The sequence below is a fragment of the Aegilops tauschii genome, chromosome 2 (assembly GCF_002575655.3).
Source record: "Aegilops tauschii subsp. strangulata cultivar AL8/78 chromosome 2, Aet v6.0, whole genome shotgun sequence".
NCBI lineage: Eukaryota > Viridiplantae > Streptophyta > Magnoliopsida > Poales > Poaceae > Aegilops > Aegilops tauschii.
In genome coordinates, this window is record NC_053036.3 from 526,169,959 (window position 1) to 526,242,047 (window position 72,089).

Below are 72,089 nucleotides of genomic sequence, written 5' to 3' on the forward strand. Positions count from 1 at the left end.
GTACTATTTAGTCCTTGGCATGGCTCGCCGGAGAATAAAACGAAGGGGGCTAGAGGTCGAGAGGGAAGAGGACGCCGAGGCGGAACTGTTGGGCATTAATGGCTAGGCCAGAGCCGGTCGGAGCAGCGATGCCGACGCGAACAGTGGCTAGACCACCGTTTTGGCTGGCTGCCCACGTAGTCACCGCTGGCATGGCGTGCTTTGGGGTTTTTACTGATGTAAGTTCATGTCTACCGCGAAGTCCTTCCAGAGTGGAGTATTACCATGGTAAAGAAACGGGCAGAGACAAATTGAGCTGAGTAAACCAAGCTCTACAAGTTTGCTGTTGCAAACTTGGCAACATCCTAGAGATAAAACCAGAGAGTGTAGAAGGTAAAATGGTTGCCTGGGAGGCTTAGGGTAGAAAGGACTACGGTCCTGGGAGTTTTGAGGTAATTTGGACAACTATTTACCATAGTTGCTGTACAACTACCAAATCTGACCCAGAAACTGAATGATGAACAAGCACTCACTAGGAGTGTTGGATTGGGCTATAACTTGGCAAATACTGATGATTTTGACATAAAATGATGCTGTAAAAAGTTCATACCAAATGGACTCACCAAAATGGTACTTCCTTCACAGCTATCATTTCTGTCCAAAAACCTCAGAAAAATCCTCAGGGCAAATAGCTAAATGAAATGAGCCAAACTCTTGTGGAGATAGGTTATATGGATATGAGAATCCCTGGGAATATTTTTAGCCATAATGGAGCAAGATAAAATGTACTTGCTTCACAAACGGAAAAATTGGACAGAAACCAAGAATTGCTCCTGTGCTCACATAGTTCAATGAAATGAACTGAATTTGGGTGGAGGATAATGATTTGGGATACTTGAGAGGATGGAAAAGTTTCATCCCATTTGGAAATCCTATGAAGGTACTTCCTTCACAAAGTTGCATTCTGGTCAGAAACTTTGGAACATTGCAAAGGGAGCTAGGATGAATGGATTCATCTCATCTTTGCTATCCATGGGTTATTTATCAATGTTAAACACCCTGCCAAATTGCAGCTCAATTGGAATTAGGAATAAAGCACTTCCTTTGCAAAATTTCAGAGAAGGCAGAAACTTGCATTGGATCATGTGCCAAATTTTTGAACTGAGGAACATGAGATTAGGATGGAACTAGTGATTACATAGCAAGGACAAGCTCCACAATTTATGTGGGAATTTTCTATGCCATAAAAATAGTAGTTCCTTTGGAAAATGGCAGAAATTCAATATTGGCATTACATAGGAAAATGCAGTTTTCCTTATTTAATTTTGGAAAATATACTTGCTAGAGCTTGGATTAGGCATAAGCATCAACTCCACCAATTCTCATGAATTTAGGAGATGGCTAGCTATGACTTTGGATTTTATTCCTCAGAAAGGCAAGAAAAGGAATAAATCATAATTCAAAAATATTGCATTGGACTTAGCATGATTTTTGCATATCCAAGGTTCAGAAAGATAGGAGGATCTCTGGGAACAATTGGGAGGATCAACATAGCAAGAAAAATGATGGCTCCCTTGTTAGCACAAAGGACCTATCCAAACTCCAAAAATTTGGAATTAGGGTTTGAGAGGATTTGAGTTGCTGCAAATGAGGTCTTGCCCACTGAAAAAGACATGAGCAAGGTTTTGAAAGGTTGGAGACGACAAAATTTCTCAGAGTCATCCAGCAAACTCAGGAGAAAATTTGGAATCAAGGTTTGAGAGGATTTGAGTTGCTGCAAATGAGGTCTTGCCCACTGAAAAAGACATGAGCAAGGTTTTGAAAGGTTGGAGACGACAAAATTTCTCAGAGTCATCCAGCAAACTCAGGAGAAAATTTTGAAAATGAGTGCCAGAAGAGAATAACAGCACAAAAATTAATAACCCAATTTTGGGGCTGTTACAACTCTTCCCCCCTTAAAAAGAATCTCGTACAGTGGCGTACTATTTAGTCCTTGGCACGGCTCGCCGGAGAATAAAACGAAGGGGGCTAGAGGTCGAGAGGGAAGAGGACGCCGAGGCGGAACTGTTGGGCATTAATGACGAGGCCAGAGCCGGTCGGAGCAGCGATGCCGACGCGAACAGTGGCTAGACCACCGTTTTGGCTGGCTGCCCACGTAGTCACCACTGGCATGGCGTGCTTTGGGGTTTTTACTGATGTAAGTTCATGTCTACCGCGAAGTCCTTCCAGAGTGGAGTATTACCATGGTAAAGAAACGGGCAGAGACAAATTGAGTTGAGTAAACCAAGCTCTACAAGTTTGCTGTTGCAAACTTGGCAACATCCTAGAGATAAAACCAGAGAGTGTAAAAGGTAAAATGGTTGTCTGGGAGGCTTAGGGTAGAAAGGACTACGGTCCTGGGAGTTTTGAGGTAATTTGGACAACTATTTACCATAGTTGCTGTACAACTACCAAATCTGACCCAGAAACTGAATGATGAACAAGCACTCACTAGGAGTGTTGGATTGGGCTATAACTTGGCAAAGCCTGATGGACATAAAATGATGCTGTAAAAAGTTCATACCAAATGGACTCACCAAAATGGTACTTCCTTCACAGCTATGATTTCTGTCCGAAAACTTTAGAAAAATCCTCAAGGTCATTGGCTAAATGAAATGAGCCAAACTCTTGTGGAGATAAGTTATATGGATATGAGAATCCCTGGGAATATTTTCATCCATAATGGAGCAAGATAAAATGTACTTGCTTCACAAACTGAAAAATTGGATAGAAACCAAGAATTGCCCCTGTGCTCACATAGTTCCATGAAAAGAACTGAATTTGGGTGGAGGCTAATTATTTGAGATACTTGAAAGGATGGAAAAGTTTCATCCCATTTGGTAACACTATGAAGGTACTTCCTTCACAAAGTTGCATTCTGGTCAGAAACTTTGAAAAATTGCACAGGGAGCTAGGGTGAATGGATTGATCTCATCTTTGCTATCCATGGGTTATTTATCAATTTTAAACACCCTGCCAAATTGCAGCTCAAATGGAATTTGTAATAAAGCACTTCCTTTGCAAAATTTCAGAGAAGGCAGAAACTTGCATTGGATCATGTGCCAAATTTTTGAACTGAGGAACATGAGATTAGGATGGAACTAGTGATTACATAGCAAGGACAAGCTCCACAATTTATGTGGGAATTTTCTCTGCTATAAAAATAGTAGTTCCTTTGGAAAATGGCAGAAATGCAATATTGGCATTAAATAGGAAAAGGCAGTTTTCCTTATTTAAGTTTGGCCAATATACTTGCCAGAGCTTGGATTAGGCATAAGCATCAACTCCACCAATTCTCATGAATTTAGGAGATGGCTAGCTATGCCTTTGGATTTTATTCCTTAGAAAGGCAAGAAAAGGAATAAATCATAATTCAAAAATATTGCATTGGACTTAGCAAGATTTTTGCATATCCAAGGTTCAGAAAGATAGGAGGATCTCTGGGAACAATTGGGAGGATCAACAGAGCAAGAAAAATGATGGCTCCTTGTTAGCACAAAGGACCTATCCAAACTCCAAAAATTTGGAATTAGGGTTTGAGAGGATTTGAGTTGCTGCAAATGAGGTCTTGCCCAGTGAAAAAGAAATGAGCAAGCTTTTGAAAGGTTGGAGACGACAAAATTTCTCAGAGCCATCCAGCAAACTCAGGAGAACATTTTGAAAATGAGTGCTAGGAGAGAATAACAGCACAAAAATTGATAACCCAATTTTTGGGGTTGTTACACCTTCTTTCATTGGCACCGACTCCATCAAGCAGGCAGATGATGCATTTGGAATATAATGGCAATTTACTGAATTGACACAAAGTTGCCATACTGATCTCTTAAAACACCACCCGTCGACTCATCTCCTTCTTAACTATCATATGATGCATCTACATTCAGTTTTAATTGGTAAGAATCCTGTTCTGACCACTTGATTATTTCTTTGACAACCCCTGTTTTGCGTGACAACATTTCTTTTTCTGGCAATTGGTCTGCCTTCAGTACAAGAAATACGTCAACTAGTGACCTTCTGTCAGTGACCCTAGAAGAATTGGTCATAGATCTACGACCATTTGAAACCAATTGGTCAAAAGCTGCTTGGGTGGCTCCAAACCCTCAACTATATCGACCATTTTGGCCATAAAGGTCGTAATTTCCTTACACGAAATGGTCATAAAGCAGACAACACTGATCCGCTGCCTTATTTCTAGCTGACCACGGCCAATATAGATGGTCATAACCTTGTAAATTGTGGTGGATTGCTATGACTAGGGGCCACCTCATCAGTTTTGCCTACGTGTCATGTCCATGTGTCAATTTTTGCCCTAGGTTTCGAAGCAACCTATATTTCTGCCAGCCCCAAAATTCCCAAAAAAATTGGGCATTCTTTACTATCCAAATCATTGCCTCATGACAATATTCAAGTCCATTTGCCTGGTAAATCTTCCTCGGCAATTTTCCAAAGTTTTTGTTCAACTCGAACTGTTGTGAAGGAAGTACTAGCTAGGCATATCCTAATGAGCTGAATTTTTGCCACATCTTTTATATTCCCAAGTCATAGCTCTTCACAAAATTTGAGCCCCATCTAACAATACATGTGAGTGTGGCTTCAACATTCATATTTCTGTCCAGTGTGGTATGTTGCAAAGCAAGTGACACCTAGGCTCCTCCATTTGAGCTTCAAATTTTCCAAGATAGTGTCCTTAGTAGATGATCATCCTCGGCCAAAACTCAGGCCCATTGGCCATGTGCATTTCCCGTACCACTAATCAAACACTTGGGTGCTAATTCATGTTTGAGCATTGTTCAGTCTCCTCGTGAGATTCTTCTGTTGTTATTTTCTCCCAAGCATCTACCTGGGGAGTGCCATACCTACTAGACACGCCTAGGATTCCCAGAACGCATGGCAACGCCACGGTCACACGGTGACCATGCGGCGGGCATGCGAGTCTACGCGCTTTGGAGTTGGGGCCGTGGGCCACCGTCCAAACCTCAATGTATCACCACCAAACCATGTATTTATGGTTAAATAGATACTTATGTACCTAGAAATGATTTTTGGATAAAATAAAGAGCAAACTATAAGGCAACTGCAGTTCAAGTTTGACCCGCTTCCTACTGAATCAGCGGAAATTTATCTTTTCACCAGAGGTGGATAAAAACTTTTTACACCCAACCATTTGGTCAATTGTGCATCAAACATGTCATAGTATTTTATAAAATTGATTTGGCCCATTTTTGCAACAATTATTTGATAGTTCCTTCACAAAAAAACCTCATTTCGGGCACTCAAAAAATGGAAAACGAATTTTCCGTGCAAAGAAAATGAAAACTCCCATAGGCAACATTGTTTGGAATTCCAAGATGCACCCTTGTGCACAATATGAGATCATTTGAACAAACTATGCCATGAATGTGGCCATAAGATTGATCATTTGGCTTGAAAGCAATGAATCTTCACGCATGATAGCTCATTTCTGAGAACACTTTTTTAAAATAATTGCCGTATTACAAGTTTATTATTTTTCCTGGAAACTTGCTCACATATGATGACACAATGCGAAGGTTTTCCGATTTTTTGAATTTTTTGAATTTTTTATGCCCGTTTCAAAATGCGGTCAAAACGGCGGGCTTGACCATTCCTAGCTAGTTGTTGAATCTTGGAAACCTTTTGTTGTTTCTCTGATTAAATAGATAGTTATATACCTAGAAATGATTTTTGGAAAAAATAAAGAGCAAACTATGAGGCAGCTATAGTTCAAATTTGACCCGCTTCCTGCTGAATCGACGGAAATTTGTCTTTTTCACGAGAGGTGGATCAAGGCTTTGACACCCAACCATTGTGTCAATTGTGCATTAAACATTGCCTAGTATTTTATAAAATTGATTTGGTCCATTTTTGCAACAAATATATGGTAGGTCCTTCATAAAAAAACCTCATTTCGGGCACTCGAAAAATGGAAAATGAATTTTCCGTGCAAAGAAAATGAAAACTCCCTTTGGCAACATTGTTTGGAATCCCAAGATGCACCCTTGTGCACAATATGATATCATTTGAACAAACTATGCCATGAATGTGGCCATAAGATTGATCATTTGGCTTAAAAGCCATGAATCTTCACGCATGATAGCTCATTTCTGAGAACACTTTTTTAAAATAACTGCCGTATTACAAGTTTATTATTTTTCCTGAAAACTTGGTCACATATGATGACACAATGCGAAGGTTTTCCAATTTTTTATTTTTTTTGAATTTTTTATGCCCGTTTCAAAATGCGGTCAAAACGGTGGGCATGACCGTTCCTAGCTAGTGCTTGAATCTTGGATTTTTTTGGAGTTTCTATGATTAAATAGATACTTATGTACCTAGAAATGATTTTTGGAAAAAATAAAGAGCAAACTATGAGGCAGGTGCAGTTCAAATTTGACCCGCTTCCTACTGAATCGGCGGAAATTTGTCTTTTTCACCAGAGCTGGATCGATTCTTTTGGCACCCAACCATTTTATCAATTATGCATTAAATATGTTCTAATATTTTAGAAAATTAATTTGGTCCATATTTGTAACAAATATATGGTAGGTCCCTCACAAAAGAACTCATTTTGCGCACTCGAAAAATGAAAATAATAATTTAAAAGAACTCATTTCTCATAACTCTTTAAAAAAATATTTGTCTTATTTCAATTTGTGATTATTCCTGAAAACTATAGTCAAATTTGCTGACACAATGAGAAGTTTTTTTTTTCAAATTTTCAGGTCATAATAAAATAGCTAACATGATTTAGCACCTTACTTTTAGTCAATTACGACCAATTTAAATGGTCAAAATATCATACCTGTATACTGAGTTCTGATTGGTCCAGGGGCCTCTCACGCGGATCATGGATAAATCACCGTCGGATTCTCCTGGATCCAACGACCCTCACCTCACCCTCTCACGGTCTCACCCACCCACCACGAGCTACCCCTAAAAAAACCCCCACCGCACACCACTCCTCTCTCTCCCCGCGCAGCGAACCCTAGTGCTCTCAGAGCATCTCCAGCTGCGCCCCCAACAAGGCCCCCCTGGCGATTTTTCGGCCGCCGGCGCCAAAAAATCGGCCTAGTCGCGTCCCCAGGGGCCCTTTTTTCGCCGGCTCGGACCGAAATTGGCGCCGGCGGACCCAACCCGAACCCGGCGCGCTGGGGGCGCTCGGGGGCGCCGGGCGAATCGTTTTTGGCGCGAAAGCGCCGCGGGCCAGCCGCGTCAGCGACACCGCCCGCCTCGTCTTCTCCCGACGCCTCGGTTTCCCGCGGGGAATCAATGGCAAGGCTGCCGCCAGTCAGCTTTGCCATTGATTCCTCACGGGCGGCGCGGCTATATATGGCCTCGCTCGCCTGTGGCGGGGCGCCCCCAGCCGCACACTTGAGGGCGTGCTAACGCACCTCGAGGGCGGCAACAACCCGCCGTTGGCGTACCCCCCGGCGAGGGCGGCCGCCCCGGCGCACCGCCGACGCGACGGGCAATGGGCGCCAAGGAGGTTCGGCGCGTCCTCCACCTCTTCCTCCTCCTGCTCCTCCTCCCACTCCTCCGGCACTCCGACGCTGCTCGGCGTCAAGGCCGAGCCCGCGGCGGAGACGCCGCTCGATCGCCGCACTCGTAGCGTCGGCATCGTCATCAACGATGGCGGCCGGCGCGCCTCTTCGTCGGCTCCTCCTCCGCGCTTCGTCAAGCCAAAGACGGAGCCGTGGCTGGCGCCGGTGAAGACGGAGCACGGCGAGGTCGAGCTCGACAAGGACGCAGCCCTTGAATGGGCACGCCCGGACTCCATCAAGATGGCGACGGAGCGCCAGCGCGCCGCCCTGCGGCGCTTCGAGCAGCGCCGCCGAGGCCACGACGAAGGATGAGTCGTCATCATCGATGACAGCGACGACGACGACGACGCGCCGCCGCCGCCACCAGCCGAGGAGGGGTCCAGCAGGGGCGCCCGAGTCAAGGAGGAGAAGGCCGACGATGGGGGCGACGACGGCGACTTCTCGGCCTTCAGCAAGTTTTTTTTTGATTAGTTTTTATATGTAATGGCGACAACTCGACTTAAATCCGCGAATATAAGCCCAAGTTTGCTGAAAGTTGGCGTGTTTTAGCCGAACTTTGCGTAAATTTGCTAGACAATTTTTTTTCCCGCGCTTGGGGCCGGCCCTGGGGGCAGCGGCTTGGGGCCAACTCGCCCCCAGGCCCATTTTTTTCGCCGGGTCACCCCCAGGCGGCGATTTTAGGTGCCCCCGGGGGGCCAACGGCTGGAGATGCTCTCAGCCCCGCACACCACTACTCCTTCTGGATCCACCGCCGCCGCCCCCAACCCCACTCCCTCTCTCTGGATCTCAACACGCCGCCGCCCCCACACCACTCCTTCGGCGTTTTCCTCACACTCTCACCGATCGGCCCTCCCCATCGCGCTCCCGATCCAGATCCCTCCCCTCCCCACCTCTGATCCTCTCCCCTCTCCCCACTCTCAGATCCAACTGGCCCGAGACGGAGGCTGTCGTGGACATGGTCGCCACCACCGACCGCGAGTGGGGGTCCTGGTCCTCTCCCTCGTCGTCCTCGGCGGCGGCATCTGGCTGAGCCACCGGGCCGCCACCACCGACTGCGAGCGGTTCCTGGAGCGGCTGGTCATCGCGCTGGAGGCGCTGCTCCTGGCGCTCTCCCTCGTGGGGCTCGCGGGGTCCCTCTGCCGCGTCTTCATCGTCTTCTCCTTCGTTGTCACCAACCGCGACGCCGGCTCTGTCGTCTCTGGCCGCGGGTACCCGGAGTACCACCTTGGGGAGTACTCCACCTGGCAGCTCGGCGTGGAGTACTGGATGATGGCGTCCCTGGTGCTGGAGTAAATTGCACAAAACCACCAGTTTGAAGGTTAGCTTTGCGAAAAACACTACAATACATTTCTTTTGCAGAAAACACCATGTCTACGGTAATCTTTTTGCAAATAACACTGATCGGCGGATTTGGCTCGTTTAAGCGTGTTTATGATAGGTGGGTCCATTTTTTGCTTACGTGGCATAACGTTTCGTGCCAGATGGGTTTTATTCTAAATTTACAAACTAGTTCCTAGAATTTACATAGACACCCCTGAATTGAAAAACAAAAACGCAATTAGCCCCCCACATGTGAGCCCGATGTGGATCTCGCGACGACTAGGGTGAGCGCAGCTGCACGCGCAAGTCGTCCCCTGGGCTGCTCGCCGGTGTTGCCAATTCTCACCGTCGCCACCAACTGCTGCTCCTCCCCGGCTTCTCCGTGGTGCTGCTGCTCCCCTCACCGCAACCCGTCGAGCTGGTTCTCGCCGCTGCCCTGTGAGCTGCTCGCCGCGTCGTGATGTTCTGCAGCGGAAGCCGAGGTCGGGAGCAGCACGGGCGCTTGGAGCGGCTGGAGGCTCCGGGCAGGCTCGGGCATTAGGCAGACGTAGGCGTGGCGGCACGACCTCGGCAGTCTCCCGAGTTTCTCTCTCTCCCTCCCTCGAACCAGCAGAGCAGCTTGTAGGAGCGCCGCCGGCGCCCATCGCCATGGCCCTGAGCTCCACGAAATTCATCGCAATTAACCAGCTCTCGCGTCGGATCCAGAAATAATCGAGCCGCAGCCCCCTCTGCATCTCGGATTCCTGCTCCTCTGTCACGAGCGACGTCCGCGAGCACCGGCGGGACCTGGATGAGGTAGGCGACCCCGACGATGTAGTCGTCCTGGAGTGCGCGCACGGCGTCCTCAGCGCGTGGCGGAAGGGCGCTCCTCAGCAGGGGGCGGGACGGGCGGCGTCCTCTGCTTTCCCCTCGGTGTGGCAACGGCGACGGCGTCCTCGGCGCGTGGCGGAAGGCCGCCCCTCGGCCGGGGGCGGGACGGGCGGCGTCCTCTGCTCGGCTGCGGGTGCGAGGCGTGAGAGATGTAGGTGGCGTGCGGCAACGTTGGAGCAGTGGGCGCGGACGTTGCCGGATCCGACATGGGGCGCGGCGGTGGAGGCTGAGCTCCACGGTGGCGTGGTTGGGGGGCTGGGCGGCACGGGAAAGAAAGGTTGGGGGTGTTTTGATTTAAACTCAGCTAACACCGTTTTCAGCAAACCGTTATGCCACGTCAGCGAAAAGCGGGACCCATCTGTCATAAACATGCTTAAACGAGCCAAATCCGCCGATCAGTGTTATTTGCAAAAAGATTACCGTAGACATGATGTTTTCTGAAAAAAAATTGTATTATAGTGTTTTTTGCAAACCTAACCTTCAAACTGGTGGTTTTGTGCAATTTACTCCTGCTGCAGCGGCAGCAGGAAGGAGGGGCGGCGGAGGCCGTGCAGGTGCGGGATCCCGACGCTGCCGATGCCTTCTTCATGCCCTTCTTCTCCTCTTCGTGAGCCCAGCCACCTCCTCGTCCTGGAAAGGTGAGGCTCACCTCTTCGTTCCTTTCTCCGTGAAACACTAGTGTTGTAGTGGTAGCTACGCGGGATCGTTCATTACTACTAGATGTAGGATTCATGTCCTGAAAAAGACGTCTTCCTACTGGTTGTTGGCTGAATCAGGCGAATTAAGAAAACATGGTCAAAGAGTATGACAATGTTCATCCATGTCAGCAAAGAGTATGACAATGGCCATCCATTCTTTAGGAAAAAAAGGATAATTACTACCGGTCGTTGTTGGTCTGTACTACTTGCACGATCTTGGTTTTCTGCACGATGCTTATATCAAAATCTACTCATCTCCAGTGCCATCCTTGAGTGGTGATGATGATGATATCTTGTACTTATTTGCAAAATTAAATCAACCCAGCCCAGGTCTGAACCCTACAACATAGGACAGTAGTATAGTGCATGCATCCTGTTAATGCGGATGGTTTCATATATGGACCGACAAGTAGGAGGTTGCATAGAGGTGTAGACGAAATTTGTTGGATTAATTGCTCAAATAATGCTGCTGTTGTTAGCAACAGGAGCAGCAGCAAGCAAGGTGCCTCTGTCTGTATTTGGTTATGCCATTCAATTTCTCAGTTAAACTAATCTCTGAGTTAACTATATAGTTAGGATTAGTTTCTTTTGTTTTATCTTATGGGCAATCATAATTGCTAGTGCCAACAGGGTTGAATAGGTTGACAACAACGCACTTGTTTTCGATGAACACAATAATTTAATCTATTCCTGCCGTAGCTGTATTATATAATACTAGATCTGTGCCTACTGTTTAAGGCTCATTAACTTAATTACCTGCCGTAGCTGTATTATATAATACTAGATCTGTGACATGCCTTGTTCTGAATCTCTAGTTGTTTCATGATGCTAGTCCGCACTTACAGTATATACTCCTAAGGTGATGCATGCATGATCAGTACCAGTGTGAGATGTCGATTTATGTATCCGTGTTTGGTGCGACATTCATGCACCTCGTCGTGTGTAATTATTCGGTGTGTACGAGAACCAGGGTATATACTTACTAGTACTGTCTACTGCGATTGAGTATTTATTGTTGGTGCTTCCACCGCGTATTATTCACCCATTTGCATCTTCTTACTCTAGCATCAAAGGCCCACAAAAAAATCCTTTAAATTCTGTATAATTTACTGAGTACTTTTTAGTTATTGAACGAACTCATACTGGTTAGTGTTGGTCATACGCAAGTAAACTAGATACCCACCAGACTAACTATTCCTAAAGTTAGAGTGATACATTCTGTACTACACTGTTAATGCCTATCCGAGTTCGTTGTTTTATTTTCATGGTAACTAAATGTTCACATATTAGCTAATTGTGTACCTAAATATGACCCAGGTTCAGTGGCGCTGCTGGTTCCTTGAGGCCGGGACGAGTTGAGGTAGGGGACAGGAAGGTTGAGCCGCTCGGGTGCTGATCATGTACATCGGCGCTCCTTCCGGGTTGACCCGACCAAACCAATGATGCAAGGCTTCTCCTGCTGCTGCATGTCTTCATCAACTTAGTTCTTCCACAGGGAGAGATCTAAATCCTTCACTTGTTCACTGTGTAATCTGCAGATTACTTCTTCCATTAATCACCTAGTGCTCCTGTTAGTGAGATTCATCTAGTATTTTTTTTGCAAAGCATGCAATGGTTTGGAGTAGTTGATCATGGCCTGATGGAACCTTCATGTCGTTAGCATGTATATATGTACTACTACAGCAGCCAGAAGCAATCTATTTTATTAAATGCATTCTGCTAGCTTGTCCTCCCTGTCCCAAATTCGTTGATGCCAAAATTAGCAAGCCGTTTTGCTCTGTTTCTGAAATATTTGCCAGCTGATCCGCCTCATGGTCTCTGCTTCATTCTGTTCATTAAGTGGTCTTCTTGATATTTAGCAATCTTGATGCCTCATATAACTACTTGGTGAACTAGAGAATTGATTTGACCACTTGATCAATGGTTTTCATAACAGTCAAGTTTCAGCGTATTTCCTGTTTGCATCCTTCGTCGTAGCTGACACTGAGAAGATGTGTATTTTTCTTCGTGCTGGCTTGCAAGCTGCAGCTGACATGTGGAATACTGCTTAGTAAATTAGTTGCTTGCACGATGCATCATATCCAACTTCGCCACGAAGTATTCTGTTATAGTAATTCAGTTTTCTTCATGCATCTATCTACTGCACGCATCTACCACCATGAATGGTGGTTGCCTGTGTTGCTGGTTGTAATGCTCGTTGGCACAAGTCTGGCGAACTGGTGATAGCGTGTTTGCGTAGGCATAAGTTTTTTTGTTTTTGAGGGGTCGTAGGCACAAGTTTAACTTGGAAAAATGCTTGCTACAGCAGATGGTGACTGGTACGACGATGCACAAGTTTAATCTGGCTAGTTTAGTTGGTATCTAGTTTAGAATAAATTATTTTCCCATTTTTTGTTTCCTTGCTGGACATGTCATGGTGTGCTGCTGCTGTTTACTACCCTCGCCGTAAAGAAATATAAGAGCATTTAGATCACTACTTTGGTGATCTAAATTCTCTTATATTTCTTTACAGAGGGAGTACATGGTATTATTGTTAGCTATATATATACCCGCTGCTGATTCATGCTCTTGTGTTAGGATTCTAAATAAATTATTTTCCCATTTTTTGTTTCCTTGCTGGACATGTCATGGTGTGTTGCTGCTGCTGTTTACTACCCTCGCCGTAAATAAATATAAGAACATTTAGATCACTACTTTAATGATCTAAATTCTCTTATATTTCTTTACAGAGGGAGGACATGGTATTATTGTTAGATATGTATGTACCCACTGCTGATTCATGCTCTTGTGTTAGGATTCTGCTCCTCGAAGTGATGCTTTTGCATTGCTTTCCTTCCTCATGCACCTAGAAATTATACGCTATTTCCTTCTCAATTTGACATCAAAATTTCTGACTCCTCCTATCCATGTGCAACATCGATGCTTTGGATTACATCCGTGCAGCAGAGGACAAGGGTTTCATGGCCAACCAAGGTGCATGGTGCTCACAAGCGACGAACGGAGGCTGTTCGACATCGGCTGCACAAACCACCGCTGTGAGGTCCTCCCTTTGCTATGCTACAACCATGCTTTGTTTAGTTAGGATTTTGATGTTTTTGCGCCGTGGTTGAGTCCTTGCCGACTGTTGTGTTGATGATCAAGTGCTGGTGCTTCATCTGGCTATTTGATTTACTGCTGTAATTAGTAGTATTAGAGTGTCGCTGGTTTATTAGGATGTGGCTAAAACCATTGGATGGCCTTCCTGGACATGTTATCCAGAATTAGTACTTGTCCCATTTTTTGTTTCCTTGCTGGACATGTTATGGTTCAAGTGTCCATGATGTCTAGTAGTAGTCTGCTAGCTATATACCTGCTACTGATTGATACTCTTGTGGTTTCCTGGAATCATATTATAGTATATCTAGTGTTCTTGTGGTTCTGTGAAGATGCATCGCAAACATCTAGGTCTTTGAAGTTGGCTGAATCTGTAGCTTTATCATATAACAGTTCTATGAGATCTCTTTCAATATATAATTTTTCGATAGTCCAGGAATAATAGCGACTCTAATGTTGGTAGCCGATGTGTTCACTCTTTTACAGGAGCTCCGGGTCTACGAAATTTGAAGTTTGAAGCCGTATACTCAGCAAAGATTTGTCTCTTATGTTTGACTGTAATAGACTGTAAATATTGTAATATTGTAACAGTAGGCATATTGTGGTTGTAATAGACTATGTACAGATTGTAGTAGACTTAGTGTTATTTGATGAACTACATTTGTACTGTTCTGTCTGAAATACTGATTATGTATGTGATTTGAAAATGTGTGGAATGGAAACCTGACTCATGGGACCCACTTATGAAGATAATCTGAGCAGTTTTGAAATTACTGTCAAGTGGGCCCAATGTGTGAGATGATGACAAGTGGGACCAGCTCCAAAATATAATGGCCCAAATAATGTTAAAAGGCCATGGCCCAAAAATAAATAAAAGGCCGAGTTGTTGGTCCAGGCTCAGGTAGCTAACAAAAATTGGCAGAATTTTTAATATATAAATGGGCTGAATTGTTGGGCTCGGCCCATATAGACACCTAATCGGACCGGGCTGAATCTTATCAACGACCTTTTCAATTGGTCGCAATTTTGCGATGTCAGATTGCCACGTCGGATCCGACGTGGCCTGGGCAGAGAGCTAGCGACCAAAACAGAAGGTCATAGAATCAATGACCTTTTGTTTTGGTCGTGGAATTCCACGACCTTCTCACAGAGAAGGTCGTTAATTTCAGTTTACGACGACCAGCTTTTGACCTTATATTTTTGGTCACAAAAAGGTCGCAAATGAAAAACAATGACCTTTCAGTGACCAATAGTGATGGTCGCAAGTTGACATATTTCTTGTACTGCTTGTTGCATGAGGACATAACCAATACATTGGCCTGATACATCTGTTTAAAAAGTAAATGGTAGGGTCAAATAAGGCAAAGCCATAACAAGAGCAGTGACCAGAGAATTCTTCAATGTTGTGAAGGCCTCAATTTGAGCATCTGACCACTGGAATGAATCTTTTTTAGACAACATGCCCTAAATACTCAACTTGTATTTGTAAAACTAGAATTCAATTTTTTAATCTTTTTTAGAACACTGGAATGAATATTTTTTAGCATATATTTGTAAAACCAGAATTCAATTTCCGATTCCAATAAATAGACAAAAAAACACTTTGTTTTGCATGACAACATTTCCTTTTCCAAGTTAAGTTCCTCTAAAGTATTTTCCTCACCGGTATCATCAGAGTCACAAGATAAGGGATAAAGATAGTAGCCCATAGCTCGTTTATCAATTTCCTTCTAAACTTATCAAGGGCTAACAATGTTGGAGAATTAGTATTGCTGCTCTCAGAAAGAATAATGGTTTATTGATTCCAGTAGATAGAAGAAACCCCCCTTATGTGTAACATGGAGGAGTATAATGAAGCCTTTTTTTTATTCCAATCCGATTTACACCTGTAACAAGTATCAAGTATCATTAAACCAAGCCACATCATGAATTCTTTCATGTGTTAATTATGTACTTCTTGTACACTAATCAATCAATGCAACTATTCCACCGTCCATATTTATGCATGTCAAATTATTTGGGTCAATTATGTATGTGCATATACGCCTTATTTCCAGCAAATAGATAGTTGTCATGTTAACATTCTAATTAAGAGCAATGTAGCAGAATAGATTAACTGAGTTCTTCTTTGTGTACTAATTCACAGGAGGATGACGATGATGTGGGGTATGACATGGAGAGCAGGCACAACAAGAGCCGCTACATCGTGAGGCAGCTGATTGCTGGAAAATTCAAGTACCGTTTCTATGGCAAGCTTGGCTGCCCCTTCTGTGGCAAGGCGATCAAGGGCGGCATAGATGGCTTGATGCAGCCTGCCGTCCCCACTGGCAACTCCTACAGTAGGAAGCAAAAGGCCAGCACTCTGGCTAAACATGCGGCTTGCATACGCTTCCTCAAGATTGTCAAAGTCAATGAGCCCTACTACATCCCGCCGCGCCGCCGCTGAACAAGGGAGACAGGTGATGTGCTGCTAGACTGTTGCTGCTGCCCCACGACCGCCGTGTCCTTTTATGTTATCGATATTCGCTGGTCGACTCTAAAACTTATGGTCTATGGTGTGTAAGAACTTATGTCCTATGGTCTATGGTGGGTGTGAACTTATGGTGTGCGGTGGTTAATCTGCCGTTTATCTAAGTGTTTGCTGCTAATCTTCTTAAGTGGTCTAAGTTGTTATCAGTACTATTTGCTGATGCATGTTAGGCATTGTATAATGGTAGATGCTAAGGGTGGTGCTTAGAAAAATAAACCGGGTTTTTCTGAAGCACCATTGCCTATATCTACAGGACAGACGCCTAGTTAAGCGTCTACCCTGTACAAATAAGCACCGGTGCTTAAGAAAAGCCTGGTTTATCTCTCTAAACACCTCGCCTAATCACCTTGCATTGTACAAGGCCATAGCAACTCAAGTATCGTACAATGGTTTATGTTATGTTTGCTGTGTTATTCTGCCGTTCTAGAATCATACAGTGATGCATGCTAGGAACTCTACTACTATGACTATGGTAGTTATAGCTTGGCATGATTATGTTCAGTTTATAACTCAGGATGTTCCAGCCATATCTATGACCAGTTACAACTGAATTATGCATTAGTTTTTGCCAAAAGTAAAGCATGCAAATGATTGCCAATTCTACCTATTTCCAATTGAAGCTTTGTACTGAGGATGCATTAGTTATTGCAATAAGTAGAGGATGCTCATGTTTCCCAAAAGTGCATGTTTCCACTTTCTGGTAAGAACTGAACATGTATCAAATTATGCTAAAAGTAGAGCATGAGCATGAACATGTATCAATTGCTGCTTCCTATTTGTGTTTGAATGGGCTCAACATATCTGGTGATGGTTTAGGGTCTCTGCGTGTCCGTGATGATAACTCAAGATGTTCCAGCCATATCTATGACCAGTTATAACTCAACTATGCATTAGTTCTTGCCAAAAGTAAAGCATGCAAATGATTGCCAATACAACCGTATTGCCAATTCAATTTTTGTACTGAGGATGCATTAGTTATAGCAGTAAGTAGAGGATGCTCATGATTGCCAAAAGTACATATATCCACTTTATGATAAGAACTGAACATGTATCAAATGACGCTAAAAGTAGAGCACGAGCAAGATCATGTATCAATGGATACTACCTATTTGTGTTTAAATGGGCTCAACATTTGTTTGGCTATGGTCTTGCTGTCAAATTTAAGTTTGAGTTATACGAGGCTTTTCTCCGTTACGAAGACTTTTATCCGAAACTGACATTGCTGGCTCGTATGCAATGATGCAAACCGGGTCAATTAATCTGAAGACAATAATTCAAAGATGTATAACAAAATAAGCAGTCAACTAATGCTAAAAAAATTAAGTGGGTCATTTAACATATGATCCACTTATGAGTTTAAGTACACAACCTATTTGGTGGTGCATAAAATAAGCGCAGTTTAACAAGCGTATCCAATTGCTTAACCACGTGAAGTTGTGCAAACCCTATGAGGGTTCAACTACTAAAGGAGCGGCCGACAACGATTAAAAAAATCTACGATCAGGAAATACCTTCTCTTGGAGACGGCGGCGCCGAGTTGATGGCCGCGGATAGTGCGTCACAAACTAGAAGTGCTCCCATAGCGCGGTAGACGGCAGCAAGGATACATGACGCGTTCACGCGAGGAGGAGCGGCGAGATGAACACTGAAGTCCGACCCCTCATGGCGGTGGGCGGTGGCCGGCGACTCCTGTAATCCGTGTGAGCCCGGCGTCTCCGATCTGATCTTGCAGCGGTCGTGGGAGCTGTGGATGGCACGGCCGGGTGGTTAGAATGAGGTGCTGTAATCGCGGGATTTAGGGAGGGGTGGGCCGTGTGAGTTATGTGAGATTTCAATAATATCACAATGATATCCCAAAAGATCTACAAAATATTGTCCTGGCTTTTAAGTATTAACAATGGTTTCTTCGTGTCGCATATGCCTGAAAAATGCCATACATGACAAAACTTGCAATAAATGTTGAAAATGTTCCACATTGTACTAATGACCGAAAAAATCACGCATGTGACGAAACTTCCAAAATTTGTTGAAGATGGTTGATTTGGATATGGTCTACAAATTCACTGCAATACTTCAAATTTATTTTAAAATTAAAATTCAATGATGCAAGGTTTTACATGTTTTTCAATTTTTTTCAAACTTAAACTTTTTACACATGTCCAAGAAAGGCAATGTGGCAAGGTTTTACATGTTTTTCATTGTTATCAAACTTAAACTTGTCACATAAGACACGTGTACCTAAAAAAGGAAGTGTTATTTTAGTATAAGTCAACATGTCACATAGGCAAAAAAAGATTTTATAGAAAAAAAGCCCACCTACCTAACATGATATTTCACACACCACGGCCCGCATACGACTACAAACCCAGTGATATGGTCCAGGATGCAGGCCCGTGGTGGGACTAAACTCAGACGCACGCGCACCCAGCAGTGCATAGAGCGCGGTTGCCATGACTGACTACAACTGCGCCCCACCACCACTACCCCACGTCCTAGACGAACCGCCTCCCCCACGTCCCCATCCCAGGTGTGAAAAGCCCCAAATCGACTACATCACTGCCTCATTCCGAGAACCTCCATTGCCGCTTCCATCTCTTCTACAAACAACCCACAAACATCTCTCTTTGAAGCCCGCAGTCGCAGGAGGAGGGCAATGGCGGAGGAAGCGTCTGCCAAGCGTCATTGTGGCCAGACGTCCGACCAGAGCGGCAACCTCGATGTCATTCACGTTCCCGGTCAGAAGCGCGAGTACACCGTAACCCTCAAAGGTGTTTGAAAGTGCAACTATCCCTGGGTGGTTTTGGTAATTCCTAACAACATATAGCTCATTGAGCTAATGCTATTCCAAGATAAATATTTCAGGAAAGCTCAATGTTTGGCATGGCATGGATTAGAAAGTGGACCCTTCAAAATGCTAAGGACAATAGATTGGCTCAAGCTCAAAGCACAAGACTCTAGATTTTCTATTTTAGTGATCCAAGATCACATTGAGTCTACAGGAAAAGCCAATAACATTAAGAAGGGATGAGGTGTTGCTTAATGAGGATCTTGCTCAAAATGCTTAGTGATATGCTCCAAAACCCTCCACTACTTTCTCATATGTCCTAAACCAAAAAGTCCAACTCGGCCCCACCGATTCTTTCCATCCGGAGCCACCGAGTTCAGTTGACATAGCCACTGCCAGAAACCCTAATCAATTCGGTCTCACCGATAGGGATCTCGGTCCCACCGAGATGGGATTGCAAACTCTCTGCTTCCCTTCATAACGTTTCGGTCAAACCGAGATGAGCGATCGGTCCCACCGAGATTGCAATGCAAACTCTCTGTTTCCTTTTCGTAATGTTTCGGTCCAACCGAGATGAGCGAATCGGTCCCACCGAGTTTGCCTGACCAACTCTCTGTTTGGCTATTACCAAAATCGGTCTCACCGAGTTTGTGTAATCGGTCTCACCGAGATTACGTTATGCCCTAACCCTTGACATCGGTCCCACCGAGTTGACATGTCGGTCCTACCAAGAATCCTAACATTCACATTTTGAACTAAATCGGTCCGACCGAGTTTAAGAATTCGGTCCCACCGAGTTTGGTGATTTGTGTGTAACGGTTAATTTTGTGTGGAGGCTATATATACCCCTCCACCCACTCTTCATTCGTGGAGAGAGCCATCAGAACATGCCTTCACTTCCAATACATATTTTCTGAGAGAGAACCACCTACACTTGTGTTGAGTTCAAGATATTCCATTCCAACCACCTAAATCTTGATCTCTAGCCTTCCCCAAGTTGCTTTCCACTCAAATCTTCTTTCTACCAAATCCAATCCTATGAGAGAGAGTTGAGTGTTGGGGAGACTATCATTTGAAGCACAAGAGCAAGGGGTTCATCATCAACACACCATTTGTTACTTCTTGGAGAGTGGTGTCTCCTAGATTGGCTAGGTGTCACTTGGGAGCCTCCGACAATATTGTGGAGTTGAACCAAGGAGTTTGTAAGGGCAAGGAGATCGCCTACTTCGTGAAGATCTACCCTAGTGAGGCAAGTCCTTCGTGGGCGACGGCCATGGTGGGATAGACAAGGTTGCTTCTTCGTGGACCTTTCGTGGGTGGAGCCCTCCGTGGACTCGCGCAACCGTTGCCCTACGTGGGTTGAAGTCTCCATCAACGTGGATGTACGATAGCACCACCTATCGGAACCACGGATAAAAAATCTCCGTGTCAACATTGTGTTTGCTCCCTCAAACTCATCCCTTTACCTTCATATGCAATTGTTTTACATTCCGCTGCTATACTCTTAGAATTGCATGTGTAGGTTGATTGCTTGACTTGTGCTAAGTTGCTAAAATCTGCCAAGAACTAAAATTGGGAAAAGGCTAGATTTTTTATTTGGTCAAGTAGTCTAATCACCCCCCCTCTAGACATACTTCCGATCCAACAAGTGGTATCAGAGCTTTGGTCTCCATTTTCTTTGATTTCCATAGCTTTTGGTGATCATAGCCTTAGTTTCACAACGTAGGAGAGTATGGCATCTAGCGAGGGAAATTACCACCGTAGAGGTCCTTACTTTGATGGCACTAATTTTGCTAGTTGGAAGCACAAGATGAAAATGCATATTCTTGGACATAACCCTGCCGTTTGGGCTATTGTGTATATTGGCTTGCAAGGTGAATTCTTTGATGGGAGAGAACCGAACTGTGAAGCTACCGCGGAAGAGTTGAAGATGCTACAATACAATGCTCAAGCTTGTGATATTCTCTTCAACGGATTGTGCCCCGAAGAATACAACAAAATCAGCCGTCTTGAGAATGCAAAGGAAATTTGGGATCCTTTGATTGATATGCACGAAGGTACCGACTCCGTCAAGGAATCCAAATTGGATGTTCTTCAAAGTCAACTTGACAAGTTCAAAATGAAGGATGGTGAAGGTGTTGCTGAAATGTACTCTAGGCTTGCTCTCATCACAAATGAGATTGCCGGCTTAGGAAGTGAAGAGATGACCGACAAATTCATCATCAAGAAGATCCTAAGAGCCTTGGATGGAAAGTATGATATCGTGTGCACATTGATCCAAATGATGCCAGATTACAAAGATCTCAAGCCAACAGAAGTCATTGGAAGAATAGTTGCTCATGAGATGTCACTCAAGGATAAGGAAGAGCTTCACAACAAGTCAAGTGGTGCTTACAAAGCCTCATGTGATACTCCCACATCTTCAAGTGAGAAACAAACCTTCAATGAATAATTGAGCTTAATGGTGAAGAACTTCAACAAGTTCTACAAAAGTAGAAGCAAAGAAAGAAGTTCAGAGTCAAGGTTCTACAATGACAAAAGATCTTCTAGTCGTGAGCGTAATTGCTACAATTGTGGTAGACCCGGACACTACTCCAATGAGTGTATGGCCCCCTACAAAAGAAGAGAAAATTCTCCCAAAAGAAGAAGTAGAAGAGAAGAATCACCACCAAGAGAAAGGAGGAGTAGAGATGATCGTTATGAACGAAGACCCTCTCGGAGAAGCAAGGATTCGGAAAGAAAGGAAAAGTCATCAAGGAGCTACACAAAAAGAAGACATCAAGCTCATGTTGGTGAATGGGTATCCGACTCCGACTCCCACAATCACTCCGAAAGAAGTTATCACTCCGACTCCAAATATACTCAAGATGAAGGTGTTGCCGGTCTAGCACTTGTGTCAACCAATTCCTATGACATATTTGACTCACCAAATGAAGGAATTGGAAGATGCTTCATGGCCAAAGGTCCAAAGGTAACACATCCCGAGTATGTTGATTTCAATAGTGATGAAGATGATTTGCTAGGTGATGATGATTTACTTGTTGACAACTCTAGTGATGAAACCTATGATGAAACATCAATTAATCATGCTAATCAAGATAAACCGAATGATGATAAGAAGGAGATTGAGCGTCTAACTCAAGAACCAAACACTCTTAAGTTAGCTCATGAAACTACCTTGGAAAATCATCGAGAACTTTTAAAGACTCGTGATAAGCTACGCTTTGAAAAGCTCAACCTTGAGCAAGAGCATGAGTTTTTAAAGGCAATCAATGATGATCTTCGCAAGAAAAGTTCTTCTTACATTGCCAAGCGTTTACTCTTGTGTACTTACATGCCACAAGTTAAATCTAGCAACAAGAACAAGAAAGATTCGTCATCTAGTAGTAACAACAATCATGCTAAATCCAATGTTGATGCTTCTAGTAGTTCTCTTGATTCCACTAATGATTCTCTTAGCCAAGTTACACTTGAGCAAGAAAATAGCTTATTGAAGGGAATCATAGAGAAAGGTGTTTACAAGAGTCTTGCCGGAAGTAAGCAATTTGAGGAAATTGTGCGCAAGCAAGCAAGACACCAGAAGAATCAAGGTGTTGGTTTTGAACGAAAGTTCAATGCCAATGGAGTTGAGTGGGAAGAAGTTCAATACCCCAAGACGAAGTTTGTTCCTCAACAAGAGAAGTATGATCCTACTTCTTTCAAAGGAACACAAGCTCAAGATGATCTTCCACCACAAGACCACAAGCAAAAAGGCAAGGATAAGCTTCAAGAGGAAATTGATGCATTTGAAGAAGCACCTAAGGCCTTGGTCAAGTGGGTTCCCAAGACTACATCAAGTTCCACTTCATCAAGTACAACTACGACTCCAAGAGTTCCCATCAAGATGGTGTGGATCTAGAAGAAGAAGAACTAGAGAGTTCTTGAGGGTGACTCCGCCAACATACTTCACTCCTATCATTTTGGCGAGGACAAGTGCAAACAACTTCCATATCTTGCACTAGTTCAAGGAGTCACAAACCCTCTTGTTGGTAAGACAAGGGACAAGGTAACCTAATGACTTCATGGACATCATCTTGTGCATGCGTCACTCTATGTCTATGGATATCCTTGTTTGTTCCTTGTGGGACTAACCCGTGTAGGTATTGAAAGTGCAAGTCACTCCAAAGGATTTCTCCAAATGATCTACATCAATATTGAGCATCTACATCTTCAACACCTACATGAAGTCATCATCGACAAAACCCAAGGTTAGTTCATCCCTCTTAGGGGGGATATCACATCTAGGGGGAGCTTTACTCAAATCAATGAGCTAAAGCAACTCTAATGGTGTGAACACAACAATGCTTTATGTAAAAGTGGCAACCCCACTTGTGCTTAAACAATGAGTATGACATATGATCAAATGTTCTCATTTGACTCCTAAGTCAATATACTCATATATAGATGACCTAGTCATCGCCAATTGTTTGATAGATGCTACAGTGTTTGTGCATGCTTTGTCACATATTTCATTTGCCATTTTATCGTGTGAGCATGTTGGATGCATATTTTACTCATTCGAGGACATCCATTTGTTGCTATGATTGTTTGGCTCTTTCTCTTTTGCCAAATGGATGGACAAGAATGCCTAAGAACACCCTCTAACTATCTATGCTTTTCTCGTCTCAAACTCTATTCATGCTACATCACAAAGTTTGATCAAGTCAGATTCGAACCACTCTGTGTGAGGAGCACTTGGAGATCCCGATTCGTCATATTCTTAAACCTCGAAAACCTCTTTGTGCATCTCGGTCTGACCGATTCATCCTTTTCGGTCCTACCGAGTCACCAAGTTGATCTAGGGTTTTCAATCTCGGTGCAACCGATTAGAACTTTTCGGTCACACCAAGTTGCACTAACTGCTTGCAATTTTGCATCTCGGTGCCACCGAGTCGTTCCACTCGGTCAAACCAACAGGGTCAGGTTATATATACCGCTGGGTCAAAATTTGGAAATTTCTCTGAACCCCTTCGCCCGCACGTAACCTACTCTGCCTCCTCTGGTCTCCGGATCGTCCTCTCGTCGCCAGCGACCTCCTGCCGCTGGTCTCCACGGCCGTCAACGGAAATCTTCTCCGCCATTGCCGCCATAGCAAGTTCGTCGCCGCACTAGGGTACGGACTTGATCATTGTGCTAATCTTTAACTCCGATTCTTAGCACATTGCTTTGCCATGTTTCTTGCCATAATTGAAATCATCCTGTCCAGCGAAAACGTCCCGTAGATTAGTCTTGATTTGAAAATTTAGGGTTAGGTCTCCGCCGAATTCATCTCGGACCGACCGAGTTGTAGAAATCGGTCTCACCGATTTTGGCTTAGGCCAGAGCACACGCATTTTCGGTCCGACCGAAAATTGCAAATCGGTGTGACCGAGTTCGATTCTCTGTGAAACCCTAGCAGTCTCGGTACCACCAAACTGTGACTTGGTCTGACGGAGTTCACTAGTTCAGGTTCCAAAAGCTGCTTCGGTATCACCGAGTTTACAAATCGGTAGATCCGAAATGCTTTCTGTGAAGAACTAAAACTAAGTTTTTAAGTCATCTGTTTTGCAAAAACTCATGTACTTTGTGATGCTCATCTACTCTACCTCATCTACAACCTATTCACAGGGTCTGCTGACAATGTACTTGCAAGATGTCTGACCAAACTGACAGCCAGAACAAGTCAGAGGAATAGGTTCAGTTAAGTGAGGGCACTAGTCCCTCTAGCAGCTATGATGAAGGTAGCAGGAGCACTCCATGTTGGGAATCGTAGCATAATTTTAAAATTTTCCTACGTTCACCAAGATGCATCTATGGAGTATACTAGCAATGAGGGGAAGGGAGTGCATCTACATACCCTTGTAGATCGCGAGCGGAAGCGTTCCAATGAACGTGGATGACGGAGTCGTACTCGCCGTGATCCAAATCACCGATGACCGAGTGCCGAACGGACGGCACCTCCGCGTTCAACACACGTACGGTGCAGCGACGTCTCCTCCTTCTTGATCCAGCAAGGGGGAAGGAGAGGTTGATGGAGATCCAACAGCACGACGGCGTGGTGGTGGATGTAGCGGGTCTCGGCAGGGCTTTGCTAAGCTTCTGCGAGAGAGAGAGAGGTGTTGCAGGGGAGGAGGGAGGCGCCCAAGGCTGTTGTGTGCTGCCCTCCCTCCCCCTTTATATAGGCCCCCTGGGGGGGCGCCGGCCCCAAGAGATGGGATCTCAAGGGGGGGCGGCGGCCACAAGGGGGGAAGGGGTTGCCTTGCCCCCCCAGGCAAGGGGGAACTCCCCCCTAGGGTTCCCAACCCTAGGCGCATGGGGGGAGGCCCAAGGTGGGTGCCCCAGCCCACTAAGGGCTGGTTCCCTTCCACTTTCAGCCCACGGGTCCCTCCGGGATAGGTGGCCCCACCCGGTGGACCCCCGGGACCCTTCCGGTGGTCCCGGTAACCCCCGAAACTTTCCCGGTGGCCGAAACTGGACTTCCTATATATAATTCTTCACCTCCGGACCATTCCGGAACCTCTCGTGAGGTCCGGGATCTCATCCGGGACTCCGAACAACTTTCGGGTTTCCGCATACATATATATCTACAACCCTAGCGTCACCGGACCTTAAGTGTGTAGACCCTACGGGTTCGGGAGACATGCAGACATGACCGAGACGCCTCTCCGGTCAATAACCAACAGCGGGATCTGGATACCCATGTTGGATCCCACATGTTCCACGATGATCTCATCGGATGAACCACGGTGTCGAGGATTCAATCAATCCCGTATACAATTCCCTTTGTCAATCGGTATGTTACTTGCCCGAGATTCGATCGTCGGTATCCCAATACCTTGTTCAATCTCGTTACCGGCAAGTCTCTTTACTCGTACCGCAATGCATGATCCCGTGACTAACGCCTTAGTCACATTGAGCTCATTATGATGATGCATTACCGAGTGGGCCCAGAGATACCTCTCCGTCACACGGAGTGACAAATCCCAGTCTCGATCCGTGCCAACCCAACAGACACTTTCGGAGATACCCGTAGTGCACCTTTATAGTCACCCAGTTACGTTGTGACGTTTGGCACACCCAAAGCACTCCTACGGTATCCGGGAGTTGCACGATCTCATGGTCTAAGGAAAAGATACTTGACATTGGAAAAGCTCTAGCAAACAAAACTACACGATCTTTTATGCTATGCTTAGGATTGGGTCTTGTCCATCACATCATTCTCCTAATGATGTGATCCCGTTATCAATGACATCCAATGTCCATAGTCAGGAAACCATGACTATCTGTTGATCAACGAGCTAGTCAACTAGAGGCTTACTAGGGACACGTTGTGGTCTATGTAATCACACATGTATTACGATTTCCGGACAATACAATTATAGCATGAATAATAGACAATTATCATGAACAAAGAAATATAATAATAACCATTTATTATTGCTTCTAGGGCATATTTCCAACAGTCTCCCACTTGCACTAGAGTCAATAATCTAGTTACATTGTGATGAATCGAACACCCATTGCGTCCTAGTGTTGATCATGTTTTGCCCTAGGGAGAGGTTTAGTCAACGGATCTGCTACATTCAGGTCTGTATGTACTTTACAAATATCTATGTCTCCATTTTGAACACTTTCACGAATGGAGTTGAAGCGACGCTTGATATGCCTGGTCTTCCTGTGAAACCTGGGCTCCTTCGCAAGGGCAATAGCTCCAGTGTTGTCACAGAAGAGAGTCATTGGGCCCGACGCATTGGGAATCACCCCTAGGTCGGTAATGAACTCCTTCATCCAGACTGCTTCCTGTGCTGCCTCCGAGGCTGCCATGTACTCCGCTTCACATGTAGATCCCGCCACGACGCTTTGCTTGCAACTGCACCAGCTTACTGCTCCTCCATTCAAAATATACACGTATCCGGTTTGTGGCTTCGAGTCATCCAGATCTGTGTCGAAGCTAGCGTCGACGTAACCCTTTACGACGAGCTCTTCGTCACCCCCATAAATGAGAAACATATCCTTAGTCCTCTTCAGGTACTTCAGGATATTCTTGACCGCTGTCCAGTGTTCCTTGCCGGGATTACTTTGGTACCTTCCTACCAAACTTACGGCAAGGTTTACATCAAGTCTGGTACACAGCATGGCATACATAATTGACCCTATGGCCGAGGCATAGGGGATGACACTCATCTCTTCTATATCTTCTGCCGTGGTCGGGCATTGAGCCGTGCTCAACTGCACACCTTGCAATACAGGCAAGAAACCCTTCTTGGACTGATCCATATTGAACTTCTTCAATATCTTGTCAAGGTATGTACTCTGTGAAAGACCAATGAGGCGTCTTGATCTATCTCTATAGATCTTGATGCCTAATATATAAGCAGCTTCTCCAAGGTCCTTCATTGAAAAACACTTATTCAAATAGGCCTTTATACTCTCCAAGAATTCTATATTATTTCCCATCAACAATATGTCATCCACATATAATATGAGAAATGCTACAGAGCTCCCACTCACTTTCTTGTAAACACAGGCTTCTCCATAAGTCTGTGTGAACCCAAACGCTTTGATCATCTCATCGAAGCGAATGTTCCAACTCCGAGATGCTTGCACCAGCCCATAGATTGAGCGTTGGAGCTTGCATACTTTGTTAGCATTCTTAGGATCGACAAAACCTTCCGGCTACATCATATACAACTCTTCCTTAAGGAAGCCGTTAAGGAATGCCGTTTTGACGTCCATCTGCCATATCTCATAATCATAGTATGCGGCAATCGCTAACATGATTCGGACGGACTTCAGCTTCGCTACGGGTGAGAAAGTCTCATCGTAGTCAACCCCTTGAACTTGTCGATAACCCTTAGCGACAAGTCGAGCTTTGTAGATGGTCACATTACCATCTGCGTCCGTCTTCTTCTTAAAGATCCATTTGTTTTCTATGGCTCGCCGCTCATCGGGCAAGTCAGTCAAAGTCCATACTTTGTTTTCATACATGGATTCTATCTCGGATTTCATGGCTTCTAGCCATTTGTCGGAATCCTGGCCCGCCATCGCTTCTTCATAGTTCGAAGGTTCACCGTTGTCTAACAACATGATTTCCAAGACAGGGTTGCCGTACCACTCTGTTGCGGAACGTGTCCTTGTGGACCTATGAAGTTCAGTAACTTGATCTGAAGTTTCATGATCATCATCATTAACTTCCTCCCCAGTCGGTGTAGGCACCACAGGAACATTTTCCCGCGCTGCGCTACTTTCCGGTTCGGAAGGGGTGACTATCACCTCATCAAGTTCCACTTTCCTCCCACTCAATTCTTTCGAGAGAAACTCCTTCTCTAGAAAGGACCCGTTCTTGGCAACGAAGATCTTGCCTTCAATCTGAGGTAGAAGGTATACCCAATAGTTTCCTTAGGGTATCCTATGAAGACGCATTTTTCCGACTTGGGTTCGAGCTTTTCAGGTTGAAGTTTCTTGACATAAGCATCGCATCCCCAAACTTTTAGAAACGACAGCTTAGGTTTCTTCCCAAACCATAATTCATACGGTGTCGTCTCAACGGATTTCGACGGAGCCCTATTTAAAGTGAATGCGGCAGTCTCTAAAGCATAACCCCAAAATGAGACCGGTAAATCGGTAAGAGACATCATAGATCGCACCATATCCAATAGAGTGCGATTACGATGTTCGGACACACCATTTCTCTGAGGTGTTCCAGGCGGCGTGAGTTGTGAAACTATTCCACATTTCCTTAAGTGTGCACCAAACTCGTGACTTAAATATTCTCCACCACGATCTGATCGTAGGAATTTTATTCTCCTGTCACGTTGATTCTCAACTTCACTCTGAAATTCCTTGAACTTTTCAAAGGTTTCAGACTTGTGTTTCATCAGGTAGATATACCCATATCTACTTAAATCATCAGTGAGAGTGAGAACATAACGATATCCTCCGCGAGCCTCAACACTCATTGGACCACACACATCGGTATGTATGATTTCCAATAAGTTGGTTGCTCGCTCCATTGTTCCGGAGAACGGAGTCTTGGTCATCTTACCCATGAGGCATGGTTCGCACGTGTCAAATGATTCATAATCAAGAGACTCCAAAAGTCCATCTGCATGGAGCTTCTTCATGCGCTTGACACCAATGTGACCAAGGCGGCAGTGCCACAAGTATGTGGGACTATCGTTATCAACTTTACATCTTTTGGTATTCACACGATGAACATGTGTAACATCACGTTCGAGATTCATCAAAAATAAACCATTGACCAGCGGGGCATGACCATAAAACATATCTCTCAAATAAATAGAACAACCATTATTCTCAGATTTAAATGAGTAGCCATCTCGAATTAAACGAGATCCAGATACAATGTTCATGCTCAAAGCTGGCACTAAATAACAATTATTGAGGTTTATAACTAATCCCGTGGGTAGATGCAGAGGTAGCGTGCCAACGGCGATCACATCGACCTTGGAACCATTCCCGACGCGCATCGTCAGTTCGTCCTTTGCCAGTCTCCGTTTATTCCGTAGTTCCTGCTTTGAGTTACAAATATGAGCAACCGCACCGGTATCAAATACCCAGGAGCTACTACGAGTACTGGTAAGGTACACATCAATTACTTGTATATCACATATACCTTGGGTGTTGCCGGCCTTCTTCTTGTCCGCTAAATATTTGGGGCAGTTCCGCTTCCAGTGACCACCTCCCTTGCAATAAAAGCACTCAGTCTCGGGCTTGGGTCCATTCTTTGACTTCTTCCCGGTAACTGGCTTACCGGGCGCGGCAACTCCCTTGCCGTCCTTCTTGAAGTTCTTCTTACCCTTGCCCTTCTTGAACTTAGTGGTTTTATTCACCATCAACACTTGATGTTCTTTTCTGATTTCTACCTCAGCTGATTTCAGCATTGAATATACCTCAGGAATGGTCTTTTCCATCCCCTGCATATTGAAGTTCATCACAAAGCTCTTGTAGCTTGGTGGAAGCGACTGGAGGATTCTGTCAACGACCGCGTCATCCGGGAGATTAACTCCCAGCTGAGACAAGCGGTTGTGCAACCCAGACATTCTGAGTATGTGCTCACTAACAGAACTGTTCTCCTCCATTTTACAGCTGAAGAACTTGTCGGAGACATCATATCTCTCGACCCGGGCATGAGCTTGAAAAACCAGTTTCAGCTCCTCGAACATCTCATATGCTCCATGTTTCTCAAAACGCTTTTGGAGACCCGGTTCTAAGCTGTAAAGCATCCCGCACTGAACGAGGGAGTAATCATCAGCACGCTGCTGCCAAGCGTTCATAACGTCTTGGTTCTCAGGGATTGGTGCTTCACCTAGCGGTGCTTCTAAGACATAATCTTTCTTGGCTACTATGAGGATGAGCCTCAGGTTCCGGACCCAGTCCATATAATTGTTGCCATCATCTTTCAGCTTGGTTTTCTCTAGGAACGCGTTGAAATTGAGGACAACGTTGGCCATTTGATCTACAAGACATAGTGTAAAGATTTTTAGACCAAGTTCATGATAATTGAGTTCATCTAATCAAATTATTTAATGAACTCCCACTCAGATAGACATCCCTGTAGTCATCTAAGTGAAACATGATCCGAGTCAACTAGGCCGTGTCCGATCATCACGTGAGATGGACTAGTCAAGATCGGTGAACATCTCCATGTTGATCGTATCTTCTATACGACTCATGCTCGACCTTTCGGTCCTCCGTGCTCCGAGGCCATGTCTGTACATGCTAGGCTCGTCAAGTCAACCTAAGTGTATTGCGTGTGTTCCGAGGCCATGTCTGTACATGCTAGGCTCGTCAACACCCGTTGTATTCGAACGTTAGAATCTATCACACCCGATCATCACGTGGTGCTTCGAAACAACGAACCTTCGCAACGGTGCACAGTTAGGGTGAACACTTTCTTGAAATTATTATAAGGGATCATCTTACTTACTACCGTCGTTCTAAGCAAATAAGATGCAAAATATGATAAACATCACATGCAATCAAATAGTGACATGATATGGCCAATATCATCATGCTCCTTTGATCTCCATCTTCGGGGCACCATGATTATCTTCGTCACCGGCATGACACCATGATCTCCATCATCATGATCTCCATCATTGTGTCTTCATGAAGTCGTCACGCCAACGATTACTTCTACTTGTATGGCTAACGCGTTTAGCAACAAAGTAAAGTAAATTACATGGCGTTATTCAATGACACGCAGGTCACGCAAAATAATAAAGACAACTCCTATGGCTCCTGCCGGTTGTCATACTCATCGACATGCAAGTCGTGATTCCTATTACAAGAATATGATCAATCTCATACATCACATATATCATTCATCACATCTTCTGGCCATATCACATCACATAGCACTTGCTGCAAAAACAAGTTAGACGTCCTCTAATAGTTGTTGCAAGTTTTTACATGGTTTGTAGGTTTCTAGCAAGAACGTTTTCTTACCTACGTATGACCACAACGTGATTTGCCAATTTCTATTTACCCTTCATAAGGACCCTTTTCATCGAATCTGTTCCGACTAAAGTAGGAGAGACAAACACCCGCTAGCCACCTTATGCAACTAGTGCATGTCAGTCGGTGGAACCAGTCTCACGTAAGCGTACGTGTAAGGTCGGTCCGGGCCGCTTCATCCTACAATGCCGCCGAAACAAGAAACGACTAGTAGCGGCAAGAAGAATTGGCAAACTCAACGCCCACAACTGCTTTGTGTTCTACCCGTGCATAGTAACTACGCATAGGCCTGGCTCATGATGCCACTGTTGGGAATCGTAGCATAATTTTAAAATTTTCCTACGTTCACCAAGATGCATCTATGGAGTATACTAGCAACGAGGGGAAGGGAGTGCATCTACATACCCTTGTAGATCGCGAGCGGAAGCGTTCCAATGAACGTGGATGACGGAGTCGTACTCGCCGTGATCCAAATCACCGATGACCGAGTGCCGAACGGACGGCACCTCCGCGTTCAACACACGTACGGTGCAGCGACGTCTCCTCCTTCTTGATCCAGCAAGGGGGAAGGAGAGGTTGATGGAGATCCAACAGCACGACGGCGTGGTGGTGGATGTAGCGGGTCTCGGCAGGGCTTTGCTAAGCTTCTACGAGAGAGAGAGAGGTGTTGCAGGGGAGGAGGGAGGCGCCCAAGGCTGTTGTGTGCTGCCCTCCCTCCCCCCTTTATATAGGCCCCCTGGGGGGGGGCGCCGGCCCCAAGAGATGGGATCTCAAGGGGGGGGGGGGCGGCGGCCACAAGGGGGGAAGGGGTTGCCTTGCCCCCCAAGGCAAGGGGGAACTCCCCCCTAGGGTTCCCAACCCTAGGCGCATGGGGGGAGGCCCAACGTGGGCGCCCCAGCCCACTAAGGGCTGGTTCCCTTCCACTTTCAGCCCACGGGGCCCTCCGGGATAGGTGGCCCCACCCGGTGGACCCCCGGGACCCTTCCGGTGGTCCCGGTACAATACCGGTAACCCCCGAAACTTTCCCGGTGGCCGAAACTGGACTTCCTATATATAATTCTTCACCTCCGGACCATTCCGGAACCTCTCGTGATGTCCGGGATCTCATCCGGGACTCCGAACAACTTTCGGGTTTCCGCATACATATATCTCTACAACCCTAGCGTCACCGGACCTTAAGTGTGTAGACCCTACGGGTTCGGGAGACATGCAGACCTGACCGAGACGCCTCTCCGGTCAATAACCAACAGTGGGATCTGGATACCCATGTTGGCTCCCACATGTTCCACGATGATCTCATCGGATGAACCACGGCGTCGAGGATTCAATCAATCCCGTATACAATTCCCTTTGTCAATCGGTATGTTACTTGCCCGAGATTCGATCGTCGGTATCCCAATACCTTGTTCAATCTCGTTACCGGCAAGTCTCTTTACTCGTACCGCAATGCATGATCCCGTGACTAACGCCTTAGTCACACTGAGCTCATTATGATGATGCATTACCGAGTGGGCCCAGAGATACCTCTCCGTCACACGGAGTGACAAATCCCAGTCTCGATCCGTGCCAACCCAACAGACACTTTCGGAGATACCCGTAGTGCACCTTTATAGTCACCCAGTTACTCTGAGGATTGAGCAGGGCCTGGCCACCCTGACCAAGAACCAGGAGAGCTTGGAAAGGATTGTTGAGACAAAATTCTATGACCTTGATGTCAAGATCAAAGAGATCCAAACTGCAGTTGAGCAACTTCAGGAGGAAGCAGAGGAGAAGAAGGGCAAGTCTACCACATATGCATTTGCTAGAGTGCCCGGAGGAAAGAGATCTGCTGCAGTGCCAGTGACAGACACTAGAGCTACAACATCAGCACCATCAGCTACAGCTCCAGTTCCAACTCCAGCAGCTACTCCACCAGCTCCAGCCACTTCATCAGAAGCTTTCGTCCTTTGCGTTCTCTCAACAACACCTCCCGAAGATCAAGCCTGAGCGTTGTTTAGCACTATGCATTTTCAAACTTTTTGGTAACTTGTTGCCAAAGGGGGAGAAAAATGTATAGATCATAGGCTTCGAGAGAGAGAGTGTGTGTTGGTTTTTATCTCTCTTTGCAATCTTTTTGGTTGGTTTGAAACTTTACTGTGTGCTTGTGTAATACTACTTTGTGTCCTTGTGAGATACTTATTTGGTCAAGTGTTTGATCATTTGCTACCCTTAATGCTTGTTGGATAATGCTATCTTTCATATCCTATTATGATCATTCACTTTGCTTGGTGATGAGTGCATGCTTTTAATCTCTATCATTTTGAGCGCTCCACCAAGATGTATGTGACATGGAAGAGTAACCCATGATCCTAATCGATTGTGCATTTGCATTCAAAAGCAAATCTTAAATAATGCACAAATTTAGGGGGAGCTCTTGCTTATCACATACTTCTCAAAGCGACGATGTTTTTCAATCTTATTTATCATTTGTCGAAGCTTTGATCTATATGTTGTCATCAATTACCAAAAAGGGGGAGACTGAAAGTGCAACTATCCCTGGGTGGTTTTGGTAATTCCTAACAACATATACCTCACCGAGCTAATGCTATTCCAAGATAAATATTTCAGGAAAGCTCAATGTTTGGCATGGCATGGATTAGAAAGTAGACCCTTCAAAATGCTAAGGACAAAAGATTGGCTCAAGATCAAAGCACAAGACTCTACATTTTCTATTTTAGTGATCCAAGATCACATTGAGTCTATAGGAAAAGCCAATACAATTAAGAAGGGATGAGGTGTTGCTTAATGAGGATCTTGCTCAAAATGCTTAGTGATATGCTCCAAAACCCTCCACTACTTTCTCATATCCACATATGTCCTAAACCAAAAAGTCCAACTCGGCCCCACCGATTCTTTCCATCCGGAGCCATCGAGTTCAGTTGACATAGCCACTGTGTAACGCCCACGATGCCGCTATATCTCCCACGTGTCGAGGCACGACTTAGAGGCATAACCGCATTGTGGTTTTGTCGCAAGAAGGGTCATCTTCACACAATCCCATGTAATGAATAAGAATGGGATAACGAGAGTTGGCTTACAATCGCCACTTCACACAATACATAAATATAATTCATACATCATCCAAAATACACACATATAGACCGGCTACGGTCAAATCCAAATGAAAATAAGATAACCCCAAATGCTAGATCCCCGATCGTCCCAACTGGGCTCCACTACTGATCATCAGGAAAAGACACATAGTAACGTCCACGTTCCTCGTCGAACTCCCACTTGAGGTCGATCTCAACATCTGCACTGGCATCGTCGGCACCTGCAACTGTTTTGGTAGAATCTGTGAGTCACGAGGACTCAGCAAACTCACACCCGCGAGATCAAGACTATTTAAGCTTATAGTAAAGGATGATGTAATGAGGTGGAGCTGCAGCAGGCACTAAGCATATATAGTGGCTAACATACGCAAAAGAGAGAGAGAAGAGAAGCAACGGAACGGTCGTCAACTAGTAATGACCAAGAAGTGATCCTGAACTCCTACTTACGTCATTCATAACTCAAACCGTGTTCACTTCCCGGACTCCGCCGAGAAGAGACCATCACGGCTACACACACAGTTGATGTATTTTAATTAAGTCAAGTGAAAAGTTCTCTACAACCGGACATTAACAAATTCCCATCTGCCTCATAACTGCGGGCACGGCTTTCGAAAGATAATACCCTCTAGGGGTGTCCCAACTTAGCCCATCATAAGCTCTCACGGTCAACGAAGGATAAACCTTCTCCCGGAAAGACCCGATCAGTCTCGGAATTCCGGTTTACAAGACATTTCGACAATGGTAAAACAAAACCAACAAAGCCGCCCGAATGTGCCGACAAATCCCGATAGGAGCTGCACATATCTCGTTCTCAGGGCACACCAGATGAACACTACGTACAACTAAAAAAAATCCTCGAGTTTCCCCAAGGTGGCGCTGCAAGTGGCTCTAGTTTGGACCAGCACTCAGAGGAACACTGGCCCGGGGGTTTAAATAAAGATGACCCTCGGGCTCGCGAAAACCCGAGGGAAAAGGCTTAGGAGACAAATGGTAAAACCAAGGTTGGGCCTTGCTGGAGGAGTTTTATTCAAGGCGAACTGTCAAGGGGGTCCCATAAATCACCCAACCGCGTAAGGAACGCAAACTCAAGGAACATAATACCGGTATGACGGAAACTAGGGCGGCAAGAGTGGAACAAAACACTAGGCATAAGCCCGAGCCTTCCACTATTAACCAAATATATATAGATGCATTAATATAATAAGAGATATTGTGGTATTCCAAAATATCCATGTTCCAACATGGAACAAACTTCAACTTCACCTGCAACTAGCAACGCTATAAGAAAGGCTGAGCAAAAGCGGTAGCTTAGCCAAACAACGGTTTGCTAGGAAAGGATGGTTAGAGGCTTGACTTGGCAATATGGGAGGAATGATATAGCAAGTGGTAGATAGCGCAGCATGGCAATAGAACGAACAACTAGCAAAGCAAAGATAGAAGTGATTTCGAGGGGTGGTCATCTTGCCTGCAAGGTTCTCAGAGTTGTCGAAAGCTTGATCCTCGTAAGCGTACTCAACAGGTTCCTCGTTCACGAACTCGTCTCCCGGATCTACCCAAAACAAGAACACAAGCAACGGAACCACAATCAATCACGATAAATGCACAAGCAACATGATGCAAAACATGAATGATATGCAAGACATGATATGCGATGCATATGCGTGCTCCGGAAGGAAAATGATGAACAAGGCATTAACTTGGCAAACCAAGCATGCCACTGGAAAGATGAGATGATTTCGGTCGAAATCGATATAAAGATCACCGGAAACGGATGCACGGTTCGCAAATGGCAAGCAAAACAAGAATGACACGAATCTGCGATTTCCAGCATGATAGCACTTAGAATGCAACAAGTAACAATGCTACAGCACCCCAACTTAGCAACAAATCATATGAAAGTAATCTACAGGAGAATCTTGACAAAAGATGAACACTGAGCTACGGCTAGATCACAACATAACAGGTTCAAACAAGCATGGAAAAAGTGCAAAAGATAACAGGTTCACAGACTTGTGAAATTACTGGACATGGCTGAAACAGCGTCAGGTAGCAATATTCAGAGCATGAAAACAACATGCTACACAAACTTAACATGGAAAAACAAGGAATGGAAGTATGCTACTAAATTCGTATGACAAAAGTCCCTTATTGACCATAAGCCAAAAAGGACCAGAAGATATGATGGCAACCATGTAAACATAGCAAGTTTCGTTATCAGGTTTCAGAGCATGGCAGAAACAGTCATTATGAGGGCATCTTGGGGAGCTTGATGCACTCACCACAAAGCAATGCATGACAAAACAAGCATACCTACAGCAATATGGCAAGTTTATGAAGCTATCCATGGCAATAACAAATACATAGCATGTATGAAACAACTACAACAAGCTTGGCAAAATTGAATATCATGTTAACAATCTGCCAGAAATATTTTATAGCAAAAGTAGAGCAAGATTGAGTCATGCTATGTCACTACATAATTGCAAAAAAGGCAGGACTGGATCAATTACAACAATATCTACAAAACATCCTTACTGAACATCCCTAAAATAAGCATGGATCTCTTTGTAGCCACATGGATACATAGCAACAAAATAACAGCAGACAAAGACTTAGTAAATTTACTAAGTCTCTGAAATCAGAAACATCACGAAGCCTAGTTTGCATGCTTGTGATAGTCACCACAGAGATCACAAAAATACATGGCATACACCTCTGTAAAGATGGCATGGCATACAACAAAACACATGTAGATCTCATGCCCATAAGATGCACAGATTAAATGCAACAAAAATAACAAATCCTCAAGTTCTGATAAGTAACTGCAGATAACAGCAACTAGCACTCTTGCACCAGAAATGTGGGCATCAAGATGGGCTCAAATGAACATGGACCAATGTAAGAAAATGAAGAGCATCTAGAGACGAACATTTCGATATATTACACGCACGAAACTGAGCTATATGCAGAAAGTTATGATGCGTTGAACAGGTGCACATACTGTAAAAATAATAAGACTTGGAGAAATTTTGAGAGGGAGAGAAGTCAACCTCCCGTTGACTGGATCGGGATCTCGGGCTCGGGCTCGTCGCCGGCGACGGGAGAGGAGAAGGAGACGGCGGCGCGGATCGGAGGGAGTGGAGGAGGCGACGGCGCGGGTCGCCGGAGCTCGGGGACGGGCGCCGGCGGACGGCAGAGGAGGAGGCGGCGGCGCGGGGTGGAGCCGACGCGGTGGCGCGGCGGCGGCGAGGCGGCGAGGGCGCGAAGCGGCGGGGCAGCGGGCGATGGGCGGCGGGGCGCGCGGCTGTTGCGGGCTCGGGGGCCGGTTGCGGGCTCGCCGGGCCGCGGGCGCGCGCTGCGTACGGGCGGCGGACTCGGCCACATGGCAGCGCGGGATTGGCCGGGCGCGGCGGTGGAGAAACGTCCGGCGGCGGCGGACGTGTCCGGCGGCGCGGAGGAGCGGGTTAGGGTTTGGACTGCGAACGTATTTCGGGAGGGATGCATATATATATAGGTAGAGGGAGCTAGGAGAGTCCAAATGAGGTGCGGTTTTCGCCCACACGATCGTGATCGAACGACCTAGAGCATGGAAGAGAGTTTGGTTGGTTTCGGGCTGTTTAGAGAGGGGTTTTGCTGCAACATACAAACGGACTTTGCGGTTGCCCGGTTAACCGTTGGAGTACAAAACGACCTCCAAATGGAACGAAACTTGACCGGTGGTCTCCCGGTGGTATACCAAGGCCACTTGACAAGCCTCGGCCCATTCCGAGAACGTTTGACACCCTCTCACGAAAGAAAACAAGAGGGGTGCACGGAGGAGGTGGGAGTGCCGGATTGCAAAACGGACAACGGGGAAAATGCTCGGATGTATGAGACGAACACGTATGCAAATGCAATGCACATGATGACATGATATGAGATGCATGACATGAAAGAAAATGCAAAACGAAAAATAAAACCCGACCACGAAGGGAATAACATAACACATAGCCGAAAATGGCAAGAGTTGGAGTTACAAATATGGAAAATTACATCCGGGGTGTTACACACTGCCAGAAACCCTAATCAATTCGGTCTCACCGATAGGGATCTCGGTCTCACCGAGATGGGATTGCAAACTCTCTGTTTCCCTACGTAACGTTTCGGTCAAACCGAGATGAGCGATCGGTCCCACGAGATTGCAATGCAAACTCTCTGTTTCCTTTTCGTAACGTTTCGGTCCAACCGAGATGAGCGAATCGGTCCCACCGAGTTTGCCTGACCAACTCTCTGTTTGGCTATTACCAAAATCGGTCTCACCAAGTTTGTGTAATCGGTCTCACCGAGATTACGTTATGCCCTAACCCTAATGACATCGGCCCCACCGAGTTGACATGTCGGTCCCACCGAGAATCCTACCGTTCACATTTGAACTAAATCGGTCCGACCGAGTTTAAGAATTCGGTCCCACCGAGTTTGGTGATTTGTGTGTAATGGTTAGATTTTGTGTGGAGGCTATATATACCCCTCCACCCACTCTTCATTCGTGGAGAGATCCATCAGAACATGCCTACACTTCCAATACATATTTTCTGGGAGAGAACCACCTACACTTGTGTTGAGTCCAAGATATTCCATTCCAACCACATAAATCTTGATCTCTAGCCTTCCCCAAGTTGCTTTCCACTCAAATCTTCTTTCTACCAAATCCAATCCTATGAGAGAGAGTTGAGTGTTGGGGAGACTATCATTTGAAGCACAAGAGCAAGGGGTTCATCATCAACACACCATTTGTTACTTCTTGGAGAGTGGTGTCTCCTAGATTGGCTAGGTGTCACTTGGGAGCCTCCAACAAGATTGTGTAGTTGAACCAAGGAGGTTGTAAGGGCAAGGAGATCGCCTACTTCGTGAAGATCTACCCTAGTGAGGCAAGTCCTTCGTGGGCGACGGCCATGGTGGGATAGACAAGGTTGCTTCTTCGTGGACCTTTCGTGGGTGGAGCCCTCCGTGGACTCGCGCAACCGTTGCCCTACGTGGGTTGAAGTCTCCATCAACGTGGATGTACGATAGCACCACCTATCGGAACCACGGATAAAAAATCTCCGTGTCAACATTGCGTTTTCTCCCTCAAACTCATCCCTTTACCTTCGTATGCAATTGTTTTACATTCTGCTGCTATACTCTTAGAATTGCATGTGTAGGTTGATTGCTTGACTTGTGCTAAGTTGCTAAAATCTGCCAAGAACTAAAATTGGGAAAAGGCTAGATTTTTTATTTGGTCAAGTAGTCTAATCACCCCCCCTCTAGACATACTTCTGATCCTACAGGGTTGAGCTCCACGGCAAGGAGATGCTGGAGGTCATCTGCACCAGCGAACCAGACAAGGCCGATGAGATGATCTTTAGGATCAGGAGGAGCGCCTGCGGCTCGTATCCCCACATCATCGGCGTTGATGTGGAGTTTACCAAAGATGATGAACCTCTGCAGATGGCAGCAGTTCTGCAGTTAAGCACGGAGGGTCTCTGCCACGTGTACCACATCACTGCAGCCACAAAATGGTGAAAAATCCTACTCATTCACCCTCTTCCATTCATCAATACTGCTCCCTCGAAATTTCATTAGACTAGTTTCATACTAGATGTACTAGTGTAGTTTGTGAAAATGGATGCACTAGTGCAGTTCCTCAAAGTAGATGCACTAGAATATATTTTGAACCTGATGCACTTGATTAGTATCTGAAATTGTTGCACAAGATTAATTTGTGAGCTTGATGTACCAGTGTAGTTTCTCATCTTGATTCATTAGTGTAGTTTCTGAACTTGATGTAGTGAAGTAGTTTCTGAACTTGGTCTGGTGTTATTTTCACCACAAAAAAAACTTAAGAACTTGGTGAAGAAGAGGTATATGTTATTTTATTCAATAGAATAAAACTAAACTGGCACTAAGAAAGCAAATAGATCATTGACTCAACTATATATTCCAAAAAGAGAAATAACATGGTGTACTTGATTTTATTTCAGAACTTTGTGCACTAGTTTCTGAACTACATTCATCCATGACTTATACTGTATAAGCATCTACTCCATGTATTATTCACTTGTAAACCGTAAAAAATAGAAGATTAAATCTTGAAAAACAAACACTAGTACTCCATGTATTCATCACTTGTCTCTCCCCTAGCAGGCCAAAGCGCCTCAAAGAGCTCCTACAGGAGGAGAAGTTGTTCACCTTTGCCGGTTTCAGCATTAAAAATGCCAAGGACAAGCTGAAGATGTTTGGTTTGGAGATAAACCCCAACAAGCACATCGACATTCAGCGCAACTAGAGAGTTCCATACAACGGAAAACCGTACGACTCCTTGGCTGATTTTGCAGGCAGCGTCATCCACCCATTCTACAACAAGATGAAGAAGAAGATCGACAAGCAGGCAGACCATAAACTGTGGGGGGTGAGCCCACTGCCAGATTACCTCATCGTGTACGCAACAATAGATGCGTACGCCACCTACAAGTCGTGGAAGATAATCGACAACATCAAAAGAGGTCTGGAAATTTCAAAAGAGCAGGAAGAGGACCCCTACTACCACTGCCACTATGCGGGATGAGGAGACATCAAAGTCTGCCTTCGTGTTGCTTGTGCTTGTGCTTGTCCTTTATCTTGTTGTTTGAAATTTGTAGTTTACTTTTCCTGGGTTAAACCAGCTTGTTTATGTCATGTGTGTCAGAGTTGAACCAGTTTGTTTATGTCTTGTTTGTCAGGGTTGAACAAGTTTGCTTATGTCATCAAGTACATAGTTTGCTTATCTCGTTAAATAAGTTTGCTAGCTTCCTATTTTGTTTATCCATCAAAACAAAAATCCAAGTAAATTGTGAATGGAACTCTGTGGCTGCTCTTCAATACCCCTCCGTAAACTAATATAAGAGCATTTAGATCACAATTTTAGTAATCTAAACGCTCTTATATTAGTTTACAGAGGGAGTACTAGTTATCAAAGGAACTAATCATAGAAGGTTGTGCCCTGTGTAGTTTTGGTTCAGAATTGTATGGAAAAGAAAACAATTAGTACAATTAGAGCTAAACTCCATTAACCGAACCTATGAAAAAGGGTCCCCCAACCCCCCCAGCTTTATACTATAAAGCAACAACACCAAGCATCCAACAACAAGTCAAGACAGATTCAAGTTCAAGGAATTCTCAAATAACCGCTGGGGCAACAGCAAAACAAGCCACAAACATAACAAGTTCATTTCACATCGATACATGGCCCATTTACTGAACCTAGATATATATAGATAGGTACGGTAATACGCGGCAAGTACTCAGAAACAAGAGCTAACATACCAAGTTCATTTCACATCGAAACATGGCCCAGCCAGTTCTAAATGAGGTTGATGGTGATCATCTTCCTCAAGTCACGGCGACGGGTGTTCGCAACAGTGAGTAGGATGCCCTGACCTACCCGAAGATTCTTGCAATGAAGGAACTTCTTCCACCCCGCCCGGTTTAAGATAGTGTGACCGTCCGTGTCCACTGCGTAGGCACAGGTGGTGATGGAGCCCGTTCTGGTAAGGCATAGTCCAGCAGCCATGGCTTCTTCATGCGGCTCGATGCCACAACTAACAGATAACCTCTTAGGTAATTTCTGAAAACAGTTGATATGATATATGAGCATGTCATGTGCAATTATCAACAAAGCATACACTTCCAGACAAATATATCATTGGATTCAACACTGAGCATATATCATCACATCACTACACTAGACGATAATCATCAAATTACTACAGTAATTAAGCATATCATTAGATTACTATGTACACTAACCATATCATCGCATATTACTACACTACATAAGCATATATCGCATTACTACAACACATGCATACCATAAAATTCTGCACTAAATGAATTCTACACTAGGCATATCATCACAGTACTATAACATGCATATCATATCAACTACTACACTAATTAAGGATGCATATCATGTAATTACCACAGTAAGTAACATACCATGAGATGTTGTTTAACATTCGTCCTTGTGAGGCGGGTCACGAATGACATCCCGACGTAGTCTTCATGTAGCGGAAGCATGTCTCAGAGGTTGACCGTTTCCTCGTCGCTCAGCCTCACTCCTTGGGCATAGAGGGCTTCATCAAGTGGGTTCTCATCATCATCTGAATCCTCACCATCGTCCTCCTCATGAACTTCATCCTCACTATGGGCAATCAAATTTAGATAGATAGCTAACAGAAATTTTGGGCCTTTCTCCTCTTAAGGAGAAGCTGATCCGTTCACCCCCACTAAGACGCAAGCGGGCGATGAAATGATCCCATTCATCTCCTCCAATATGGGTTATCGTTCGCCCCTTATCGACCTGCATAGTGTACGCCCCCTAAGAGCATCGAAGGACACGGTGTCTCCGACGAGCTCATTGTATGCCAACCTCACATTGCATGGGACGATCTGTGCAAGATAAAAACAAATAATAGACACAAGCATTAGTGGAAATAGCAAAAAAAATTAATGAACTGTCAGAAGGTTCATATAAATTGTTACCGCTGCAAAAACAAAAGTAGGGTGGAAGTAGATGCCGAACAGTGTGGCAGTACAAAGGCTGGTCCGGCACCGTGACTTGCACCGTCCACATGGTGCTTCCTCCGTTCTACACAGAACATGTTGAACTCTAAGTTGAATTGTACGCTACCATAGTACAATACAAAGATCATACATATAATAAATCATAGTGATAACCTAAAATGCAATGCCTATTAAATCTGTTTACTATCATGTACCTAAAAAAGCAACGCCAATGACAATGGCAATGCCAGTATCATCTACCTAATAAATCCCAATCCAATGTCAGTACTATATACTATAGTGAAGAACAGATGAATTGTTTTGATTTATTTTTTCACACATAGGGCCTCATTTTGATTTGCACAGCGCCTCTCTTTTCCCTGGTACGACTCAGATCCTACACTACGACATCCATCAATCTATCAAAGAACCATCATATCCATCAACAAATCATCTACCGCATGTATCAAATAAAATTTCTGGATCAGATCTGCGTCCGGAGGGAGACGCACGCGGTTGGGGAAGGGAAGAAGGTTCGCGAGGGGGATAAGGGGGGATCTCACCTACTTACTGGAGTTGGCGGCGGCCGCGCAGATCCGGCGGCGAAGACAGGCGGCGGCGGCGCTTGTCGAGAAGGGGACGAAGAAGTTGAAAATGATGTGGAGTAGTAGGTGCACTTAGCCAAATGTGGTACATGTGGTGGCGCGTTTGTGTGGATGACAAGGGGACCCCACGTGTCGGTACCCATAGAAAAAAATATTGGCATTTCCAACTGCCCCACGGGGATTCGAACCAGGGCCATGCGGCTGTGAGGTAAAGGGTCTAGCCAGTTCGACTGATGTAGTGTGTTCGGCCGAACCAATTTGCCTCTCCTTAAGACATTTATCCAGACGCAGACACACGAAAAAAAACCATGCACCAAGGCTGTGCTCCATGTGTGGCATAAGATATGTTGTTATTAGCTAGGGTACCAACACTATATAATGGCTTATGTGATCCTTGCTAGTAAAAAACCATGATCCATGTTGGCCCAAGTGGCACGTTTGAGTGCAACGTGTCAATATTGGTGCATTTGGCCCTTATGGCATCCGTGAGGCCAAAGAGACCATGATTAGTGAAAACAAATGAAGATTGCTACATGACGGGCCGTTGGCGTGTCTTGGTATGCACTGTGCGTGAAATGTGACTACAAAAAGTTGTTGCATGTCGAGACGTAGTTTATCGGTGCATGTGGATCCTATAGGCTTATTTGTTACTTGTTTGTGGGCATGGTGCGTGTTGGCCCAAGTGACATGTGTCAGTGCATTGTGACATCTATTGGTGCATCTGGCCCTTATACCAATTATTTGTGCAAATAGATCAAGATTGATACATGTCGGTCCATTGTCGCATCTTGGAGTGGAATGTGACTAGAAGAATTGGTGAATGATTTGGACCCCTTATGGCATGTGTGAGTCCAATGAGACCAATGTTGTTGCGTGTTGGTCAAGATGGTATCGACACATGCAGTGTGAATATTACTGGTACATGTCCGTCGTTATAGCGTCTGTGTGTAGAAGGAGAACAAGTTTGGTGCATGCTCTTGTGTGCCAAGATGTTATGTGGGAACAAAAAGACTGTCAATAGTTCATTTCCGTGGGCCCAGAAACAATGAGAATTATTTCTGGAGTACCTATTTGTAAATTTTGCACAGTTCTAGTTGGGTGCTGATGTGGAATGTTTTTTTCCGCGGCGCACTTACAAACTGGAGTCACTTGTCAGAAATCATGTCAACCCACCCAAAATGGCGGATTAGACCTAGCTGCAACAAATTACCCCAATATGTGTTTTTTGTGCAACAAACCTGTAAAGTAGGTGTTCTATGCAAAAGTAACACCAAAAGTAGGTGGTTTGTGCAATTTCCTCGCTAAACCACACGTCCAAAAATATACAAATTCATGACAAAGAAATGAGAGCGGTTGAGGCGTGCACGAGCGCACGACGCCACGCGTCTAGCCTCGGTAACTCCAAACGTCCACCCACACGCCAAATAAAGGCCGCCTCCCCCACCCCCATCTCCCCCACCTCCCCACCCCTGCTGTTTTTCTTCCCCAAATCAGCAAAAACCCTCTCCTCTCACCTCGAACCCTACCTCCTACGAGCCAGCAACCACCTCCCTTGCTCTTCGTCGTCGGAAGATGAAGGCCGGCCGTGAAGACGCGGCGGTGGAGAAGGACGCTGCGGTAGAAGCAGTGGAGAAGCCTGCTGTGGTCATTGCCACCGCAGTTGGCACGGCCGAGGGCGCCGTCACGGCGACATGAAGTGGTGCACCATCTGTTGTGACTGCTCCGACCGCCGTCGCAGCGGTCGAGCCTGCGGTCGCGGAGCAGGTGGAGGAGGAGGTGGTGGTGGATCTGGAGGAGTAGAGGGTCAAGCGGAAGCGCGAGATGTATGAGTTCATTGACAACTACTACGAGGAGACCGTGCTCGCCGCTCAGGAAGTGCAGGACGAGGCCGTTGAGTTCGACGAGGAGGTCGACGATGAGCTCCCGGAGGTACTACTCTGTTCTGTTCTATTCTCCTACTCTGTTTTTGGGGTTGTCTCCCATGGGATTTTCTCCTGAATTGCATGCAGCACAGATTAGATTTCGTCCAGATAGGTTATGTTTCTTGATCTCTCCCTTAGGGTTAGGATTAGTACTAGTTGTTTCGTACATTTGGAAGGAAACCCCTTCAATCTGAAACCTGGCATGGAACAGTAGTCATGTAGGCCTAAAATCCCCCTGTGCGTGCAATTATTTTGTGAAGATGAGTAAGAATATGATTTAGAAACTGATTATGAATCAGTTCTGCTATAGAAAACGATGTATTTGTTAGGTATCACCTCTTTGATTCGTACGATTTCCAAAACGCAGGAATAGGGAAAACGTGGGATTAGAGTGGCATGTCATCTTGAATCCTACAGGGTTGTATGGTTGTTTGATTGTGCATACTAAAAACATAGGATTCTTTCAGACAGGTTTGAGTGGATGGAAAATTTCCTACAAATTTGTTTATTTCATGACAGTCAACAAGAGGATCAATGATTAATATCTAGAACATGAAAAGTTTACATGCAACAGTAAATATTTATCAACGGTGCTTGAGCTTCGATAAATGGTAACTTTTAAAACATGTACTCCGGAAACAACTTTGTATATTTGCTATTGGATGAAGCCAATCCAACGGTGGATAGATGGGAAATCCCAACATTGTTGGCCATTCGATATCTTATTTACTACAAAAGAAAAATTCCAAGCATGCGTACTATCTAGAATATTCCATTTGTAAGCTTAAGCACAATGCTACCTATGCACAAATAACCTCATAGCACTATGTTTCTCCATTGTTCTAGAATCTTGGGTACTTTAACAGTGCAAACTGTTTTCTTCTAAATGAATTGCTAATGCTTTGAACTTTGTGAATCTGAATGCATAATATGCACAAAAATTATCACTTTATTAAAGAAAGCACACACAAAAAAAATCCATTGCTACGGTAGCATAGCAATGTAAAGTGCATCTGAAATAATTGACATTAACTGTTGCGTTCACGCACAATGCACGTGTGCCTCGCTAGTACCAACAAGACTATCAATGATGAGAGTTTAAATTAGTAGAACCCCTATTACAACTATGCTCTGTTCCTCAATTGTGCAACCCATTATCTGGTTTTGCTATTCATGAAACTATGCTCCATTCTTCAATAGTGGCAACCCATTATCTGGTTTTGGTATGCATGAAACTGGGCCACATCATCGAGTCATGCATCTGGTCAGTACTGATGCATGCAGTAACAATTTACGGCCACTGCCTGCCATTGACAACAAACATGGATTAGTTCTTCTCTTGCACAAATCAATCCATGAAACTATGCCACATCAGTAATCATGCATGCTAAGTCCATGCAACTGTACATTTCTAGCAACAAGATTTTCTATTGCATTCTTACTATATATAATTTTTCATTACTAAGCGTAATCATAATGCTCCATATGCACAAAGCTGATACCACATTTTCTCCTTTCTTATAGAATCTTCCATACCTTAACAGTGCAAACTTTTTCTATCTGCTTCATGATTTCCATATAATGAAGCAGGACCGCGAGGTCATGGAAAAGAAATTCCAGCTGGCGTACAAGGAGATGCAGCTTAAATTGCAAAAGGACCGGAAGGTTGTCGACGGCCTTATACAGACAAAGCGTGTCAACATGGACGCGAATGTGTTGCGGGCACGTCCCAATATGGACATTAGGCTGCAACAGGAGCACAAGGACATGGACTACAAGGCTATGGTGGAGTAGGTCATGATGGAAGGAAAGATGCTGGAAGACCGTGCGATGTTTCAATCCCACGTCCAATGCCACAGCAGTCAACCGCAAGAGCATGTCTTCAGTACTCCCCCTGTGAGTACCTTGCAACAATGCTATTCAGTCACGATCACGACCGATATTGTGCATGAATAGTTTTTTTGTGAGTAACTTTGTGTAAGCTATTCATATGCAGTCCAAGAAGCGTTACGCGGCACAATCTCCAAACACTAAAGGCCTAGTGATGTCGGTGTCACCAGTTGAATGCCACAGTTCTCCACTCGAAGAACATGTCTTCAATTCTCCCCATGTAAGTACCTCGCACCCATGGTAAACATTCACATCCAACATTTTGTAACCATATTTAATTCGTGTGTAACTCTATGTCGGCGATTGATACGTAGGCTAAGTATCCAGTGACGGAACAATCCCGAATCCTCACAGATGAAGTTTACATCCCATATAATAATGAGGTAACTTTCTCGCGATGTTGCGACACACATCCAAAATTATTTATGGAACTTTGGTGATTGCAATGTATTAAATTTCATGTGAGATACTCGTATGTAGGTGCTGGTAATGGAATTTTACATTCATAGGGATTGTGAGCTTTCACATGTCCCGACAGGGTACTTTGACGAAAGACCCATTGAGATGAGATTGTTTGAACCCAGCGTATTGGACTATGATTTTCTCATGAAAGAAGTGGCTGGATATGGTTATAAAAAGGATTCAGATTTTTACCACTTCTTACGTGAGCATGCATGCAAACTACCAGAAGGAATGTTCCTGATTTCAGGACCAGGTGATTTTGCAAAGATGATTTACCGTCTGAACGGGAGCAAGACATGTCATTTGTATTTGGTGTATAATCGTCCACTGAAAGATGATTATGAGTGGTGGTCGGACATGGATTCAGAGGTTCCTATTCTTCATGTTACATCTATTTTACGGCTTCATCATCCTTAAGTTTGTCCTAATATGTTCATATGATTTTTTACAGGAACTGCGCATCCAAGACATGCAGCATGAGGAGGCTCTGGCTAGAGAGCTTGAGGCAAAGGAACAACTGAACTCCTTAGGTTACATTGATGTACCGTGTAAAAATATGGGAGAAGGTCGGTCGTTGCCAATCCTGACACAAACTCCAACGACCAATGCGAAGAAATCACTGGATTTTGGCACCGGAGACGAGCTTCCGTACGAGGGCTAATGTTATTTGAAATGTTTTAAGCTGGAGACAACATTTTTTTGGTTTTTTATGAATGTTTCAGTTATGGAATAATTCATTCACTATGGAGATCTTGTAACAACATTTTTGCTAGAATGTGATTTCCATTTCCGACGCGACATGCATGTGTTTATACCCACCTGTACACTCTGTCCGTTCCTAAATATATGTCTTTTAAGATATTTCAATATCAATTACATACTGATGTATATATACGTATTTTCGAGTGTAGATTCACTCATTTTGCTCCGTACGTATTTTATACTGAAATCTCAAAAAGACTTATATTTACGAACGAAGGGAGTAGTTGTTAGTGAGCAGGCCTTTTGTGGAAAAAAAATCTGCAGTCACTTCAGAACATTTATGTACATTCATGCTACGTGGCCGTCGATCTGTCCACACATGTGCTAGCGATGTTTGTGTACACGGTAGAAGACCCCGCAACAAGTGCTGCAGGATCATGTACACCTGCGACTGAATTTTTTTTGCTGCAAAACGGTGCAGGAAATAAACCAAACGGACGTTTTATGTGGCACAACGTGACAAAAGTGCTGGCGAATCATCCTCGGGATCCGCGGAGTCAGACCCGACGAGATCTGCTCCAGGATCGGTGCGGTGTCAGGGCACATCGAAGCGCAGGCGGATCCCCGCCAAAGCGCACGAGAAAGGGCCGTCGCACGCGCGCGCGTCGTCACCTGGAGACAGGCCGACCGAATTAATCGGTGCGGGCCCCGCACATGTACGCCTGTCGGGCCCAGTTTGATAATCCCGCATGATCCGCCTGCTGTGTAGTTCGTTCGTGCACGCGTGATTACCGACGACATGCATGCACGTAGGTTTCCCACGTCCGGCATGCCTCCTCCCCCAAAGCCCGACCCATTAAAGAAATTCAGCGCGGGCCAGCCCACATCGCGCAGATCTCGTGCCAGGATCACGTCTTAATATTTTTAGTCCCACCTCGCTCCCCGAGCAAGTGCTGCACCGGCTTAAATACTTTCATCTATTTGCTTATTACAAGCGTGGGTCTTCCTTGCACTCTATTTGGTGGATATGCAGGATTAATATGATTCATCATCCGTATTCATCCTGTATATTCATCAATTGGAGAGCATGGATGACTGATGTATTTTTTCGGATTTATAGAAAATACAAACCAAATATCGCAAACTCATACTGTTACAAGGGTGTGGACAATTAAAAAGAAAAGAACTAACACAACTTTTATTTCATTTTTGGATTTTAAAAAGGTAAGAAAAAAGAAAAAATATTTGATTTTAAATTATTATAAATATATAAAAGAAAAGAAATATTGGATAATTGGAATAACACACAATAAAGAACAGTAAATAATTGGGCCCAAGCCAGAGCCTTGGCGGGCACAGCCAAGTTGTGGTGGGAGTTTAGTCGCACCTCGCCAAGCGAGAGGAGCTCGCACCGGTTTATATACGCGGCTGACAGCTCTCTCACAAGTTCCTCTCTAAATCATGCATGGCAACCTGGTCCCTCCCTGCCCTTGGGGACTTGTAGGAAGGTAATTCATGCAACACGGGCCTGCATCCTGGTCCAAATGTTGTTGGGTTTCTAGTCTTATGGAGGCCGTGCTCAGTGAGCATACTAGTAGGTGGTCATTTTTTTCATTTTCATTTTAATTTTTGCATATGTCACAAGTCAATATTTTTTACCTTCTTCAAATAACCCCCTATCCATTTTTATACAGGCTCACTTACATGTAATACACATGAGTGTTCTGTGAGACTAGTAGTAGGCGGGCATTTTTAAACTTTTTATTCTAGTTTATACAGGCTCAATATTTTTACCTTCTTCAAATAACCTCTTGTAAATCACCTCTAATTTTGCACACTTGATATCTTGCACAAATAACCTCCTGTAGAACAAATTTGGGGTGATTTAGATGTGGTGCAAAAAATCACATTTTCTACAAAAACTGGCTTAAGTGAGACCAAATGGTCCCTCGTAATGTCAAAAAAATGGTCCCTCGTGTATAAGCGTGATTTTTTCGACCTTCTCTAAATCACCTATAATTTTGCACACTTGATAAGTTGCACAAACATAGCTAGGTTTTCAAGCTTTTATAATTTTATTTTATTTTTAAATTTATTCTGCCATGTAGACTGACTGATCAAAACATCGGTCTACACCTTAAGGGGCATTGTAGGATACATTTTTTTTTTTCAAATTTCTTTCATAGACATGCTTGGCACATCTATTCGAGCATGTAGAACAAATTTGGGGTGATTTGGAGGTGGTGGAAAAAAATCACATTTTCTACAAAAACTTGCTTAAGTGAGACCAATGGTCCCTCGTGTTTAAGCGTGATTTTTTGGACCTTCTCTAAATCACCTATAATTTTACACACTTGATATGTTGCACAAACATAGCTAGGTTTTCAAGGTTTTACAATTTTTTTAATGTTTTTTGAATTTATTCTGCCATGTAGACTGACTGATCAAAACAACGGTCTACACCTTAAGCGGGCATTGTAGGATACATTTTGTTCCAAATTTCTTTCATAGACATGTTTGGAACATTTATTTGAGCATGTATAAAAAAATTTGGGGTGATTTGGAGGTGGTGCAAAAAATCACATTTTCTACAAAAACTAGATTAAGTGAGACCAAATGGTCCCTCGTGTATAAGCGTGATTTTTTTGACCTTCTCCAAATCACCTATAATTTTGCACACTTGATAAGTTGCACAAACATAGCTAGGTTTTCAAGGTTTTATAATTTTATTTTTTTATAATTTATTTTGCCCTGTAGACTGACTGATCAAAACATCGTTCTACACGTTAAGGGGCATTGTAGGATACATTTTTTTCCAAATTTCTTTCATAGACATGTTTGGCACATCTATTTGATCATGTAGAACAAATTTGGAGTCATTTGGAGGTGGTGGAAAAAATCGCATTTTCTACAAATATGGCTTAAGTAAATGGCCCCTCGTGTTTAAGCGTGATTTTTTCGACCTTCTCTAAATCACCTATAATTTTGCACACTTGATATGTTGCACAAAAAGAGCTAGGTTTTCAAGGTTATATAATTTTTATTTTTATTTTTTGAATTTATTCTGCCCTGTAGACTCACTGATCAAAATATCGGTCTACACCTTAAGGGGCATTGTAGGATACATTTTTTTCCATATTTCTTTCATAGACATGTTTGGAACATCTATTTGAGCATGTAGAACAAATTTGGGGTGATTAGGAGGTGGTGAAAAAAACCACATTTTCTACAAAAACTGGCTTAAATGAGACCAAATGGTCCCTCGTGTTTAAGCGTGATTTTTTCGACCTTCTCTAAATCACCTATAATTTTGCACACTTGATAAGTTGCACAAACATAGCTAAGTTTTCAAGGTTTTATAATTTTTTAATTTTTTTGAATTTATTCTGCCCTGTAGACAGATTGATCAAAACATCGGTCTACACCTTAAGGGAGCATTGTAGGATACATTTTTTTTCCAAAATTCTTTCATAGACATGCTTGGCACATCTATTCGAGCATTTAGAACAAATTTGGGGTGATTTGGAGGTGGTGGAAAAAATCACATTTTCTACATAAACTGGCTTAAGTGACCAAATGGTCCCTCGTGTTTTACCGTGATTTTTTGGACCTTCTCTAAATCACTTATAATTTTGCACACTTGATATGTTGCATAAACATAGCTAGGTTTCCAATGTTTTATAAATTTTTATGAATTTATTCTGCCATGTAGACTGACTGATCAAAACAACGGTCTACACCTTAAGCGGGCATTGTAGGATACATTTTTTCCAAATTTCTTTCATAGACATGCTTGGCACATCTATTTAAGCATGTAAAACAAATTTGGGGTGATTTGGAGGTGGTGGAAAAATCACATTTTCTAGACAACTAGCTTAAGTGAGACCAAATGGTCCTCGTGTTTTAGCATGATTTTTTTGACCTACTCTAAATCACCTATAATTTTGCACACTTGCTATGTTGCACAAACATAGCTAGGTTTTCAAGGTTTTATAATTTTATAATTTTTTTAATTTCTTCTGCCCTGTAGACTAACTAATCAAAACATCGGTCTACACCTTAGCGGGCATTGTAGGATAGATTTTTTCCAAATTTCTTTCATAGACATGTTTGGCACATCTATTTGAGCATGTAGAACAAATGTGGGGTGATTTGGAAGTGGTGGAAAAAATCACATTTTCTACAAAAACTGGCTTAAGTGAGACCAAATGGTCCCTCGTGTTTTAGCGTGATTTTTTCGACCTCCTCTAAATCACCTATAATTTTGCACACTTGATATGTTGTACAAACAAAGCTAGCTTTTCAAGGTTTTATAATTTTTTAATTTTTTTTGAATTTCTTCTGCCTCGTAGACAGACTGATCAAAACATCGGTCTACACCTTAAGCGGGCATTGTAGGATAGATTTTTTTTCAAATTTCTCTCAAAGACATGCTTGGAACATCTATTTGAGCATGTAGAACAAATTTGGGGTGATTTGGAGGTGATGAAAAAAATCACATTTTCTAAAAAACTGGCTTCAGTGAGACCAAATGGTCCTCGTGTTTTAGCGTGATTTTTTCGACCTACTCTAAATCACCTATAATTTTTCACACTTGATATGTTGCACAAACATAGCTAGGTTTTCAAGGTTTTATAATTTTTTTATTTTAATTTATTCTGCCCTGTAGACAAACTGATCAAAACATGAGTGTACACCTTAAGCGGGCATTGTAGTATAGATTTTTTTCCAAATTTATTTCATAGACATGGTTGGCACATCTATTTGAGCATGTAGAACAAATGTGGGGTGATTTAGAGGTGGTGGAAAAAATCACATTTTCTACAAAAACTGGATTAAGTGAGACCAAATGGTCCCTTGTGTTTTAGCGTGATTTTTCGACCTTCTCTAAATCATCTATAATTTTGCACACTTGATATGTTGCACAAACAAAGCTAGGTTTTCGAAGTTTTATAATTTTTTAATTTTTTTGAATTTATTCTGCCTTGTAGACTGACTGATCAAAAGATTGGTCTACACCTTAAGCGGGCATTGTAGGATAGATTTTTTTTCCAAATTTCTTTCATAGACATGCTTGGAACATCTATTTGAGCATGTAGAACAAATTTGGGGTGATTTGGAGGTGGTGAAAAAAAATCACATTTTCTAAAAAACTGGCTTAAGTGTGACCAAATGGTCCCTCGTGTTTTAGCGTGATTTTTTCGACCTTCTGTAAATCACCTATAGTTTTGCACACTTGATATGTTGCACAAACATAGCTAGGTTTTATAATTTTTAATTTTTTTGAATTTATTCTGCCATGTAGACAAATGATCAAAACATCGGTCTACACCTTAAGCGGGCATTGTAGGATACATTTTTTTTCAAATTTATTTCATAGAAATGCTTGGCACATCTATTTGAGCATGTAGAACAAATTTGGGGTGATTTGGAGGTGGTGAAAAAAAATCACATTTTCTACAAAAACTATCTTAAGTGAGACCAAATGATCCCTCGTGTTTAAGCGTGATTTTTTCGACCTTCTCTAAACCACCTATGATTTTGCAGACTTGATATGTTGCACAAAGATAGCTAGGTTTTTCAAGGTTTTATAATATTTTATTTTTTTTAATTTATTCTGCCCTGTAGTCTGACTGATCAAAATACCGGTCTGCACCTTAAGGGGGCACTGTAGGATGCATTTTTTCCAAATTTCTTTCATAGACATGTTTGGAACATCAATTTGAGCATGTAGAACAAATTTGGGGTGATTTGTAGGTGGTTGAAAAAAATCACGTTTTCTACAAAAACTGGCTTAACTGAGACCAAATGGTCCTTCGTGTTTAATCGTGATTTTTTCGACCTTCTCTAAATCACCTATAATTTTGCACACTTGATAAGTTGCACAAACATAGCTAGGTTTTCAAGGTTTTATAATTTTATTTTTTTATAATTTATTTTGCCCTGTAGACTGACTGATCAAAACATCGTTCTACACGTTAAGGGGCATTGTAGGATACATTTTTTTCCAAATTTCTTTCATAGACATGTTTGGCACATCTATTTGATCATGTAGAACAAATTTGGAGTCATTTGGAGGTGGTGGAAAAAATCGCATTTTCTACAAATATGGCTTAAGTAAATGGCCCCTCGTGTTTAAGCGTGATTTTTTCGACCTTCTCTAAATCACCTATAATTTTGCACACTTGATATGTTGCACAAAAAGAGCTAGGTTTTCAAGGTTATATAATTTTTATTTTTATTTTTTGAATTTATTCTGCCCTGTAGACTCACTGATCAAAATATCGGTCTACACCTTAAGGGGCATTGTAGGATACATTTTTTTCCATATTTCTTTCATAGACATGTTTGGAACATCTATTTGAGCATGTAGAACAAATTTGGGGTGATTAGGAGGTGGTGAAAAAAACCACATTTTCTACAAAAACTGGCTTAAATGAGACCAAATGGTCCCTCGTGTTTAAGCGTGATTTTTTCGACCTTCTCTAAATCACCTATAATTTTGCACACTTGATAAGTTGCACAAACATAGCTAAGTTTTCAAGGTTTTATAATTTTTTAATTTTTTTGAATTTATTCTGCCCTGTAGACAGATTGATCAAAACATCGGTCTACACCTTAAGGGGGCATTGTAGGATACATTTTTTTTCCAAAATTCTTTCATAGACATGCTTGGCACATCTATTCGAGCATTTAGAACAAATTTGGGGTGATTTGGAGGTGGTGGAAAAAATCACATTTTCTACATAAACTGGCTTAAGTGACCAAATGGTCCCTCGTGTTTTACCGTGATTTTTTGGACCTTCTCTAAATCACTTATAATTTTGCACACTTGATATGTTGCATAAACATAGCTAGGTTTCCAATGTTTTATAAATTTTTTTGAATTTATTCTGCCATGTAGACTGACTGATCAAAACAACGGTCTACACCTTAAGCGGGCATTGTAGGATACATTTTTTCCAAATTTCTTTCATAGACATGCTTGGCACATCTATTTAAGCATGTAAAACAAATTTGGGGTGATTTGGAGGTGGTGGAAAAATCACATTTTCTAGACAACTAGCTTAAGTGAGACCAAATGGTCCTCGTGTTTTAGCATGATTTTTTTGACCTACTCTAAATCACCTATAATTTTGCACACTTGCTATGTTGCACAAACATAGCTAGGTTTTCAAGGTTTTATAATTTTATAATTTTTTTAATTTCTTCTGCCCTGTAGACTAACTAATCAAAACATCGGTCTACACCTTAGCGGGCATTGTAGGATAGATTTTTTCCAAATTTCTTTCATAGACATGTTTGGCACATCTATTTGAGCATGTAGAACAAATGTGGGGTGATTTGGAAGTGGTGGAAAAAATCACATTTTCTACAAAAACTGGCTTAAGTGAGACCAAATGGTCCCTCGTGTTTTAGCGTGATTTTTTCGACCTCCTCTAAATCACCTATAATTTTGCACACTTGATATGTTGTACAAACAAAGCTAGCTTTTCAAGGTTTTATAATTTTTTAATTTTTTTTGAATTTCTTCTGCCTCGTAGACAGACTGATCAAAACATCGGTCTACACCTTAAGCGGGCATTGTAGGATAGATTTTTTTTCAAATTTCTCTCAAAGACATGCTTGGAACATCTATTTGAGCATGTAGAACAAATTTGGGGTGATTTGGAGGTGATGAAAAAAATCACATTTTCTAAAAAACTGGCTTCAGTGAGACCAAATGGTCCTCGTGTTTTAGCGTGATTTTTTCGACCTACTCTAAATCACCTATAATTTTTCACACTTGATATGTTGCACAAACATAGCTAGGTTTTCAAGGTTTTATAATTTTTTTATTTTAATTTATTCTGCCCTGTAGACAAACTGATCAAAACATGAGTGTACACCTTAAGCGGGCATTGTAGTATAGATTTTTTTCCAAATTTATTTCATAGACATGGTTGGCACATCTATTTGAGCATGTAGAACAAATGTGGGGTGATTTAGAGGTGGTGGAAAAAATCACATTTTCTACAAAAACTGGATTAAGTGAGACCAAATGGTCCCTTGTGTTTTAGCGTGATTTTTCGACCTTCTCTAAATCATCTATAATTTTGCACACTTGATATGTTGCACAAACAAAGCTAGGTTTTCGAAGTTTTATAATTTTTTAATTTTTTTGAATTTATTCTGCCTTGTAGACTGACTGATCAAAAGATTGGTCTACACCTTAAGCGGGCATTGTAGGATAGATTTTTTTTCCAAATTTCTTTCATAGACATGCTTGGAACATCTATTTGAGCATGTAGAACAAATTTGGGGTGATTTGGAGGTGGTGAAAAAAAATCACATTTTCTAAAAAACTGGCTTAAGTGTGACCAAATGGTCCCTCGTGTTTTAGCGTGATTTTTTCGACCTTCTGTAAATCACCTATAGTTTTGCACACTTGATATGTTGCACAAACATAGCTAGGTTTTATAATTTTTAATTTTTTTGAATTTATTCTGCCATGTAGACAAATGATCAAAACATCGGTCTACACCTTAAGCGGGCATTGTAGGATACATTTTTTTTCAAATTTATTTCATAGAAATGCTTGGCACATCTATTTGAGCATGTAGAACAAATTTGGGGTGATTTGGAGGTGGTGAAAAAAAATCACATTTTCTACAAAAACTATCTTAAGTGAGACCAAATGATCCCTCGTGTTTAAGCGTGATTTTTTCGACCTTCTCTAAACCACCTATGATTTTGCAGACTTGATATGTTGCACAAAGATAGCTAGGTTTTTCAAGGTTTTATAATATTTTATTTTTTTTAATTTATTCTGCCCTGTAGTCTGACTGATCAAAATACCGGTCTGCACCTTAAGGGGGCACTGTAGGATGCATTTTTTCCAAATTTCTTTCATAGACATGTTTGGAACATCAATTTGAGCATGTAGAACAAATTTGGGGTGATTTGTAGGTGGTTGAAAAAAATCACGTTTTCTACAAAAACTGGCTTAACTGAGACCAAATGGTCCTTCGTGTTTAATCGTGATTTTTTCGACCTTCTCTAAATCACCTATAATTTTGCACACTTGATAAGTTGCACAAACATAGCTAGGTTTTCAAGGTTTTATAATTTTATTTTTTTATAATTTATTTTGCCCTGTAGACTGACTGATCAAAACATCGTTCTACACGTTAAGGGGCATTGTAGGATACATTTTTTTCCAAATTTCTTTCATAGACATGTTTGGCACATCTATTTGATCATGTAGAACAAATTTGGAGTCATTTGGAGGTGGTGGAAAAAATCGCATTTTCTACAAATATGGCTTAAGTAAATGGCCCCTCGTGTTTAAGCGTGATTTTTTCGACCTTCTCTAAATCACCTATAATTTTGCACACTTGATATGTTGCACAAAAAGAGCTAGGTTTTCAAGGTTATATAATTTTTATTTTTATTTTTTGAATTTATTCTGCCCTGTAGACTCACTGATCAAAATATCGGTCTACACCTTAAGGGGCATTGTAGGATACATTTTTTTCCATATTTCTTTCATAGACATGTTTGGAACATCTATTTGAGCATGTAGAACAAATTTGGGGTGATTAGGAGGTGGTGAAAAAAACCACATTTTCTACAAAAACTGGCTTAAATGAGACCAAATGGTCCCTCGTGTTTAAGCGTGATTTTTTCGACCTTCTCTAAATCACCTATAATTTTGCACACTTGATAAGTTGCACAAACATAGCTAAGTTTTCAAGGTTTTATAATTTTTTAATTTTTTTGAATTTATTCTGCCCTGTAGACAGATTGATCAAAACATCGGTCTACACCTTAAGGGGGCATTGTAGGATACATTTTTTTTCCAAAATTCTTTCATAGACATGCTTGGCACATCTATTCGAGCATTTAGAACAAATTTGGGGTGATTTGGAGGTGGTGGAAAAAATCACATTTTCTACATAAACTGGCTTAAGTGACCAAATGGTCCCTCGTGTTTTACCGTGATTTTTTGGACCTTCTCTAAATCACTTATAATTTTGCACACTTGATATGTTGCATAAACATAGCTAGGTTTCCAATGTTTTATAAATTTTTTTGAATTTATTCTGCCATGTAGACTGACTGATCAAAACAACGGTCTACACCTTAAGCGGGCATTGTAGGATACATTTTTTCCAAATTTCTTTCATAGACATGCTTGGCACATCTATTTAAGCATGTAAAACAAATTTGGGGTGATTTGGAGGTGGTGGAAAAATCACATTTTCTAGACAACTAGCTTAAGTGAGACCAAATGGTCCTCGTGTTTTAGCATGATTTTTTTGACCTACTCTAAATCACCTATAATTTTGCACACTTGCTATGTTGCACAAACATAGCTAGGTTTTCAAGGTTTTATAATTTTATAATTTTTTTAATTTCTTCTGCCCTGTAGACTAACTAATCAAAACATCGGTCTACACCTTAGCGGGCATTGTAGGATAGATTTTTTCCAAATTTCTTTCATAGACATGTTTGGCACATCTATTTGAGCATGTAGAACAAATGTGGGGTGATTTGGAAGTGGTGGAAAAAATCACATTTTCTACAAAAACTGGCTTAAGTGAGACCAAATGGTCCCTCGTGTTTTAGCGTGATTTTTTCGACCTCCTCTAAATCACCTATAATTTTGCACACTTGATATGTTGTACAAACAAAGCTAGCTTTTCAAGGTTTTATAATTTTTTAATTTTTTTTGAATTTCTTCTGCCTCGTAGACAGACTGATCAAAACATCGGTCTACACCTTAAGCGGGCATTGTAGGATAGATTTTTTTTCAAATTTCTCTCAAAGACATGCTTGGAACATCTATTTGAGCATGTAGAACAAATTTGGGGTGATTTGGAGGTGATGAAAAAAATCACATTTTCTAAAAAACTGGCTTCAGTGAGACCAAATGGTCCTCGTGTTTTAGCGTGATTTTTTCGACCTACTCTAAATCACCTATAATTTTTCACACTTGATATGTTGCACAAACATAGCTAGGTTTTCAAGGTTTTATAATTTTTTTATTTTAATTTATTCTGCCCTGTAGACAAACTGATCAAAACATGAGTGTACACCTTAAGCGGGCATTGTAGTATAGATTTTTTTCCAAATTTATTTCATAGACATGGTTGGCACATCTATTTGAGCATGTAGAACAAATGTGGGGTGATTTAGAGGTGGTGGAAAAAATCACATTTTCTACAAAAACTGGATTAAGTGAGACCAAATGGTCCCTTGTGTTTTAGCGTGATTTTTCGACCTTCTCTAAATCATCTATAATTTTGCACACTTGATATGTTGCACAAACAAAGCTAGGTTTTCGAAGTTTTATAATTTTTTAATTTTTTTGAATTTATTCTGCCTTGTAGACTGACTGATCAAAAGATTGGTCTACACCTTAAGCGGGCATTGTAGGATAGATTTTTTTTCCAAATTTCTTTCATAGACATGCTTGGAACATCTATTTGAGCATGTAGAACAAATTTGGGGTGATTTGGAGGTGGTGAAAAAAAATCACATTTTCTAAAAAACTGGCTTAAGTGTGACCAAATGGTCCCTCGTGTTTTAGCGTGATTTTTTCGACCTTCTGTAAATCACCTATAGTTTTGCACACTTGATATGTTGCACAAACATAGCTAGGTTTTATAATTTTTAATTTTTTTGAATTTATTCTGCCATGTAGACAAATGATCAAAACATCGGTCTACACCTTAAGCGGGCATTGTAGGATACATTTTTTTTCAAATTTATTTCATAGAAATGCTTGGCACATCTATTTGAGCATGTAGAACAAATTTGGGGTGATTTGGAGGTGGTGAAAAAAAATCACATTTTCTACAAAAACTATCTTAAGTGAGACCAAATGATCCCTCGTGTTTAAGCGTGATTTTTTCGACCTTCTCTAAACCACCTATGATTTTGCAGACTTGATATGTTGCACAAAGATAGCTAGGTTTTTCAAGGTTTTATAATATTTTATTTTTTTTAATTTATTCTGCCCTGTAGTCTGACTGATCAAAATACCGGTCTGCACCTTAAGGGGGCACTGTAGGATGCATTTTTTCCAAATTTCTTTCATAGACATGTTTGGAACATCAATTTGAGCATGTAGAACAAATTTGGGGTGATTTGTAGGTGGTTGAAAAAAATCACGTTTTCTACAAAAACTGGCTTAACTGAGACCAAATGGTCCTTCGTGTTTAATCGTGATTTTTTCGACCTTCTCTAAATCACCTATAATTTTGCACACTTGATATGTTGCACAAACATAGCTAGGTTTTCAAGGTTTTTATATTTTTTTTATTTTTTTTTGAATTTATTCTGCCCTGTAGACTAACTGATCAAAACATCGGTCTACATCTTAAGAGGGCAGTGTAGGATATATTTTTTTCAAAATTTATTTCATAGACATGTTTGGCTCATATATTTGAGCATGTAGAACAAATTTGGGGTGATTTGGAGGAGTTGGGAAAAATCACCTTTTCTCGTGCTAGGATCACGTCTTAACATTTTTAGTCCCACCTCGCTCCGCGAGCAAGTCCTGCACCTGCTTAAACACCTTCATCTATTTGATTATTACAAGCGTTGGTCTTCCTTGCACTCTACGTGGAGGATATGTAGGATGAGTATGATTCATCATCTGTATTCATCCTGTATATTCTTCAATTGGAGAGCATGGATGACTAATGTATTTTTCGGAATTTTCGGCTTTTTTTTTGTTTTCGGGAGCGAAATATAATTCCTCCAGTACATCTATTTTAAAATTTTATCATGCAATATAAACAAGCTACACGCTGGCCACGAAGAAACCATGATTCTTGAGGTTGCACTTCAAAAACTCACATATAAAATGCAAAATAATATCCCAAACTCATACTGTTACAAGGGAGTGGACAACGAAATAGCTGAGTCATACATTATGAGCAAGTCCCTAACTGACAGAATGAAGTATTTTAGAGAAAGGGTCGCACAATACTAGACATAGACAACAATGCACACGCCAACATCAGGTTGATCGTCGACGTACTTGCTGTCCAACCGTGTACAATGTTGTAGCTATCATAGTTTTGCTTTGAGATCCTACACATAAGGATATTATTAATGCCATGAAATATATTTGGACACAGGAAAACATTAAATTACGGCATATTAGGTACCTCTATCAATTTGGCGCACGTACGTCGATTGTGACCATCTGCCTCATGACAATAGCTACATCTACATTTTGTTCTTGTTTTCTTCATCTTTGCCTGTAGCCTTTTCTTCGGAGCACCTCGGCCTGGCACATGGACGGGATCCAGAACCTTTTCGAAACCTTCACCATCAAGGTTAGCCGATTGTGGCATCAACGAGCCAAACGTAATGCTGTTACCCTGAGCATTAATTGATCCCTTGCTATCAGCTTGTTCACTTGTTGATCCCTTCCAAACATCTTGTCCTTCCAAAACCCTTTTTAGATGCTGAAACGCCTCATCAGAGTGGCATGCCTTGAAACATGCTGCGTGACTAAAATTCCTTAGCTTACGGTACCTTTGTAGGGCTGCAGAGTATGCATATAGCTCGCTCTTTCTGGTCGGTGCGAATGCACATTTTGCACTCATTGTCCACCTAGTGGGAACACAACACATGGGCAGTGTTTCTTCTTGTAAAATGCCCAATATGTAAAATATGTGGGAACATGGTGTGCCTACGCATTCCAATTTGCGACAAGAACAACTGATACTGCGAAGCAGACCTTCCTTCGACTCCGTGCGCACTCCGATCTTTTTATCCATTCTTTCCTTCTTAGACACAACGTATGTGATAACTTCTGCTGCATCAAGTACCTCTCTGATCTCACATTTTTTGACAGCATCTATGCTCCATAAGACCAACTTAAACACAACAGGAGTGAAAACTTTCACGGCGTGTTTCTCAAGAACTGAAGCATTTTCCTCTGTGAACGAAACGGACTGCAAGGCCTCGACGTCTTGGAGAGCCTCGTTCAAGCGTCGCGACGCAAGGCAACGCTCATAGTGCTCTAGCATTTGAAAGAACGTCATCTTAGCCTCAAGATGCGTATGTAGCACCGAGTTTAAACTCTCACTCTGCTGATTGCTGCTCAGTCCTAGGAAACAACGGCCCTTAAGATATGGAGCACACCACAGTTTTCTCATCTTATACATCTGATGCAGCCAGGAGTCCTCACTTGTTACTTTATTCCGTTGTAAGAAGTGTAACCATTTTCTCTCATGCTCTTCAATGGAAGATGTATCATATATGAAAGATCTGAATTCCTCCTTTACCGCGTCATCATGCAGATGGCGTACAATGTTCTGCTGAATGTGCCATATACAGAGCCTATGGTTTGAGTCAGGCCACACCACCCTGATTGCTCTCTGCATTGCAAGGTCCCCATCCGTGATCACAGATATAGGATGCTTCTGTCCCATAGCATCAGAAAAGGTCTGTAACATCCACTCGTATGCCTCGCTTGTTTCATGTGAAATGATACCACATACAAAAATAACGGTGCTGCGGTGGTGATTCAACCCGACAAACGGCACAAATGGCAGATTGTACTTATTGGTTCTGTATGTGCTATCAAAAACAATAACGTCTCTGAAATCCTCGTAGTCAAGTCGGGATTGACTATCACACCAGAACAGTCCCTTCAGATGGCAGCTTCATCAACCAAGTACCTGAAGAAAAAATCTGAATCTTGCTCTTGCCTCGCCACCATGTGATTGATCACCATTTGAGCATCCCCGGAAGAAATTGTTTCCTGCTTGTTAGCATGGCAGAAATTCTAAATGTCCCTCATAATGCATCCAACCTCATCATATCACCGTATTGCATGCACATAATATCCATAATATGGTGTTTCCTGATCCCAGATTTTTCCATGTCTGCAATGTCCGCTTTCTGCTCATCGCTAATTCTTCTGTGTGAACGTAAAAGACACGACAGATCCCGTGGGGCTAGAGGATAGTTGTGTTCATCGATGAAATCCTTGACAAACCACTGACCTGTTTCCTCCTGTCTTGCAATCACCAATTTAGCTTTACACCCTACACGAGTTATACTCCGTGGCCTCCTCTTTCTATCTTCCATCTTCCTCTTCATGTGCTTCTCTTCACGAACCCCTTCACGACTACACACAAATTTTCTTAAAATTATATGGCAGTTGGATTCATCCCACTCGACATAACTTCTGCGGACACTAAAACCTTTCTCAAGACCATATTTGTTATAGAATCTATAACCTTCATCCTCACTATTAAACATCTTGTTGGCAATATGATAGTACTCCATCATTGACTCGTGACTTACATCCGCCATGTCTTCGTGCATCACAATTCAGACGAATAAAAATCTGAAAGGACAAATATAAATGCATGCAAAACCGAGTACAAAATCTTGCGTGGAATTTTAAACTTTGCTCCTTGTACATGTTATGGCAAGCGATCATAAACGTCCATAAACTGGGTCCCCCATAAACTAGTGAAGTGACCATGGATGATGATAAAATTCTAAATTGAATTGCATGCACTAGGGAAACCTAAATCGATGATGACTAAACAAATCTAAGTAGGAAGTGCAGGCTACGAAACAAACTAAGTTTATGGCGATATCTCCCGCAGGCATTGATATCTCCTGCTGCATCAAGAAAAACAAGCCTACTTTCAGAACAAGCATTGATATCTCCCGGCGGCCTAACCGAGGGGCCAACCGCAGAGTATAGATCCATCTACGAGGAAGTTGGAGTTTTTGCCAAGAGTCACTTCCAACGGGGCAATCAAACGGGGAGGAGTTGAGATTCGGGCGATTCATACCTTAGGATGCAAGCCCGGAAGCGATGTGATCGGCGGGGGCGAGTTCCTATAGCGCCGCCACCGTCGCCTCCGACACTGCTGCCGCAAATGTCGCGCCTTAATCTTCTTCCTGCCTCCGGGCACGTCGTTCATAGTGAATGGGACGAGGTGGAGGACGAGGACGACGGTGTTGGTTCCTCTCGTCGGGCTCGTCGCACAGAAGGAAGAGGACGAGAACGAGAACTTGACGAGAACGAGGACTGGATCTAGACGTCGTGGACGTGATTGGTTGAAAACAGAATATTTTCCCCTGGACCATTATGCCCTTCTCTGATTAAACTAATTAGGTTAATTCATTTTTAATCCCCCACCAGATCGGACGGCTAATAAAAATCGGAGGGGTAAGTACTCGAAAGTACTGCCAGTACTTTCCCAATCACCGTAAAGGAGCTCTTAACTAAAATGTGCTTCAGTCCACTGACTAAAAGCTTCTCTGTGCTTAACTCTCACTCTGAGAATGACCAATTGTAAATCCCTGGCAAGAGCAGTTTTCCAAGACTGAATCGAAGGAGCTTTTGCTTCAAAAATCTTTGCATTTCTCTGAATCCATATGTGCCAGCATGCCATGATGATGATATATGTTGCAAAATCAGCAGGGAATACTTGAATCATGTTCATAAGGGGGTGTTTGGTTACAGGGACTTATTGGTGTAGGGACTTAAATAAACCAAACAAGAGGAACTTATAGGGACTTAAAGTGGGCATTTGGGACTTATGAAATAAGACTCTCAAGAAGGGACTTATAGGGACTTATAGTTGTAATATGGTCTTTTAGTCCATGTTAAGTTTCAGTAACCAAACAAGTAAAGACTTATTAGAAACTTGGGACTTATAAGTTAGGACTAAAAAAAGTCTTAAGACTTATGAACCAAACAGGGCCTAAATTCATCAATGCGGATCGCATTATTGATGGACCGCCACGGCAGGTGGTGTATATGGGCCATGCCTTGTCGCCTATCCACTACCACAGGTGACAGGTCTCGATTCCGTGGCCTAGCGCCCTGTCATCAACCTATACCAGCCTCTCGCAGAGAACAACCAAAATATCGCGAAAGTAGAATGGACGGGCGGCTGCTGCTGCTCTGCTTCTTCTTCTGGACCGCGGTTAGCACACGACAGTTCGCCGTCGCCGGCGCAGCCTTCAGCTCCAAGGTGGTGACCAGCCTCCCCGGGTTGCCAGGTCGCCTCCCCTTCCACCTCGAGACCGGGTACCCATGCCTCGCTTTCTTCTTCAGCTTATTTTTCCGCGCACCAAGGCGGTAGGGTAGGAAGTGCGATGTCCTTGATCGGCTCCATCGGGTAGGTTATATGACCTGCCGCTGCTGCTCAATCACAAGGTACGTCGAGGTGGACGAGGACAACGGCACCGAGCTGTTCTACTACTTCGTCGAGTCCGAGGCCGGCGCAGAGGACGCCCCTTTCCTCCTCTGGCTCACCGGCGGCGACCGCTGCTCGGTGCTCAGCGGCCTCGCCTTAGAGATCGGTACTTCTTTTCTCTGCATTATGAAGCGTCGAATCTCATGTTGCTCTCCGACATCAGATCATATTATTCCATACATGTGCATGGTGGCAACTGCAGGTCCATTCCAGTTCGTCCCAGAGCCTTACAATGGCACCGTACCGCGCCTGAGAATCAATCCGTACTCATGGACCAAGGTCGGTCTTGTTCTGCACATCAAAACTTACTAGGTACTAGTGGCTATCGTGCATACATATGCAGGTCCAGTCCTGTGTTGATAGTGTCCATCTGCAGGTGGCAAATATCCTTTTCGTCGATACACCGGTTGGGGCAGGATTTTCCTTTTCAAGACGACCCGAAGGCTACGATGTCGGGGAAGTATCCACCTCGTTGCAGCTCCATGAACTCCTCATCAAGGTATCGTAGCGACCTCGACCACTAATTAGTCTACTTCGACTGAGTACTGGTTAGTTCATTTTTCTTTGAAAGATTGTGTACTAATTAGTTCAATCCACGTGACAACGTTTAGTGGTTCACTGACCATCCCAAGTTCCTCACAAATCCTCTCTACCTCGGGGGAGACTCCCTTGCTGGACATCTTGTACCATTTATTGCTCAAAAGATCTCGGAAGGTATGTATGTATATTTTTGTCCAAATATGATCCGGAACTATTATAACAAAATTTCAAGCACAGAGCACCCCCAAACATAAAAAATAATAATACATGGAGATCCCTGGACAAACGAAGGACCATTACCGTCGTCAGAACAAGGTGGTGACGTGTTACTACTAGGAAAAAGCCTAGTAGTAGCGCGGGTTAAAAGCTAGTAGTAGTGCGGGTGCCTGCACTGCTACTACGGCGCTACAGCTAACTAGTAGTAGTAGCTCGATGCATCCCGCGCTACTAGTACGTGTGTTAGTAGTAGCGCGGGTTCGACACGCGCTACTACTAACTATCTGTAGCGCGTGTCTGTGACCCGCGCTACTACTATTAATTTGAAAAACCAAAAAAAAATCTCAACCGCGTGCGTGCTGTCAATCGTGCAAGGAGATCTCGGCCATGACGCGCGCCTCGTGGAAGCCATCGAGGGCGGCCGCGGAGGCCAGCCCGGCGTGGACCGGGAGCTGGAGGACCTGGATCTTGGCATCGTGCGTGGGGAGCAGCACCTCGTAGCGGCCGTCGCCGTTGAGGTCGGCGGCGGGAGGCGGTCCACGTCGTGCTTGATCGGGAACCCGTCGTCCGACAGGTGGTACCACGCCTCCCGGAACGAGAAGTCGCCCTCGTGCTGCCGGAGGAGGAGGGGGATGGGTCAGCTAGGGTTCCGGACCGAATCGGAGAGGGGGGAGGAGGAGGAGGGCTGACCTGGAGCGAGAAGAAGACGGTGAAGGCGACGAGGAGGAGGTGCCGAGGTCACGCTTCCGCATCTTGGCAGCGGCGAGGAGCTCAGGCGACCGCCCACCGGAGGGATCTCGGAGGGGAGGGGGAAGAAAGCGGAGTGTACCAGCGGCGGCCACCGCTGGAGTACGAGGGAGAGAGGAGGAAAGTGAGAGAGGGGGAAAGTGAGGGAGAGAGGAGGGATTCGGCCGAGGATATGGGGATTTCACCTACCTCGTAATTAGTAGTAGCGAGGGGTATAAAACCACACTACTACTATCAACTTAGTAGTAGCGCGGGTTTGTACCCCTCACTACTACTATGGCATGTCCCGGGAGGGCACGGTAGAGACCGCTTAGTAGTAGCGCGGGTTAAAAACCCGCGGTACTAGTATCAACTTAGTAGTAGCGAGGGGTAAAAACCCGCGCTACTAGTAAGTAGCAGTAGCGAGGGTTATAAACCCTCGCTACTAGTAAGCGTCTGCCTATAAGCTTTTCCCTAGTAGTGTGTTGTTGTTGCTGCTCTCCAATTGGAGCCGGCTTGACCTTATCGATTACAACCGAGAAACTCGCCAGCGTGCACGCATTCCAAGAAACCATAGGGTCGCATCCCCGAGGAGACGGTAGGAATCTACGTTTGAGCTTTATTGATTCCGTCTCACCGGGCGAAGTCCAGATGGTATGGAGCCTTCAAGACCATGTCAATGACGAAATGCTACTATCCGTCGAGCGCCGACTTCGCAAGGACCACACCATCCTCCACACACCTCCCGATGGTACATAGCACCATCAAAACAGGGGCGATGCAGGGAGAATCTATTCCATGCCGACGATGATGCCATCGTCTCACCGCCGCTGGTTGGACACAAACCCTAACTATTTCTTGTCCTACCACTACTGGACCGAAGCCCTAGAATCTCCAAATTTCCCATCACGAAGCGACAGACGGAGGGAGATGGGGCCCCCGATTAACACCGGAGAGGTAGGTAGATCGCACCGACTTGTTCACCTCTCGCGAGAGCGGGGAGGGAAAGCCTTGTGTGTATCGTGTTTGTGGACAGAACATTTAAAGTTTACTCATGCAATATATGATATGCAAAAAAGTGCAATATGCGAGGTATAAAAGTGTTTTTCAAGCACTTAGGAAGAGTGCTGCCTGTTCATTAAGATGGTGGAAATTTACAACAAAGGGGGCATGTTATTGGATGAAACATGTGGAAACCATAAGAAAAATGACTACTCTCCCCTAAATTGGGCCCATGCAAGGGCCTGCGTATGTCCTCAAAAAAGCAGGATGCGGCCTCGAGTACTTGAGACCTATGTTTTTAAGGCGGTAAGGCGAGGCGAGGCGCTGGGGGGCGCCTCACTGCCTAAGCGCTAAAGCGTAAGACGAGGCGACGCCTTAGACACGTGCATATATAATATATGGCAGCCAATTAGGAGATTTAACAACTAGCATTAACTTAATAAATTGTACATACATATATAATAGATGGCAACCAATTAGGAGATTTAACAACTAACGTTAACATATAAACTGTTACCAAAGCATAGGCCTCAAATCATCATGTGTATATGACAGAACTCGCCTTTGAAGTTCAGCTTCATCCTCCTCATCAATATATCGCTCCATAGCTTTAAACTTTCTAGTGTTTAAGGAATTGTGCATCTCTATCCTAATCTCCATGGATGCCTCGGGACACTTATCCGCATCACTGGAACCCCCAGAAAAGTGTTGCTTTAGCCTTCTCACTCCACTATGGACTATCTTGCCACACAATGTACACTGGAGTAAATCTTTCCTCTCTAAATCTGGCCAGAACCCATACTTCCAGGCTGGATCATCTGATGTAGCTCTTCTCCTAGGATCATTGGCTAGATCCATCAAAGCAGGTACACCTGGCTACTGTCAATGAAAAAGAGAGAAGAGCCAAATCACTAGAGCAGCCAGATCAAGCATGGGGAAGGGGAGAAGCAGTGGTGGGGCTGCTGCCTTGTGGGTGGAGAAGCAGATCTGGGAAGAAACAGATGCAGATGAGAAGGAGCAGGCAAGCACATCTAGCTACACTACTGTGCATAAGAGAGGTAGCACCTAACAGTTAGTAGAGGAGCTGTGCATAACAGAAGTACAGAACAGGCAAGCATGGCAAGCTACACTGCTGGATGGAAGAAAGAGGAGAGGGGGGAAGGGGGGAGAAGAGAGGGCGGGATTCATACTTTGATGTGGTGCTGATCTGCTGGAAGAGGGTTGCGCCAAAGGAGGATGGGGAGGAGCTGCAGCCGGAGAGGAGGGGGAGGAACTGTGGCCGGAGGGAGGAGGCTGGCGGCTGCCGCAGATCTGAGGAGGAAGCCTCCGTCAATGGTCCAGAGAGGAGACAGGAGAGACCTCTCGCGTTGATTCACTCTCTCTTTCCCCTTCTCATAATTGGTCGCACCTGAACCAATGTTTCCCGCGCCTGTGTTCCCGCCCAGGTCAGTTTTCCCGCCTGCAATCTCTGTTTCCCTGCTTGACAAGCTAAGGCGTCTGATTTGGTCTGAGGCGTGCAAGGCGGCGCTAAGGCGGACGCTTCAGACGCCTTACAGCCTAAGGCGGACGCCTTACGCAACTGTCTAAGGCAAGGCCGACGCCCTGAGCCTGGAGGGCGCCCTGACGCCTAGGCATCGCCTAAGCGACGCCTTACGGACGCCTTAAAAACATAGCTTGAGACGCCTATTAGTGAAAATTCGTTGGAGGACAAACGGGTCGTACCCCCTCCCCCAAGTGCAATTTTCCTTTAACTATGTGATACTAAGTGTTCTGACGCAGCCCATCAAGTGCGTGCATAGCTAGCTTGATTGATTTCCGTATGCTTGTAGCTTCCAGTACGTGAGGTTCTCTCTGCCAAAACTCTCCACGGCTTGCCTCCATGCTTCGTCTATGGTGATTTGATTTCTAGGCAGTCCTTCCAATTCCCCAATCCCGTTTCCCCCTTCTCGGTTTGGACTGCTAACCGCCGCACGAGCCGCTGGGCGAACTGCTTGCTGCTGCACGGAACGTCTGATGCTATTTGACGCCACTGCTATCGCCTACGCGATGAGCCGTCAGACTGTCGATGAGCCGACCTCCCATGTTTTCATGTATATTTTTCTTTCATTTTGAGATTTGCGCCCCTTCTGATTCCTTGTCACGCTCCGCCACTGTGCACTCCTTACATATGTGTCAAATAGTGTAGATAAAGTGGCCACTCTGCTGGCGACACTTCTCTTTTAGTACTACCATGAGTGTAGCCCCACCACTCATTAACCAAGGAGCGGTTTAGGTGCTAGGAAGGCAGAATATGTCCTAGCAATCCAGATGCACACAAGGTTTCGCATTGTGCTCGCTAAGGGACCCGACAAACTACATGGTGTAGGTCAACCGATAGGATTAATCCCCATTGTAAGTCCACTCCCAGCTAAGGATGACATTTTCACCCATACGCATGGGTACCATGGACCTGCACAGGTAGGATATGGGCATATTTTCATGCCCATCTGCAGTGTCTGAACCCTACCCAATTAGTCGTGGGTAGGACATGGATATGATTTTGTGTCCATGGGTATACCCAGACCCTACCCGACTATCTTACTGGTGGATCACATGTGTTATAAACCCTAAGCTACTGAGTATTTGTATGTAAGCTTTGTACGCCACCCTTGTCCTCCTCCCAATAACCAATTCCTCAATCATAGAAACCTCTTGGTGGCTGGTGCCTCCACCACTCATGGAAGTAGCAGTTGCGCCACCATCCTTTGATGTTGTGTTTGTTTGCCCAATGAGTACCCATCAAGCATGGATACCCATAGGGTATGTGTATTGATATTTAACCAATGTGTAGGGTATAAGTGAGGTTTTACGCAGATGAGAAACAATGGGTATGGGTATGAGATTATTGTACCCGCACCACACCCTACCTGCTGCCATCCTTACTCCCAGCGAATGGCGTCCTACGTTTCGAGGGAGAGATTGATCATATTAAGCATGGACCATAGGCCAAAAAATTTGATGAGTTGAGTGGGGTGGATAGCATGTCGACTGCGTTGATCCAGTTATCATTTCTGAGCTCCTTCTTCATGGTCGTATTCTTCCTAGTTGCTTTATTATAAAGCTCGGGGGTATAAAAACTAAGGGTGAATGTGATCAGGATAATTTTTGACTGAATCTGCTTCCGAGTTCAGTTTTGTATGACATAGTAAGAGATTTTTACATCCAAGCACAATCTAATCTGAATCTGAGTCCGATTGATAGGATAAGGTATTACTAGTGTAGGACGTCATATGATAATCACTTTTTTCTAGCCGGATAATCGGACATTTTAAATATGGATATCCAATTTATTGGCAACATTTTCATTATTGACTGGCAATATATGAATGTTTTCTTTGCTTATGAGGCGAGAAATGTGCTTGTTAGTGATTTGTTTGGCTTATTTTAGTGCCTTCTAGTGCTTCTTTTGTGCTTAAAATGTAGAAGTATTAATACTTGCCCACTGTCTATGTAAAATTTATTTAAAGCGTGTATACATTTCACTCATATGCCTATGGTATATGACCGTTTCCGATGTTCTGTTGCCATACCATGTCAGAATCCAACACAATCCGGTATCCCAATCCGCATATGTACCACATTTGTCCCGTTTATGAATCGGAAAATAAATCTATAACAGGATACCATATGAGCATTATCCATCTGAACTTGATCCGGTTGCACCCTTAATAAAAATGATAGGATAACCTTGATAGACTAGTTGTCATGCAAGAAAGTAGTATATGC

At 43.5% G+C, this 72,089-nt stretch overlaps 2 protein-coding genes across 2 annotated transcripts in view; both read left to right on the plus strand.

Moving 5' to 3' along the window:
• Nucleotides 1–39,791: 39,791 nt before the first annotated feature.
• On the plus strand, nt 39,792–41,046 carry LOC141041198 (uncharacterized). Its single transcript, XM_073507316.1, has 3 exons — nt 39,792–40,000; nt 40,626–40,720; nt 40,817–41,046. Exons 1-3 carry the CDS (start codon nt 39,792–39,794, stop codon nt 41,044–41,046), a joined length of 534 nt encoding a protein of 177 aa, XP_073363417.1.
• Nucleotides 41,047–65,414: 24,368 nt separating this feature from the next.
• LOC109772215 (serine carboxypeptidase-like 18) overlaps nt 65,415–72,089 on the plus strand; it is a 14,085-nt gene continuing 7,410 nt past the window's right edge. Inside the window, exons 1-5 of the mRNA XM_020330907.4 lie at nt 65,415–65,671; nt 65,801–65,946; nt 66,043–66,119; nt 66,217–66,339; nt 66,452–66,554. Of these exons, the coding sequence (XP_020186496.1) occupies nt 65,523–65,671; nt 65,801–65,946; nt 66,043–66,119; nt 66,217–66,339; nt 66,452–66,554 (598 nt within the window). The 5' untranslated portion in view covers nt 65,415–65,522. The remainder of the gene's footprint in view (nt 65,672–65,800; nt 65,947–66,042; nt 66,120–66,216; nt 66,340–66,451; nt 66,555–72,089) is intronic.

What these genes read in the sequence shown, in the direction of transcription:
- LOC141041198 (XM_073507316.1), top strand. Translation starts at nt 39,792, where the DNA reads ATGCTGGAGGTCATCTGCACCAGCGAACCAGACAAGGCCGATGAGATG. An exon ending in ATCACTGCAGCCACAAAATG is followed by an intron (nt 40,001 to 40,625) that starts GTGAAAAATCCT and finishes CTCCCCTAGCAG; the next exon opens with GCCAAAGCGCCTCAAAGAGC. An exon ending in GGACAAGCTGAAGATGTTTG is followed by an intron (nt 40,721 to 40,816) that starts GTTTGGAGATAA and finishes CTGATTTTGCAG; the next exon opens with GCAGCGTCATCCACCCATTC.